Source organism: Mustela nigripes, chromosome 8, assembly GCF_022355385.1.
Source record: "Mustela nigripes isolate SB6536 chromosome 8, MUSNIG.SB6536, whole genome shotgun sequence".
NCBI classification, from domain to species: domain Eukaryota; kingdom Metazoa; phylum Chordata; class Mammalia; order Carnivora; family Mustelidae; genus Mustela; species Mustela nigripes.
The window spans coordinates 27,169,505-27,236,976 of NC_081564.1; the positions used below are offsets into that span (position 1 = coordinate 27,169,505).

Sequence of the window (67,472 nt, forward strand, 5' to 3'; positions counted from 1 at the left end):
TTAAAAAGAAATAGCTACTTGAGCATTGACATTGTGTATTCATCATCTGTAAGCAAAGTGATGGGGACCATGTCTGTATTATTCACCACAAACCCCAGAACCCCACTAAACGGAGCCAAAGGGGGGGGTTAAAAAAAGGCAGCTATTGAATAAAGAAAGAAAGTATCTATTCATTTCTCAGACTCCCAGCCCAGTAATCACACTATGCTAGAACAGCACATTCAGGAGTTTAACATCACAAATTTCCAAACTCCTTAGACCGTGGTTTCCAGGGCCTTAAGAATACATGATAAAGAACAGCACACTTTGAGTACCTCAGCACCTTGACCCAGTCAGTAATAAGCATTGGTGTTTCCTGACATGCTCTGGTCTGGGAGTAAGGAAGTTTAGATTTTAGGCTGAGCTGTGGTACTTCCTGGCTGTGTGGTTAGCTTTGCAAAAAAGATCCCTCTTTGAATCTGTTTCCTCTATTCAGTGAGATTTGGGGGCAGATTCCTACTGTTTTTGTATAGCCTAGGAGTAAAGAATGGTTTTGACATTTTTTAAAAGATTTTATTTAGGGGCACCTGGGTGGCTCAGTGGGTTAAAGCCTCTGCATTCGGCTCAGGTCAGCCCCGCATCGGGGTTCTCTGCTCAGCAGGGAGCCTGCTTTCTCCCCTCTCTCTGCCTGCTTCTCTGCCTACTTGTGATCTCTCTGTCAAATAAATAAAATATTTTTAAATATTTTAAATATTAATGCTTAATGTTAAATATTAATAAATATTATAAATAAATTAATATTAATATTTAAAAATTTTTTATTTATTTATTTGAGAGAGAGAGAGAGAGCACACACAAGCAGGGAGGAGAGGGAGAAGTAGGCTCCCCTCTGAGCAGGGAGCCGGACTTTGGGCTTGATCCCAGGACCCTGGCATCATGACCTGAGCCCAAGGCAGACGCTTAACCAACTGAGCCACCAGTAGGCTCTATCTACCTGGGGTCCTCCTCCTCCTCCTGGGAGGCAGTACACTCAAGATTTTCAGTCTAGGGGTACTCGGCTGACTCAGTAGACACAGCATGCAACTCTTCATCTCTGGGTTTTAAGTTCAAGCCCCACATTGGGTGCAGAGATTATTTAAATATAAAATCTTTAGAAAAATGTTTTTTTCAGCCTAGACTTGGGCTGACCCATTAATTAGCTGGCTGACTCTAGACAAGACTCTTCACCCCGTCTGGGCCTCAGTTTCCACCCGTATAAATGGCGCTAATAACAACACACACCTAGCAGGGCTGCTGTGAAGGTGAAGTGAAAGGACATCAGTGAAGTAAAGGGTTAGCCCTGGGCTCGGCTCCCGGCAGACGCAGAATCAACGGTGGGTCCTGAGGCTGTCACCGAGAACCACTCCCGAGACTGGAGCCCGTCCTGGGCACCCCAGGGTGACGGCAGGACCGTTGAGGAGGCCCGCGAGGAAGCCAAGAGCCCCGGCCTCGCCGCTCCCGCACTCCAGCCTCGGTTTCCCCAAATGTGGCACTCAGGCTACCGGAGGCGCCCCCCTCCCTGGCGTCCGCACCGGCCTCGGCCCCGCGCCGCCGCCCCTTAGGCCCGAGCCCCAACTCCGGCCCCTGCTTCAACAGAGCCAAGCCCCCATCTGGGGGATGCCCCCAAACCAGCCACCCTGGAACTCACCAGGCGTCTCCACAGCAACGGCCTGCCTGCCTCGACCCCCGCGCCGGCCGGCAGCGCGCCTGACAATAAGGCGCGCTCCCATTGGCTGAGGTGCCGGGTCCGCTAACCAATCAGAGAGGACGCACGCGGAGCGGGCCCACGGGGTAAACTCTCGGGGGACCCCGAGTGCTGCGTGCAGATGGGCGCGCAAGTGTAAACCTTCCCGATCAGTGCATTTGAACACCCCAACTACTGTGGGCTCGGAGCGCCGGCTTGAGGTTCCGACCTCTGTTCCCGACCACTTGTAATATTTGGGAAACGCTGAGTTTGGTGCCTGGTCGCTAAATGACAGGCGGTGTTACTATCTGGGACAGGTGCTCTGAGACAATGGAAACTTGGGGAACACTTAGAGGTAACCAGGGGAGGAGGAGTGTTCTCCATTATTTACTCTGTGCCTCACCTCTCTCTGAAAAGGATTTGAAGCCCAAAAGGCACAGATACAATGAAATACTGAAACGAAGATAAAAACAAAAATCACACAGACAAAATCAACACAGGTTGGGCGCGTGGGTGGCTCAGTGGGTTAACCCTCTGCCTTCAGCTCAGGTCCTGATCTCAGGGCTCTGGCATCGAGCCCTGCATTGGGCTCTATGCTCATCAAGGAGCCTACTTTCCCCCTTCTCTCTACCTCTCTGCCTACTTGTGATCTCTGTCAAATAAATAAATAAAATCTTTAAAAATTAAAAAAATCTAGACGGGTAAATGAGCAGGCTGAGGAGCAACAGAATTCCAAACCTGGAAAGAGGAGTCAGCATTTCAAGTTTTTCGGAAAGGGCCTTGGACTGAGAGAGGTTAAACCCTTGGGAGGTAAGTCTTTTAGGGAAAGGTTTCACAGTGTTGTTGAAATTCATAGTTGCTTGAGTCTAGCAAAAATGATTTAAATAGGAAGGAATATTATGGCTTTCTCTTTGACCATATATAAAGACGATAAAATCATGGTGAACTCACAGCTTCAGTTCAGAACAATAAAGCTTTCGTGATACCCAGAAATTGCAAAAATAATGGAGTCATGGGGCACCTGGGTGGCTCAGTCAGTTGAGCAGCTGCCTTCAGCTCAAGTCAGGATCCCAGAGTCCTGGGATCTAGTCCCACATTGGGCTTCCTGCTCAGTAGGGAGCCTGCTTCTCCCTTTGCCTGCTATTCTCCCTTTTTGTGGCTTCTCTCAAACTCTCTCCCCTCCTCTCTCTCTGTCAAATGGATAAATAAAATCTTAAAAAAAAAAAAAAAAAAAAAGAAAAGATGGGAAGGATAGTCCACGCAACAGAGCTGTGTGGCAAGCTTTGGAGGTGAGAAGCAGTGCAGGCCATACAGGATCCTCAGGCAGCACAGTATGACCAGGGGGCAAAGTTCATGGCCACAGTGGGTATAATGTGGAGAGGGGGAGGGGACAGTCCCCCACAGCAACCAGATGACCTCACTCTCACTACACTGGTGACAAAACATTTAAGGTGGGACCAGATAGGTGGCTGCTGCCTTATGGTCCTATCTAGGGTTAGGCCTGAACCTGTCCTTGGACACCTCAACCATGCATTCAGATTCAACCCACAAATGTTCCCTGAGCCCCTCTGGGGAAGCAGGATACCCACGTTGGCAGAAGGAATAAGTGCAGGAGCAGTTGGGACAGGGAGCCAAAGGAAGGAACTCCAAGCTCTGGGTTTTAATGAGAGTCCACAGTAGTGGTCAGGAACAAACACCACAAGCACAAGAACACTCCACTGGAAACTAACTTTACCATGTTGACAGCATAGGCTAAAAATCTCAATTTGGCATTTCACAGGTGTATTAAAACAAGGATGAGACTTTCAACTCTATAGGTAAACCCAGCGCTCACCGCCATGTCTAATGGTCATGGCATGCAAACTCTACATTGAACATCTGCAAGGAAACTATAAAGGACACCCCTTGGGCTCCCCCAATCCTACCCATATACCCCTGAAATGTGAAAGCGTGATACAGTATTTAGATGGCAACTGCACTCACTCTGTTTCTGGTGGCAGACATCACATTTCCAGGTTTGCCATTCCAGGACACAGCTTTTACTAGGTGAACAGCTACAGAGGATTCTCAACAAGACTCATGGGAGAAGATGGAGTTTGGGAATGCCCAGGAAAGATCCCTGAAGCCCAGCTGTCCTGCTCCCCTGCTGGGCATAGCATTCTATGGGGCAGTAGGCTGCATGGGTCAGCCCAATCTGAGGACAGGTACCTCTGGTCAGCAAAATTTGCAGGAAGACCCAGCCTGGGCCAGGTGCCAGCCCCACCAGTTTACACAAGGGCATGAAGAGCAGGGCCTCCAGGCTGCCATCTTCCACCCTTGGATTTGAGCAGCCTACATACAGTACATGAGACAATGGCCGGGAAGACAGGAAACGTCCCACCTCTCAGGTTCCCTAAAGTTTCCACATCATAGGCCAACCCTGCTGCCCAGGGTGACCCAGAATGCCAGGCAGGGGTAAAGGGAGAGAAAGAAGTTGTGTTTGAAATACAAAGGTCTTGGGCTGGGGCAGAAAAAAAAGAAAGAAAAGAAAGACGAAGTTCTCTTTGTTTATTTGACACGAGGATGGGGAAGAGGACTGTGAGGTCACAGGCACATCTGCATGAAGAAGTGCCAGAAGCTGGTATCCACCAGGCCCTTACTCTGCCAGGAAGCCTCTCTGGCAGAGAGCTGGCAGATGCATGCTTTGGATGCCCTCTGTGCCAATCACAGGAAAGTCATGACTGTCCCTTTCTTGCCAATCTGCCAGGGCTCCACGGGAAAGAAGCGGATAATTATCCTTCAGGAGAAAAAAAGATAAAGGGGAAAAAAAAAGATATCATCAGCTTCTTAGCTAATGCCTCATATTCCAAGACACCCAGCCGGGCACTCCTACCATGGACTTCCAGACTAGCCTGCCTTACTTAGCCTAGCAGGCATTTTGCAAGCCTGCCTCATCCTGTTCATGATCTCCCACCATGGGCCAGTCAGAGGCAAGATGGTGTCTGCCTCCAGACACTCAACACAACTGCCTCTGTGGTCATTGTATGCTCTGTCTGTGGACTCAGAGGGGCATCCCTCCCACTTCCAAACTGCAGGCTCCCAGGGGGCATGGTCAGTGCCCCAGCCACCTTTGTTTTCTCAAACCCTAGCTCCAAACCAGGCACAAGGTGACCACCCCTCCCCCCACTGATGTCTATGGAATGAACAAACCTATCCCTCTCATAGAAGTGATGGGAAGTTTCTGGTAAAGAGCAAGATACTTGGGATAGCCAAAGGGTTGGGGAAGGGCTGACGTGACAGCTTTGGTTTTCCCATCTGTAAACCTCACAGGAATGGCATGTCTACACAAGGTGGTGTGAACAGAGGGACAGAGCTTGCAAGGACCAAAAGGGGTGATGCATGTAAGGTTTCTAGAGATAACCTGGCACATGGTAAGCATTTACATGTTACTTTTTTTTTTTTTTTTTTTAATTATTATCTCGCCCCAACTTGAAGACCAGGTCTGAACACTACCAGGAGTAACCATTCTTCACCAGCCTTCCTGGGCCAACAAAAGATCCATTCTAGAAGGTTCTTTCAAACTTCTCATGCTCTTAGTTCCTCACAGGCATGGGCTTGGTTCAGGAATATTTCTTACCCAGAGACAAACTTAAACTCTGACACAGGATCCCAGGTTGGAGGGCTGTTCAGGCTTCTTAGGTGACCATTTAATACATTTCCTTCTATTCACAGAAGAGAAACCTACAAACTGGAGATGGTTCATTTCCAGGTTTGTCAGGCATCCTCCCTTGCTGTGCTGGATCCAGAACCCAGGTCTCCAGACATCTAAGCCAATGTTCTCTCCACTACTCACTGAAACTCCTAGGAGCCTCACCAGGGACCTACTTGGCTACAGGCCCACAGGTGACACAGCTTCAGGACATACCAAAAATTCCTCCCAACCAGCCTGGAGAAGTTCTCCTAGAAAATTATTCTTGATTTTCCAAGATGTGGAGAAGATCGCCTCTCGGCCTTTTGGCTAAGATCAACTCTAAGACGTGGAGAAGACTAGAGGCAGATAATAAATGGCCATAGCTTTCTTAGGTTGGTAATGCTCACCGCCATCCCACGGGAGTCTGGCAGTTCCCCCAGGGGGCGATTAAAGGAGAGCCTTCCCACCTCACAGATGGAAACAGCGAGGTCTGGAAGGCCATGCCTCGCCCACGTGTAAAGAGGACCAGGGCAGAGTCAGAAATTCATTCAATCCCGCAATCATTCTGAGGGTGGACCCACTATCCAAGGGTGCCCGGCACTAGGCCCTTCTCGAGCAGGGCGAGGAATGCATTTTTCCCCCAACCTTAGATGGGGCTCTAAGATGGGATCGCCACCCCCATCCTCTCCCTACCCCCACGTACCGATCCTGGTCCAGGTTCAGCTCCTTGGTGAGGAACTCGAAGAACCGGGCGCTGTGGCCGCGGTTGTCCTCGGCTGTGCCTACCACACCGATGGAGGAGATGAGCAGTTGAGCGCAGGGCTCGGTGGAGCCGTTCACCGCCATGGCCAGACCTGGTCGCACCGTTACGTTCACGCGCTGCGGGGAACACGAAAGTTTCGCCTGAAGCCGGTGCAGGCCGAGATCGCACGGAGGACCGGGGAGGACGAGAGCCAACATGCGCGGGCCCCTGGCGTCAGGGCTAGAGGCTCGGGACGGGGTCCTTGGAGGTCAAGTCAGTGTCAGGGCCAGGGAAGGCAGCACGCAGCAGACCTGAGAGGTGGGGAGAGTGGGAGGCCAGCGCCTGGAGGGCGGGTTTCCCTGCGGCGAAGGGCCCCGGGCGCGATGGCGTGGACAGAGCTCGACCCGGGTCCACCAGCCTCCTCCCGCCCGGAGCTCCCCGGCCCACGCTCACGTCCTCAGGTTTGCTCAGGATGTCTGCCGTGGCCGCGCAGAGCCGCTTCTCCAATCCCGTGGGTACACGGCCGGCGGACAAGTTCGTGTCTAACTCGACAAATGGCATGTCTGCGGGAAAGAACCGGAGGCGCAGGGTAGCAGAGAAAGAACGCACAAAGTTCGGGTCAGTGTTCCCCAGGGTCGAGGACTAGGCAGCAGGGGGCGGGGCGCCAGGGACACCTGGCTCCCTATTGGTTGGACAGGCAGCAGCGTCCCCGGATTGGCTTCATAGTCTACACGCCGCCTCTGCCGGCGCTGATTTCCGGAAGTCCTAAGGCCAGACCGGGAGGTGGGGAGCGGGGAGGGGAGCATGAGGTGTGTGACCCTCCCCCAAGGAGATCGACCTGAGCCTGTACGCCTGGGTCCTGGCCTCTGTCGGCTCCCGACACACTGGCCAGGGGCATTCTGGCTCCCTGAGCTCCTGGGTGGTGCAGTCCTCTGCTTCCTAACCCATATTTAGATTGTTAACCTTGAAAATAAAATAGCCAGTTATTTTATCAGTAAAAATGGGTTTATTCGAGGATGGCAGAGAACCGCAATTTGGGACATGCAGCCTAAGGCAAAACCACAGGCAAGGCCAACCAACAAAGAAGAGAAACGTTTTTTAACAGAAGAAAGGAAGGAGTTGGGAGATACTGTTATACACAAAAATCCACTGGAATATGGGACTTAAGAGTGTAGTCGCTTTTCAGTGGCTGAGTTGTGACAGCTCACTGGCTGGACGGAGCATGGGGCTTGGGAGGTTTAAAGATACCTTTCCCCTGGCTGGCGGCTTATAGTCTTCTTTCCCTTGGGAATGCAAGGTAGGGCTCATCCTGGTGGGGTTACCAGGTGCTGCAAGTAGGAGGTGTGAGTTCTCTCTCTTGTGGCCTCCCATCTTTATTCTAAATGAGGTTTCCTTTATTCCGTTTCACAAAATAGGGGGTTTGAACACACCCAAAACATGCACACCTGTAGGGACCTTGCCCAGGTTCCATCCTAATTTTTTTTTTCCTTTTTACTGTGTTGCCACCATTTCCAAGTAAGGCCACTTCACGTGGTATGTGGGAATCTGAACTTTTCTTTGACCAAGAGGCAGGTGACACTTGTGAGTTCAGGTGAGGCTGGGTAGAGAACCTCTGGCTCCCTGCATCTCCACCTGGCTCTGACAGATATCTGCCTTTGTGGCCTCTTGCACCTGTGGCAACCTTGTCTCATAGGGAAGTACTGTCCATCAAGGGGTAAAGGCATGCCCCAGTCAAATTACCAGCCATCTTTACAGTACCCTCTATTTTTTTTTTAAAGATTTTATTTATTTATCTGACAGAGAGAAAGAGAGAGAGAGAGATCACAAGTAGGCAGAGAGGCAGGCAGAGAGAGAGGGGGAAGCAGGCTCCCCGCTGAGCAGAGAGCCCGATGCGGGGCTCGATCCCAGGACCCCGAGATCATGACCCGAGCCAAAGGCAGAGGCTTAACCCACTGAGCCACCCAGGCGCCCCAGTACCCTCTATTTTTATAGTCAAAACAAAATGTCTCACTTAAAACATGGAAGTCTGGGGGTGCCCGGATGGCTCAGTCAGTTTGGTATCTGCCTTCAGTGCAGGTCATGAGAACACTGGGGGTATAGCTCAGTGGTAGAGCATTTGACTGCAGTGCAGGTCATGATCCCAGGGTCTTGGGATCTAGCCTAGTGTCTGGCTTCCTTGGGGAGTCTGCTTCTCCCTCTGCCTCTGCCCCTCCCTCACCCTTCTGCTCGTGTAAACTCTCTGTCTGTCTGTCTCTCTCTCAAGAATAAATATTTTTTAAAAACATGGAAATCCTGTTGATACGGCTAAGCATGGTACTCTCGTCAGTGTTGCAAAGTTGTTTCACTTGTAAATGAACATACAAATGAAATTGTGTGGGTGTGTATGAATAATTTCAATTACACTTCTAAAAATTCCATATTGAGTGTGTGTATTAGAGGAGCCCTGGGGCACCTGGCTGGCTCAGCCGGGAGAGCATGTAACTCTTAATCTCCGTTTCGAGTCCTGTGTTGAGTATAGAGACTACTTAAAAATAAAATCTTAAAAAAGGGGGGGGGGGCCTCCATGAGAAGGCAAGCAGTCTGAGACACTCCATTCATGACTGTGTCCTGTTAGCAGTTTACTGGTTGAATAAGAGATCAGAGGGTCTAGGATACAAGACAGGTAGATTCTAATAGTCTTGAGAAGAAAGGACAGGGACAGGTGGCAAGTCTGGGACCCAGGGTGGGGCACAGGTAAGAGGGTGGCCAGGGTTCTGAGTAGGAGCGCAAGGCCTCTCAGTAGCACCCAGAAGGCCAGGAACTAACCTGGGACTTCTCTCCCTGCAAGGAGGTTCATGAACCAGCCCTGTACCCAAACCGCCTATGGGAGACAGCATCACCCCAGAGGGAGGACAGAGAGACCTAAGAGACCAAGGTCATGATGCCTGATCCAGACATCCCTTCACCAGCTCAGCTCCTATCTGTGACATGTGCTCAGTCCAGGGGGTGTTGAACCAACTTTGTTCCAGGGCTGAGAGAGGGAAGCAGTGGGGATGATGAGCCTGGTGGGTGTCATGACATGGCTTGGGGTTGGGGAAGTCAGGGAGGTCTCCCTGGAGAAGCAAAATGGTGACAAATGCCTAAAGACCACAAGGGGCACTGGGCAAAGGTGATGAGGGGCTCTATTAGCAATGGAAACAGCCTGAGCCAAGGCCAGGAAGTGGAGGCTAGAGCTGGGAGAAGGGGTCTAAAAATATTGGGCTACTGTGTGCAACCAGAAGAGGGTGTCCTGGAGGGGTGGGCAAGGACTTGAATGCAAAGTTCAGTGATTCATACTTTAGCCTCAGAGCAGTTCAGCACCATAGAAAGTTTTAAACACAGGAGGGACAAGGTCAAATATGTGTTTACTAAGCTCTTTCCAGGGGTCACACAAAGTCAGAGTGGAAGGGGTGTGAGTGAAGACTGAAGACGAAACAAAAGAAGGAAGACCTGATGCCTGGAGGGAACCGGGGAACAGAGCCTGGAGAGTGTGTCTTGCTTACAGCCCAGGAGGAGCAGTTCCACCTGTTTATTTTGAAAACAGAATCTCCATCACCACTGCAGGCCTGGTCTTCCCCTCACTGCAGCAAAACCTGCACGGAGGGCTTCAGCTTCTCTTTTGTGGCCGGGTCAGCTGGAGGCAAGTCCTTGACCTTCATGACAGTTGCATGTGCCTCCTGAAAGAGGTCCTTTCCCACCTCCACCTCCACACGTTGGCGCCATGCAGCCAGCTTGGGTCTGCTTTTGAAGACTTGGCAGCCAGCACTGACAGGCTATGGGGAGAAGGAGCCAGGTGGAAGGGGTAGGCATGGTCAAGCACAAGGCAGGATGACCTATCTGAGGAATTCTCCAGGGTGGGTTTTCCCTTCTTGGCCACATGAGTAATAGGCTGGACATTCTCTCCCCTGAGACACTGGGAAGCTTCTCAGTATTGCTGCAGTATAGGGTCTGAAGCCCCATTTTACAGATGAGAACACTGAGGCTCAGAGAGTGAAGTGGCTTGCCCAGGGTCCCACAGCCAGAAAGGGCAACATGAGCTGGTACATTGGCTCCCTCCCAGGACACCCCAGTGCCCAGTGGATCACCTGACCCCACAGCACTCACATGCATCAGCTCTGTGATGGCCACCAAGTCAGCCACTGAGATGTGAGGTCCAGCAACAAAGTCCTGGTCCTTTAGGAACTTGTCCTCAAGCAGCTGCAGGCACCTGTCCAGCTCAGCCAGAGTAGATGCCAATGTCTCAGGGGGCACCTGTTCACCCAGGAACACTGGGAACATCATCTGGTGGGTGGGCAGGCAGAGAGAGGGCTCAGTGTCTATCCAAAGTCTAGCCTAGTTCCTCATCCAATCTCATCCAATCTATCACCAGGCCTTCCAATTTCTCCTCACTTCAACCCACTCTTTCCACCCATGGCCACCACCAGCCCAGGCATTACCTTCTACTCCAACATGGGCAGCCTCCCATCTCTCCCTAGGTCCTCATGCAAGGCAGCCAGTAGGAGAACGTCTGCAATCCCAGACTGCCCATATCACCCCCTGCATCAAGCCTTCCATGGCTCCCCACTATCCTCACCATGAAAGCCTCAACACAAGCCCCCCCACCCAGGGAATCTACATGAGATTCTCTCCCTCTGGCGCCTCCCCCGCCAACTCATGGGTGGGTGTGTGTGATGTATGTGCATTATCTCTCTCCCAAATAAATGCATCTTAAAAAAAAAAAAATTCTTTAAGTAACTTTTCTGAAGACTTTATTTATTTATTTGAGAGAGAGAGCACAGAGGGAGAGGAAGAAGAAGAAGCAGACTCCCGGCTGAGCAGAGAGCTGGGTTGGGGGCCAGGACCCCAAGATCATGATCTGACCCAAAGGCAAACGCTTAACTGACTGAGCCACCCAGGGACCTCTTTCTTTCTTCCTTCCTTCCTTCCTTCCTTACTTTCTCTCTCTTTCTTTCTTTTTCTTTAAGATTTTATTTATTTATTTTAGAGAGGAACGAGCGAGAGCACAAGCAGGGAGAGGAGAAGAGGGAGAGGGACAAGCAGACTCCATGCTCGGCGCAAAGCCTGACCCAGAGCTCAACCCCAAGACCCCAAGATCATGACCTGAGCTGAAATCAAGGGTCTGACGCTTAAATGACTGAGCTACCCAGGCGTGCAAAATGTTACTTTTTCCTAACAAATCTTTGTCAGTTTTTTGTTTGTTTCAAGTTTAATCCTTTCCTCCTTACACGGATGTCATTGTATATGGAAAATCTATTAGGCTTTTCTCTAAGTCTTCTAGTGTTTTTAGGCTTCAAAATCCTTAAATACCCAGAAATCAGACCAACTTTATTGAATGGTCTCTTCATTTCTTCCTAGTCTTAGATTTTTCACTTAACACTTCTCTATCTGAAAAAGTATGGGCATAGCCAGAGCTTGATTTTTTTCTCTCTCTCCCAAAAGGCAATTATTTCTGCAGTTGGGAGCATGCAAAAGGGCATAGGATTGAGTCTCAGCACTCAGGAATCAGGGAACATCTGGAGAAGTCACTCCCTGGCTCTCCCTTTGTTTCCCCTGCGGGAAACAAGTTGGTTGGACTAGGGAGTCTCTGGCATTCTAGAATTTGGTGTTCCAAGACCTCAGGTATCAACGAATTTTTTAAAAGATTTTATTTTTTTATTTGAGAGAGAGAGAGAAAGAAGGAGCAGGGGGAGGGGCAGAGGAAGAGAGAGAAGAAGACTCCCTGCTGAGCAGGGAACCCTGCTTCTGCCAGCTGCCATGTGGCTCAATCCTGGGACTCCAGGATCATGACCTGAGCCAAATGCAGATGCTCAACTGGCTGAGCCATCCAGGTGCCCTGAACAGAACTTTTTAAACAGAAAGCACTGTCCTTTGAGCATTCTAGAAGGGTCCCCAACCTGCCACAGCTCACCTTCTGCCACATGGCTCGGGTGCAGCTACTCCGAAGGGCTGTGTGCTGCCAGGCTAGGTACTCGTCCACACGGGCACGGGCCTGCAGGTCTTGGGGATACCAGTGGTCAGGGACCTCATACTTGCGACTCAGATACAACAGGATGGCCACACTGGGGGACATGGAGGAGATGAGGAACATGTACTAGTCACTTTCTGTTCCCTCCCCCACTGCTCACATCTTCCCAGCTCCTATAGGTGGAGCACTTCACTATCTTCATACCATGATGCAGAGTAGGAATGTGAGGCTCAGAGAGGTTAGGTGACTGCCTAGGGTCACACAGCTCTACACTGCGTCATCCTATCATCTGAGCTAAGGGCACCAGGTGAAAAACAAAATGTCTTGGGATTTCAGGAAGGACGGTGAGGGGGTACTCAGAGAGAGTTTCCAGGAGGAAGGGGGGCCCAACATGGTTCTTGAAAGACAAGAGCGACTCACATGGCACTCTGCACTATATCTGATGCATGGTCATGACAGGAGCAAAGCCAGCTGTCCCCTCACATTCCCTGGGGCTGGGATAAGGCCTCCCAGGTGAATGGGTCACTGCTTCCCACCCTGTCCCATCTCCTCTCTACCTGCCCAAAGCCTCCAGCCTCCTCCCCCAGGAAGCCCTCTCTGACCTTCTCCCTCTACTATATCTGACTTGTGCCTCATGTCTGTCCAGAGCACCAGGTCTCCATGGATGTTGCACTGTCCAGTGACCAGAGGTTCTGAAGCCAAGTGGAATGTGAATCTGGCTGTACTACAGAGGTGCTGTGTGGCTTCAGTAAAGGATATCACTATCCAGCTGCCAACCTGAAAGCTGGCCTGGGCTCTCATCTCTCCCTCCTATGTCCATCGCTCGAGCACACTCTTGGGCTTGACCTTCAAAGGGAGTCAGAACTGACCACTACATTCCTCTGTACTACCACCTCGGTCTGGGGTGCCAGCACCCCTCTCCTGGATTAGCACAGTACCTTTTCACCCCAGCCAGAGGGATCCTTTAAAACCGAAGTTGGATCTCAGCTCTCCTCTGCTTAAACTCCTGCAGTGGCCCCATCTTACCTACAGTAAAAGCCAAAGTCTTCCTGGCCACACAGGCTACCCACTGACCTCAGCCTCTAGTTACTCCTCTCCCTCACTCCAGCCACACTGGACACCTTGTCTCTCCAACCTTTCCCCCAAGCACTGTCCCACTTCACTGCCTTTGGCTTTGCTGTTCCCTCCAGCCAGAACACCCTTCCCATATACTCTGCACCTCTGTTCCTGTAGGTCTCTGCTCAGATGCCTCCTCCTCAAGGGGCCCTTCACTCGACATCCTACTCAAAATTGCAGCCCCCCTCCCCACTCTTACCCTGCTTATTTTCTCCATGGCACTCATCACCACCTGATAGGTTGCACCTTACAGAGATTAGCAGCACCCCTCCCCCCTTCCAGAACGTGAGCTCTAGGAGGCCAAGGACTTAGAATTGTTCAATGCTTTGGCCCCAAGGCCTAGATGGCTCCCGGTGGGTGCTCAGCAAATAGCCACTGAAGCTCTCTGGGTGCTCTCTTGACTCCCAGGGCAATAGAACTTGCCCAAAATTTGTAGAAGTAGAAGTTCTAAAGAGTGTAGTACAGTTACTCCTCCATATTTCACTCTTCGCTCTCTTTCCGTCTGGGGGATGAGTGGGCAGAGGAGGCCTGGAAACAGGCTGGAGGCCCTGTGACCTTGTGCAAGTCCTTCCCCTCCCTGGCTTCAGTTTCCCCCTTTGTAAATTTCTCGGGAAGTGAAGGAAGGCTTGGGACAGGGGAATGCCATGACTTCCATAGCCCCTCCCAGCCCTAGGCTCCTCTGCCTGCTGGGGCTGGCACAGCTGCTCAGGGCACACCAGTCGTGATCCAAGCCATCAACAGTAGATACATGGACAGCTGGCTGGCCTCACAAGGCCCGGGTAGCCGCCTGGGGACCTGATACCTCTCAGCCAAAGTGAAGTCCCCATCCTTCAAGGCTGGCACCTTCCTCAGGGGATTCACCTGGGCAAAAGCATCACTGTGGTGCTGGCCTGTGGGAGAGACCAGTGAGGCGGATGAGGAGAACTCTGAGCCCCATTCCCCACTGAGGCCTCTCCCCCCTCCACCCCTACCCCCACCCCCACCGCACCCGCACCCCAATATCCAGGCACTAACTTTCTGAGGCCCCTATCCAGGTGGGCAATAGGAAGGAGACCACTCTGCTGGTCACCAGACCACAGACCCTGACCCCACCAGAGGTCCACCCTTCCTGGGTCTACCCTCCCTGGGAACCTGGGCCAAGCAGCATCTCAACTTGGCCATGAATGGGGAGGGTGAGTCCCTGCGGCTGTAAGTCACCCCTACCCCAGGCCCAGCCAATTCCATCCATATATCAGACACTCCAGTCTCCTCCCTGGGCTCTAAGCTTGCCCCTGCAATCCGTCTTCCTATGCCAGCTGCGTAACCTATCCACACCACACAGCTCCGGCCACACCTGCCCCAGGCCTCATTCAGACTCATTCTCTCCAGGAGCTCCTGCTCTCTTTCATCACCCAGCTTCCAGTTCTTCTTTCTGTCCCACGCCAAACACTTAAGTCTCCTTCCCCAGTGGGGGTTAGCAGGTCTGACGGTGTATGGAGTCTGAGGGCCTCAGTGGAACTAGGCTCCAGCCCATCCACAGGCCCACCAAAGGGCCTCTTTGCTCTTCACCTGGGTGAGGAGAATCACCCCTACATATTCTCCCTCCAGAAAATGCCTCTGTGCCCAGCCCCCATCCCAAGGAGTGCTAGAAAGGCAGAGCAAGGTGGCAGCATTGCAGTTGGTGGCCCAAGCTGGGGGCACCAAACACAGAAGGTAGGCAGGCCTAGGTAGAAGTAAAGAGGAGACCAGAGCCAGGTGGAACCGCCTTCTGCTGGCAGCTGCAGAAATTCAAAAGAAGGCTACTCCAATTCAGAAATGAGGAAGCGGTTTCATTGTTTTCTCCAAGCCGGGGTGTGAGGCATCTGGGCACTCATTCCACTTCCCCACGCCTCCCACGGCCCCCCACTGCTCTCACTCCCCTATGTTCCCTCTCAACCTCTATTTTTTCTTAAAGATTTTATTTATTCATTTGACAGAGATCACAAGCAGGCAGATAGGTAGGCGGGGGGGCGGGGGAGGGGAGCAGGCTCCCCGATAAGCAGAGAGCTCGATGCGGGGCTCGATCTCAGGACCCTGAGATCATGACCTCAACTGAAGGCAGAGGCTTAACCCACTGGCCACCCAGGAGCAACCCTCAACCTGTATTTTGAAAAATGTTTCCTATTCACTAGACAAAGACCGGGGATCTCGAAAAAGGCACAACCGATAACGGATGACCCAGTTCTCTTACTGCAGCAGGCGGGGGTCTGTTAGCACACGGGCGCCCGCCGGGACCGCGGGGCCTGCCTTTCTGCCGCGCCCACCTTTGAGCAGCTCCACCTGCCGCAGCTCGAAGGGGATTCCGTTCTTCTTGGCGAAGATGTAGACGGCGCGACAAGGCTGGGAGAGCAGGTCCAGGTAAAGCTCTAGGCCCATGACCGGAGCAGCGGTCCGTCCCCGGGGTCGCGCCCAGGGTATAAGTAGGGGAAGAGAAACGGCCGACAGAATCTGCCAGGCCACCGAGCCTACAGCGGAACACGATCCGGAGGAGAGGGGTGGAGTTGTGGGGTGCTGGTGCTTCTGAGCCCCGCCACACCCTCCCCGCCCATTGGATAGCTCTGGAGAACTTTGGGCCAATCAGCGGCGCCCCAATTCTCCCTCCCTCCCTTCTCTGGAACCCTGGCAGCAGTTCTCTCGGTGGCGAGGTCGCTGGAAGATTTGGCCTGTGACCTGAGGTTTCGCTGCCAGGTCATACCCCTTCCCCGGAACTCAACGTCTACCTTTGTCAAATGGTGCAGTGGAGGGTGGTAATGGGAACGGGACACCAAGAACGCTTCCAGCACGGGCCTTCAGTTAATTTAGGATCGAAAGGGCTAGGCTGCCTTCAGTTGGCCCAAGTCACCTGCCCGTACTCAAGGAGGAAACTGAGAGAGGAGGGGCTTCTGACTCCCCAGGACACAAAGGGAGGCACTAAGCGGAGGTACAGTAGCCTCCCCTGGGCCCAGTGCCCACAATGGAGGCTCGGGAGGTTTCTGGACCCCAACTCCCGGAAAGAGTGAGCCGCCCCTCCCTAATTCCTGGGGTCATATTTATTACACTCCAGCTAATCCTTCTAGCAGTTGGCAGAAGCCAGGGGTGGCCCATCCAGAGGTCTGCAGGAGGTCTGTAAATTCCCCACTTCCTTTACAGGGCCAAGTCCCTCCAAATGACACTTTCTGGTCCCCGAGGTCCGTGGACATGAACCCCCCCCCCCAATTCCCTAAGAGAGGCTCTTGGGGGAAGAAGACCCTGCCCCCAAAGCCAAGATTCAGAGAAAACGCCTTGGCAAGAAGATGTTATTGAAAATTTTAAGTTAAGATTTAAGTAAGACCTATCCGCCCCTTCCCCCTCTCACCCCCTCACTCCTCCCTGCCCCCAACTCCCTCCTTTTCCCTCCCAGGGAGAGACTGCCTTCCTGGGCTAGTGCCGGAGCCCTCTCCAGGCTGGGAGAGGCCATGTTCTCCATCCCCTTCCTTGCCCTGCTCTCCTGCACAAATCACTTTTGGCAGGATTACTATAATATCCAGTTTCCTTGCTCTCTTTGGCCACCCTCAAGTCCAACCCACCCCCCCACCTCCACCTGCCACCAGAGAGCCAGAATATTATTTTAAAGATTTTATTTATTTATTTATTTGACAGAGACACAGCAAGAGAGGGAACACAAGCAGGGGGAGTGGGAGAGGAAGAAGCAGGCTTCCCTCGCAGAGCAGGGAGCCAATGCGGGGCTGGATCCCAGGACTCTGGGATCATGACCAGAGCCGAAGGCAGACACTCAATGACTGAGCCACCCAGGCTCTCCCAGAATATTAATTCTAAACACAATCTGGTGGGGTGTCTGGCTGGCTCAGTCAGTAGAGCACAAAGCCCTTAATCTCAGGACCATGAGTTCAAGCCCTACAGTCAGTATGAAACCTACTTAAAATATAAAGAAATAAAGAAATGCAATCTGAGGGGCGCCTGGGTGGCTCAGTGGGTTAAAGCCTCTGCCTTTGGCTCAGGTCATGATCCCAGGGTCCTGGGATCAAGCCCCTAATCGGTCTCTCTGCTCAGCAAGGAGCCTGCTTCCTCCTCTCTCTCTCTCTGCCTGCCTCTCTGCCTACTTGTAATCTCTGTCTGTCAAATAAAATAAATAAAATCTTAAAAAAAAAATAAATGCAATCTGAGCACACTATGCCTACTTATGGTTTACAGATCATAGGCATGGCCTTCAAGGCCCTGCATGACTGATTCCTGTCCAGGAGAGCTGCTGTTTGGCTTTGCCCCTCCTGACCAATCTGGCAAACAGAAGCAGGACTCCTGAGCTACAGTACTTGATGCCAGAGGGCCATGTCCTGGGAGGTTGGCCCAGCCAACTGATTGATGACCATGCCTAGTCACATGTGGGATGCCTGCTGATCCCTATGCTGTCCGACAAATCACTTTCTCTGAGAATTAGAAGAGTAAAGGGCATTTGTTAATTTCACTCTTGGCAACCATCATGGGGAAGCTGACCCACAGGGCCTCAGAAAAGGGCTTGTCTTTCTGATAGAGACCAAGACCAGGGCCAAGTCAGGTAAAAGAAATCACACATCTGAGCTAGAAGAGTAGGCTCAGGCTTAGCCCAGGTTTATTTCCCAAACTGAAAATGAAATGCAGTGATTAAAGGAGATGAGATCTGGCTATTCCATTCTCACTGTGGCTTTTAGGCAGCTGTGCAAGATAGTGTGGGTGTAGGGGTCTAACCATGGGAGCATAGGTGCAGTGGCACTCGGGCAAATCACTATAGCCCTCTGAGCCTGCTTCCCATGGGACATTGGAAATGAAGGTGCTTTGTGAACTGCCAAGGGCAAACTGCAGGGACGGGGCTTCCTGACTCAACCAATCATGGCCAGTACCGCAGGCATCAGCTTCTGCTTTACAGTGGGGTCTGCAGGTGGGGACTCCTTGGCCTTCATGATGACCTCATGGGCCTCCTGGAAGAGATCCTCTCCCACTGCTGCCTCTACACGCTGGCGCCATGCAGCCAGCTTGGGTCGACCTTCGAAGACTTGGCAGCCAGCACCCACAGGCTGCAGGGAGAAAGGAAACAGGATGCGGGTGGAAGGTAAGGTCTTCTGCCTGGTTTGGGGGTCCCAGAGCCCCAGAAGAGGTTTCCACACATAAGCATGGACCATAACCAGGTGGGGGCAGTGTGAGCAAGACTTCAGCGACTACCCAGGGCCCTCCCCGCCTAGCAAGCCACCCTATCCATAGCACTCACATGCATCAGCTCTGTGATGGCTACCAGATCAGCCAATGAGATGTGGGGCCCGATGAGAAAGGCCTTGTTCTGGAGGAACTTGTCCTCAAGCAACTGCACGGTCACATCCAACTCGGCTAGCGTGGCTGCCAGCATCTCAGGAGACACTGGCTCACCCAGGAAAACAGGGAACATCACCTGGGAGGCAGGGAGGCATGGTAGACAGTTAGGGGCCAGCCCAGCCTCAGGGGCAGGAAGGCAAGTGTGCCTCCCCCACCCCAGTTTGAGCTGCTTTCTGGTTCTGTCTTTGAAGGCTGGGTGGGGCCTGCAGGGAAATTCCCAAAGGACCACTGTTTCCAGAAATATCCCAGAAATATTCCTGCTTCTGTGATCTCTGATGGCTGAGCCTCAGGGGGCATCTGACAGGACTCAAACCCCTTTGAGAATGACTCAGGGGGTACTTGAACAATGAGTTTCATACTTTGGAAGTAGGCGGCTAGCCTAGGGACAGTCTATGTTATAACCTCTTTCCCCTGAATGTAAAGTCAGTACCGCTTACTGGATAAATAATTAGGATGGGCTTACAAGGTTTCCACTCTGCCACTTAAAAAGCAAGTGGCCTAAAATAAAATACCTAAACCCTCTGAGCCTCAATTATCTCATCTATATTATAGGAATAATAGTACATGACTCTCTTCTAAATGGAAAAGTGGGACAGTCAGTGAGAGGGACAGTCAGTTGCCTGAGATGGCACAGCCAAGAAAGACTAAGCCAAGAGTATAATGGACATTTTCTGACAGCGACCTACCAGGAACTAAGGAAGAAGGCTAGGAAAGGGTAGTGTCCAGGATCTGGGAGGAAGGTGTTTTAGGGGGAAGCATCAACAGCATCATGGCTGGCAGAGCTATAGGGAGATACAGTGGATGAGGAGCAAGGGAAGAATGCTTCATGCTTCGTTTCGTTAAGTTGCTTGGGGGAGCCTGGAACTCAGGTCAACATGACTAGGATTGTACATGAGCCCTGGCTTCAGGCTTCAGTTTCCTTCCCCATACAAGGTAGACAGAATCAGCAGTCTCTCACTGGTACGCTGGAGGCCAGCCCTGAGCTAATGGCATTCCTTTGACTACAGAGTTTTTTAAGAATATGGATCAGGGGTGCCTGGTGTCTCAGTCAGTTAAATGTCCAACTCTTCTTTTTTTTTTTTCTTTTTTCTTTTTTTTTTTGTTTTTTGTTTTTTGTTTTTTGTTTTTAATTTGACAGAGATCACAAGAGTCAGAGAGGCAGGCACAGAGAGAGGGGGAAACAGGCTCCCTGCTGAGCAGAGAGCCTGATGTGGGGCTTGATCCCAGGACCTTGAGATCATGACCTGAACTGAAAGCAGAGGTTTGAGCCCACTGAGTCACCCAGGTGCCCCTAAATGTCCAACTCTTGATCTCATCATAGGATGAGCTTGGGTCATCATCATAGGATCATGGGACTGAGCCCCACATCAGGCTGCACATTAGGCATGGAGACTGCTTAGGATTCTTTCTCTCTCTGTGTCCCTCCCCTCCCCCACTCTCTCTCTAAAAGAAATAAAAACAAAAATTAAAATTAAAATATGGATCAGTTGCTGAGATTTAAAAATGGGGGCATTTCATATATAAGAGTCCAGATTTCCAGCTTTTTTTTTTTTTTTTAAGATTTTACTTATTTAAGACAGACAAAGAGCAAGCACAAGTGGGTAGAGGGGCATCGGGGAAGCAGACTCCCTGCTGAGCAGGGAGCCCAACACAGGGCTTTATCCTAATCCCAGTATCCTGGGATCATGACCTGAGCCAAAGGCAGAGGTTTAACCAACAGCGTATCAGGTGCCCCTCTAGCTTCTTTTCCATATAAAGGGTGCTGGCCACAGGGTATGCCTGCTCAGTATCTAAGGCTGATGCTCGGGAGAAGCCACTGCATCAGGAGGGCACAATGAACTCTCAATTTGCACAACCCCAGCTAGCCCTCCTCCCTCATTTTTTATTGATTCACCCCTGCCAGAGATTATCTACCATTTCCCTTCTGTTTCAATTTGGTTGATCCAAAATTCGCAGGGTTTGGAAGAGCGGTTTTGTTCCTCTTTAAATGTAACAGATCATACTAGGATAATAAGTACATTGCAATTTATTTATATAATGAATTACTGTAGAGTAGTTAAAATGGATAAATTAGATCCACCCACAGCAATATAGAAAAATGCACAATGCAGAGCGATATGAGAGCATTTATATAAAATTTTAAACATGCAAAGCAAAACTTTATTTTGCTTATGATGACAACTAAGTGTAATAATGTATAAAATCATAAACTGGAAGGACTCCCACTGGACCCCAGAGCAGAACGGCCTTTCAGGAAGGAGTGAGGGCAAGGGAGAGGTCTTTTGAACGTTTGTCCTCTATTTCTGTTTTATATAAGAAATGACAGGAAACAGAGAAATAAAGCTCATAACCCACAATTAGCAATACACTTTATTGGTTTTTTAAAAAGATTTTATTTATTTATTTGATTGAGAGAGAGAGCGTGAGGCAGGGGAAGGAGAGGGAGAAGCAGACTGCCCACTGAGCAGGGAGCATGATGTAGGGCTCAATCCCAGGTCCCTGGGATCATGACCTGAGCCAAAGACAGGTGCTTAACTGACTGAGCCACCCAGGCGCCCCTATCCATATACTTTAAAAAATGAGGAATCTTGCTTCTGATTAGGACATCAATGTCAAAAACCATAGCTCCCATCATTAACAAGGGTGGAAAGAAAATAATCTTATCTTTCCTTAAAGCCATCAAAGGTTATAGAACTTTTAAAAATAGAAAATAAAAGACAAAAAAATGAAAAAGAAAAAAAGCCTAAACCTATGCTATCTGATATGGTAGCTGCTAGTGAGCTCTTAAAATATGGCTAGTCCTAGCTGAGTTGTGAGGTATACGCATAACACACATGGGATTCTGAAGACTTAGTACAAGAAAAGAATGCAAAATAGTGCATTAATGATTTTTCTACCGATTACATGTTAACTATAATTTATTTATTTTTAATTGTGGTAAGAAATGCTTAATAAAATTTCCCAACTTAACCATTTTTAAGTGTACAGTTTCATGGCACTAAGCACATTCACACTCTTGTACAACCATCATTGCTGAGATAGTCTAGGGAAAGCAAGAGGGACTTACTTAATTCCTGTGAAAGTCCCTGGTCTAAGACAAGGGTTAAAAGTTTCCAGGGTGCCTGGGTGGCTCAGTGGGTTAAGCCTTTGCCTTCGGCTCAGGTCATGATCTCAGGGTCCTGGGATCAAGCCCCGATCTCAGGGTCCTCATCAGGGAGCCTGCTTCCCCTTCTCTCTGCCTGCCTCTCTTCCTATTGTGAACTAACTCTCTCTGTCAAATAAATAAATAAAATCTTTTAGAAAATGGCCATAAGTTTAGAGACAAACACCTTCTTCTGGGAAAGAGAATGAATGAGAGGTAAGAGCCATGAGGCAGTAATTGTTGTCTGGGCAAAATTAGAAGTAACAATTTAAAGCCTGCTTGCACAAGTATTTCTATTTTCCAGGAGCCCTAAAAGAATGTTGACCATAGGGGCGCCTGGGTGGCTCAGTAGGTTAGAGCCTCTGCCTTCGGCTCGGGTCGTGATCTCAGAGTCCTGGGATCGAGCCCCACGTCGGGCTCTCTGCTCTGCGGGGAGCCTGCTTCCTCCTCTCTCTCTGCCTACCTCTCTGCCTACCTGTGATCTCTGTCTGTCAAATAAATAAATAAAATCTTTAAAAAAAAAAAAGAATGTTGACCATAAAGAAAAGTATCTTGTGATTGTCTTGTGTCCACTAAAAAGTGATGCCCACTAGATAGTGACCATGGGACTGAAGGATGCTTCCCCACTTCCAGCCCCTCACCCTTTGGAAAAGGGCCTTTCTAAGCCTCCTACGGTAGGGAGGGTGTAGCGACATTCCTCTTTCCCTTTTATACAAGCTATCTCTAATAAACTCCACCTGTTTTCTTTCTCTGAAGTTCCATGCTCATTTCTGTGACTCAGGAACCTAGACTCAGGGGTCGGGTAAAGGCACCATCCATCTCCAGATGGTTCATCTGGTTCATCATTCATCATCCCAAACTGAAACTCTGTCCCCATTAAACAACTTCCCATTCCCTCCTCCCCTGACCCCTCACAGCCATCCTTCTACTTTTTTGTCTTTATGAACAGAATCGGAATTTCATGTAACTGGAACCATACAGGGGCACTTGTCTGGCTCAGACGGAAGAGCATGTGACTTTTTTTTTCTTTAAGATTTTATTTATTTGACACATAGAGGGGGAGAGAGAGAGAGCAAGAGAGCACAAGCAGGGGGAGTGGCAGTCAGAGAGAAGGGGAGAAGCAGGCTCCCTGCTGAGCAAGGGGCTTAATCCCAGGACCCCAGGGATCATGACTGAGCCACCCATATGCCTCTCTACCTTTTGTTGAACATAATGCCTAGCATACTATAAGACATGCAAAAAAAAGAAGACACTGTGACCCATAATCAGGAGGATAAAAATGGCCAAGAGAAATAGACCCACAGGGGACAAAGTTATGAAAATTAGCTGCAAAGACTTTAAAGTAACTATTATAAATATTTCCAAGAATTTAGAAGAAAAGATGGACTAAATGGGTAAACAGATGGTGCATTTCAGCACAGAAAAGGAGATTTAAAAAAGAAGCAAATGGAATTTCTAGAACTGAAAAATACATGTTGTTACAGAACCTGGATTGGGTCCTGACGGAAGAACCATCCGGCGATCTTTTGGAAACTTTGGAGGATCAGAGTTTATTTAACACCTACTGGCTCAGAGGAGAGTGATCTCCAAAGGTCTGAGCCCTGAGCACAGACAAAAGGGGTAATTTATAACCTTCTATTTCTGCATACTTGGTACTTTTGGGGCATGCACGGAAGCAGGGCAGAGAGAAGACCCAAGAAGAGCCCTGGGCCAGTGGCTGGGACTCCTTTGCTGACTCAGCTGATCACCTTAGAACACAGATTTTCCCTTACCAAAGTCTCAAATGAAGACTGTCTTAGATGGGTTTAATAGCAACGTGGGCACAACAGAAGAAGGAATTATCGAGTCAAAGTTAGGTCAACAGACACTATCCAAACAGAAAAGAATGAGATGGTGCTTTCGCCCCTTTGGGGCGATGCTCTCAGGGCCTCACCTTGTGCCACAGGGCCCGGAGGCAGCTTCTCCGCAGGGTCGTGTGCTGCCATGCCAGATACTCATCCACAAGGGCGCGGGCCTGTACATCTTGGGGGTACCAGTGTTCAGGGACTTTATACTTCCGGGTCAGGTAGAGCAGGATGGCCACACTGAAGGGGAGGGAGGACATGATGGGTGGAGGAGGGGCTTAATCAAATTCCCTTCTTTAATATTCCTGACAATGTGCCAAGGTCTTTGCCTCATTCTCCAGAGAAGGAAGTCAGGCTTAGAACACTGACGGGACTTGCCCTGGCACAGAGCCCTTGGTGGCAAGTCTAAGAGTCTTTTTTTTTTTTTTTAAGTTTTTTTTTTTTTTAAAGAGATTATATTTATTTATTTATTTGTCAGAGAGAGTGAGAGAGAGAGAGAGCACAGGCAGGCAGAGTGGCAGCAGAGGCAGAGGGAGAAGCAGGCGCCCCGCTGAGCAAGGAGCCCGATATGGGACTCGATCCCAGGATGCTGGGATCATGACCTGAGCCGAAGGTAGCTGCTTAACCAACTGAGCCACCCGGGTGTCCCAGGACTAAGAGTCTTTCTGAGACTAACACCCAAGCTCATCCTAGCACTGGGCAAAAGCCCATAGCAGAGTATCCTGCCAAGAGAATCCTGTTCAGAGTCAGTCTCTGATCAGAGGGCCAGAAGGCTTCCTGGAGGAGATGCCATCAAAGCTAATGCTTAAAGCTCAGTTCTTTCCAGTCTGCATCCATTCTCATCCTCTGGCACCCAGACCAGCCTCAGATGGCCTGACTGCTCAAAAAGGCTTTCCTGTCATTCCTTTGTCCTCCCTAAAGCACCCTGTAGGAAACACTGGGGCTGCTGCAGCATCATGGAACAGGAGAACAGACCAGACGCCTGGAGCTCTCCTCCTGCCCTAGGCCATGAGGGCTACCATGGTGTTGGGACAGGCATGGATCTGGAAGGGCCCTGAGATGCATGAATTTGGAGCCATAAGAAAGCTTTCAGGAGGGGCGCCTGGGTGGCTCAGTGGGTTAAAGCCTCTGCTTTCAGCTCAGGTCATGATCCCAGGGTCCTGGGATCGAGTCCCACATCGGACTCTCTGCTCAGCGGGGAACCTGCTTCCCCCTCTCTCTCTCTCTGCCTGCCTCTCTGCCTCCTTGTGATCTCTCTGTCTGTGTGAAATAAATATATACAGTCTTAAAAAAAAAAAAAAGAAATAAAGCTTTCAGGAACTTGGGTTACTCCAAGGGTTGTGCCAGTAAGGGCAGAAAACCTCCCTTTCCTATTAGGAATCCTGTATCCACATCTTGGCTTAACAACTCACTTGTCTGTACAAGATATCCTGGAGCTCTTTTTCCTCCCAGCTAATTGTTCAAACCACCTCTGGGGACAGCTGCAGGTCCCTGGGAGTCACAGACCTCTTGACGGTGAGAAAAGACACAGAGAAATGCAGAAACCGCACGATGCCCCTGGCAGGCACCATGGGTGCTCAACACTGGGTGACACAAGGACCCAGGACAACAGAGAGCAGCAGAAAGAAGAAAATGACACTGACATAATGTCAGGAATTCTCGGGGGGGAATGCATCCATTTCACCATTCCAGAGATGAGTTCAAAAGCTTCAAGTTCTCCTTGGGTTTTTTGTTTTTTTTTTTTTAAGATTTTATTTATTTATTTGACAGAGAGAGATCACAAGTAAGCAGAGAGGCAGGCAGAGAGAGGAGGAAGCAGGCTCCTGGCTGAGCAGAAAGCCCGATGCGGGGCTCGATCCCAGGACCCTGGGATCATACCTGAGCCGAAGGCAGAGGCATTAACCCACTGAGCCACCCAGGCGCCCCTCAAGTTCTCCTTGTTATGGGAGGGGTGACATAGGTGATAAAAAGGAGCAGAGTGGGGGCTGGGGTGGGTGGGTGTGAACTTCCTTAAAGAGGTTTCCACTTCTTGGGATCTGTTGGGATGTAAAACACCCACATGACTCACAGTCCTTCCTTGGGGGAGACCCACCCAAGGAGGCTGCAGCCCAGACTTGGAGTCACTGGGTAGACCAGAGGCCCATGGGCCATCTCAAGCCAGAGCACCGTCCCTTCCCTGTCCTACGCCCCTGCCCTGGGGTACTCTCACCAACAAACACAGGATGGGTACAGAAGTAAAATATGCTTACTTGTCCAAGCATTCCTGTGAACTGGACCAGCAGGTAGGCCTGGGTCTGGGTTCCAAACCTGACTCTCTATGGGATGTTAGGCTAAGGACCCTTCACCTCTGAGGAGTTTAGATTTTTTTGTCTCTAAAATAGAGCGTTAAAGGGCACCTGGGCAGCTCAGTCAGTTAAGCAGCCGACTCTTGGTTTCGCTCAGATCATGATCTCAGTGTCCTGGGATCTAGCCCTGTGTGGGGCTCTGAGCTCTGTGGGGAGTCTGCCCGTGGACTCTCTCTTTCCCTCTCCCTCTGCCCTTCACTCTGCTCACTCAAGTTCTCTCTCTTTAACATAAATAAGTCAATAAAATAAGTAAATAAAATAAATGGACCAGATGGTTCCAGTGAGTTCTGGTGGCAGCCCCCGTGTCCCAGTTACCTCTCGGCCAAGGTGAAGTCTCCATCCTTCAAAGCAGGCACCTTCTTCAGGGGGTTCACCCGGGCAAAGGCATCGCTGAGATGCTGGCCTGCAGAGAGCCCATCACGGTGGGTGAGGAAGGAAACACTGAGCCCTGCAAGGCCTGTGCCCACTCCCTATTAAACCCAGGCTGCAATTCCATGGTTCTTTCCATGGTTCCAATTGCAGCCCCCAGGTGCTCTCCTGCATGGCAAAGGCTAGTGAGGGCCACTTGGGTAGGGGCAGGACCAAATGTTGCAAAATGGACCTCGAGAGCCCCAGTCATGCCAAGTCCCACTGGGCACAAGCGCCACCCACAGCCCAAGGGGCAAGATGTGATGCTTCAGCTGGGCCTTCACATGCACCCCACCCACCACCTCTACACCATCCCTAGCCTCATAAGTTCACATTCAGGGTGCCCCAGGCTGCCAGAGTGAGGTGGCTAGTTACCCGAATAGAGCTCTGATTCCTTATAGTGCCCCTTTCCTTGTGGACTCTAAGGTAAGGTCACCAAACACAGAGAAGTGGCTTTCTCCCAGTATCTATTTACTTGCAAACAACTTCTTCCAGCTCCTCTGTGTCCCCTTGTTCACCCTGCCCTAGGCCACTGGGCTAGAGCTGGCCCTGCCTTTAGGATCTGCTGGAGCTGGAACAGTCACACTTTTGTCCCACCCACAACCCCTAAAAGATGCAGCCTCATGTCTCCTGGGCCTCTGGTCTCTGCTTCAGTTTGTGTGAGTGGCTCCTACTCCTGCAGATGCTGTCAGAGAGAAGCTTCTAAAGAGCATGTAAGCTTATCATCCACCATCCTGCTCAATAGTCTTCAGTGGCTCCCCATTACCCCAGGATCAGGCGGAAGCTCCTCGAAGCCATACATGATTGCCTTAACACTCTAGCCTCAACATACCCACTGTCCTCCCTTCTCCCTCCCTTCACACTGTGACTTTACTAGACACACCTGCCCTGCTCTCCTAGTGAAACCCACCGCTCTGCACCCTTGATTTAACAGCCTGGCTGGGATGTTCCTTTGTCCCCATGCCCTGTCCCCTGTACACAGCAGAGATAACCCCTGGGGAGGACAAGTGGGAAATCTCCCCAGCCGACTGGAAGAAGATGAAGAATTCAGGCAGAGGGACAGGCCAGTTCAAAGGCATGAAGGCAGGCAAGGGCGTGACAAACCGTGGTGGTAAAGTGATGGGGGTGGGGGTGGGGGGGTGGAGGCTCAGCCAAGCAGAGTTACCCCATCTGCCCACCAAGCAATACCTCCATTCTGCTTCCCTCAGCTGTATCCTTGGAGCCTTGGGAGCCTACCAGAAACACAAACCCTCCAGCTCAGGAGTGCAGGGCTCAACATGTTCCAGCAGCCTCCAGGCAGTCTCCCTTCAAGCCCCCAGCATGGTGGGGGGAGCCCAAGGCACAAGAAGGCAGAGAACAAGGGAAAGCAGAAGGCAACGCCCAAGAAGTAGGGACAGAAGGGAGCCCCCAATGCAGATGGGGCCGATGCATAGCGCCCCATCCCAAACCCAAGCCTGGGCCCACCTTTGAGCAGGTCCACCGGGCGCAGCTCGAAGGGAATGCGGTTCTTCTTGGCAAAGATGTAGACGGCGCGGCAGGGCTGGGACAACAAGTCCAGGTAAAGCTCCAGCCCCATGGCGGCCAGACCAACACACCCGAGCGCAGCTAGGAACACACTCTGTCCTGGGGCCACGCCCCACCAGCCTCCACTCCCGGTTGGGTAGCTCCGGGCATCCACTCCGGGCTCCGGGCTCCGGGCACCGGGACTTTGGTCCAATCGCTGGAGCCACCAAGGGCGTGTCTGAGGGGTTGGGACCAAGAGCGCGGAGCCGAACAGGCGGGCCGGTGACGCGTAGGTCTCCCATCCAAGGGTCCCGCGGAGGTCCCCAGTCCTTCGTGACAACCTTATTTTATGCTGTCTTCAAGGTTCATCCACGTTGTCGCTGTCAAAATTTCCTATCATCTCCATTTTAGAGATGTCGAGATTGAGGCAATAAGTGATCATGGACCCAGGAAGTTTGGCTCCAGAGTCCATGTTCCCAAGAATACTCCAGAGATCGTGATACCTGAACAGACCTTGAGGGCAGTATGCTGAGTGAGCTAGGTCCAACAGGAAAAGACAAATACGGTGTAATCACATTTATTTATGAAATCTAAAAAAAAAAAAAAGCCAAACTCATAAGTAGAATGGTAGTTACCAAAGACTGGGTGGTGGGGAGACTGGAAAAATGGGTAAGAGTACAAACTTGCAACAAGAGATAAAGAAGTTGTGGATATCTATCACAATAATGATTATTGGTCAACAACGTAAGTTGTCAACAATATAGACAACAACTGTAGTACAATTTCAAAGTTGCTAAGAGGCTAATCTTAATTATTCTCCCTACAAAAAAAGAAATGGTAATTAGGTGACATAATAGACAGTTAGCTCATGTTACAACATATAAATGTATCAAATCAACAGTGTCCACAGTGTCAATTATATCTCAACAATAAATAGGTAGGTAGATAGATAAAGTAATGGGGAGGCTAGAGAGCTACAGGGCCTTTACAAGTCATCATGCCCGGATTCACCTGCTAAGCCCTAATTTCAGGCCTGTTCCTTACAGCCCGGGTATCCCCCAAAGCATGCCACCTCGCTGGTGAAATGGCATCAGTGTCATTTCCTAACATAAGTCCAACTGAAAATGCATCCACAAGAACGTAATATTTTCTACACAGTAAGAAAGCTCTTTGCAAAGAAAGCAAATGTTGGTAATAATGATTCTCAACTGAAAAAAAAAATTTAATGAAGGACAAGAGCTTCAGATGTTGAAGTTTGAAAAAGGGGCTAGACCCTCAGAGGAGGTCAGTTACTTGATCCCCACTTCCCGCTGACCCCCAGGAGGAGGGCATTCCCCCAGGAGGAGCTGGGCCAGGTCCTGTCTAGGGCTCAGCCTCAATCTTGAAGGCTCAAAACCTAATTTGGTCCATATTCCAGGATTAATATTTTTCTTAGGATCTGAGTCACATACTCAACTCACAAGAGAATGAGGGACTTATTATTTTATGGAAAAAGAGATCAAGGCCCTTTAGACAGAATGCTCCCAACCAATGCTCAGAGCAGTCTCGGAAGTGCAATCTCCCAGCAAACCTGGGGAGGCAGAGTGTGGATGAAACAGGCCACACCACCTGCAAGGCAGCTTCCACCTGAGAGCTTTAGAGAGTTAGAAAGACCATCTGTATTCATTAATTATTTCTACATAACAAATTACCATGAACTTAATGGCTTAAAACAACACATATTTATTATCTTACAATTTCTGTGGATCAGAGGTATGGGCCTGGATTCACTGGGTCCTCAGGAAGGCTGCAATCCAAGTGCCAGCCAGGACTGGGTTCTCATCTAAGGCTCAAATGGGGAAGGATCCACTTCCAAGTTCACTCGGGTTTTTGGCCAAATTCATTTCCTTGCCATGATAGGACTGAGGGTCCTGGCTTCTTGTGGGCCATTCTCAACTCCTTGCCCCAGGGACCTCCTAACATGGTTGCTCAGTTCTTCAAAGTCAGCAAGGGAGAGAGTCTGTAGAACCAGTCTGCTAGCAAGATAGAGTCTTGTATAATGAAACATAATCTCAGAAGTGACATTCCATCACCTTTGTCACTTTCTGTGACTCAGAAGCAAGTCATGGGCCCTGGACACACTTGAGGGGAAGGAATTATAAAAAGATGTGAATATCATCTATGGTCATTGGGAGAGGTCGGTTCTTTTTTTTTTTTTTTTTTTGAAAGATTTTATGTATTTATTTGATACAGCGAGAGAGCTCAAGCAGGGGGTAACAGTAGAAGGAAAGGGAGAAACAAGCTCCCCACTGAGCAGGGAGCCCAGTACAGGACTTAAACCCAGGACCCTGAGATCATGACTTGAGCCGAAGGCAGATACTTCACCAACTGAGCCACCCAGGCACCCCGGGGGATCAGTTTAGAGTCTGTCTGCCACACCTTCCAAGGCTTCATAGGTGTGCAACCTGTGCAACTGCCCAGTCCCCCAACCCACATATAAATGGGTACCACAGTTGCTTTAATGCTCTTGCCATCTTCAATTTCTTAATAATCTTAGATCAAGGTGCCTCTCACTTTCATTTGTAGCCAGTCCTGGTCAAGGGGTCCAAAGAGCTCAGAAAGCCAGATAGGGCATTGCTCCAGGCAGTGACAGGTGCGCCTGGTGACAGGAGGGCCAGTTGCTCTCCTGAGGCATCCTACCTTCTTGACATTTAAACCACTACCATCTTTGGAAAGGAACATAGGTGCATTTAAATATCTTCAGGGAAAAAAAAATGCTTTCACATTGAAGATTTTACATGATTTAGGTACTTGTTACTCACATTGTGGCCCTTAGAGCAGCAGTAGCAGCCTTGACCATGAGCTTGTTAGAAATTGTTGACCTTCAAAATAGAAGCTCTTTTACTAGCAAAAATTGGTTTATTCTTGAATAACAGAGAACTGCAACTCAGGACGTGCAAGCTAGGGCAAAAACTACAGGCAAATCCCACAAATGATAGGGAGGAACAGTATTTTACTAAGCAGGAAGATGTTGAGAGGGGTTGTTTTGAACGAGAGTCCAATAGAGAAAAACAAGAATTCAGGGTGGTCGGGGTCTCATTGGCTGTGTTACTGGGGTAATGGATTTCTTCCCTTCTTTTTATTTGAGAGAGAGAGACAGCGATACCAAGAGCACAAGCAGGGAGGAGAGGGAGAAGCCGGTTCCCCGCTGTGCAAGGATCCCAAAGCAGGGCTTGATCCCAGGACCCCAGGATCACCACCTGAGCTAAAGGCAGACGATTAACTGACTGAAACCCCAGGTGCCCCTGGGGTAATGAATTTCTTATAGGAGGAACACTGGACATCTTTTCCTCTTGAGGTCTGTAATTGACAATTCTCCCTATAATTGACATCAAGTGCTATGGCATGAGAGGCCCCCCCTCTGGCCTCCAGATTCCATTTTATTGATATCAGGAGACATAGATAGATATTCCATTACAGATATATAGATATTCCATTATAGATATAGTATTATGGAATATATATACACACACATACACATACACACACAGATTATTATTCAGCCTTAAAGAGAAAATGATCTGGGGCACCTGGCTGACTCAGTCAGTAAAACTCAATTTCCACACTGGCGTAGAGATGACTTAAAATAAAATCTTTAGGAACGCCTGGGTGGCTCAGTTGGCTAAACAGCTGCCTTTGGCTCAGGTCATGATCCCAGCGTCCTGGGATCGAGACCCACATTGGGCTCCTTGCTCCACAGGGAGCCTGCTTCTCCCTCTGACTCTGCCTGCCTCTCTGTCTGCCTGTGCTCGCTCTTGCTCTCTCTCTCTCTCTGACAAATAAATAAATAAAATCTTTAAAAAAAAAAAAAGGTAATCTTGTCATTTGAAACAACAGGGATGAACCTGGAGGTCACTATGCTAAGTAAAACAAACTAGACACAGGTAGATGAATATTGCATAATCTCATGTGTATGTGGAATAAAAGAAAAAGAAAAGAAAAGAAACCCTTAGAAGCAGAGACTAGATGACTACCAGGGGATGGGGGGATGGGGAGCTATTGTTCAAAGGGTACAAAGTTTTAGATATGCAGGACGAATAAGCTCCAGGGATCTAATGTACAGTATGGTGATTGTAGTTAACAGTACTGGATGGTACATTTGACATTTGCTAACAGGGTACACCCCCTTTGTTCTCAACCACAATGACAAAATGGCTACTATGTGAGATGGTGGATATGTTAGTTAGCTTGATTGTGGTCATCATTGCACAATATCAAAACATCACGCTGTATGCTTAAAATACATACAATTTTTTTAAAGATTTTATTTATTTATTTGACAGAGAGACACACAGCTAGGGAGGGAACACAAGCAAGGGGAGTGGGAGAGGGAGAAGCAGGCTTCCCACCAAACAGAGCCCAATGTGGGACTCGATCCCAGGACCCTGGGATCATGACCTGAGCCGAAGGCAGACACTTAACGACTGAGCCACCCAGGCGCCCAGTACATACAATTTTTATTCATCAATTGTTCAATAAAACTAGGAAAATAAAGAAACCGGGGAGGGCAGAATTGCACTGACGTCATGCTATCAGACAGTTTTAATTTCCCACGTAGCTCTGTGAGGGAGAGTACTCGGTCTGGTCTGTCCCTCTGTTGACCCTGAACATCCTTTTATGTTCCTGATAGGGGCGGGGGTCAACTTTCAGTCTTTCACCACCAAGTGTGTTGTTAGCTGTAAGTTTTTCATAGATGCCCTTTATCAAATTGAGGAAGTTCCCTTCTACTCTTTGTTTTTTGAGAAATTCTATCTTGAGAGGGTGTTAGATTTCATCAAATGCTGTTTCTGCATCTATTAAGATAATCATGGGATTTTTGTTCTTTGTTCTATTGCCATTGTGTGTTATATTGATTGATTTTCCTATGTTGAACCACTCTTGCATTCCTGGTCACGATGGGTAATCCTTTTAATATGCCGTGGATATGATTTGCTGGTATTTTGATGAGAATCTTTGCACCTGTATGTAGAAGGGGTGTTGCCATGTAATTTTATTTTCTTGTGCTCTTTTTCTTGGCTTTGATCTCAGGGTCATACTGGCTTCTTAGTGTAATAGCACTCCAATCAGTCTTCAAGCTTATGCACTCCTTGGTTGCTGACCTAAATACCTTGATCTGTAGCAGAACTTTCCTTGAAATTTGCAGACCACTGGCCATGAGGAGTGAAGGAGCAAACTCTCCTGAAAGATAAAGCCTGACTACACTCAAAAACAGCTGCCAGTGATGCCAGCAAGTTTGTTCAGGGTCATGTCCACATAAGACTTGCCATCTGGGTGCCTGCGTCACCTCCATGTAACCCCCCTCCCTCTTCCCCTGCCTTCCCTTTTAAAACCCTGTGGCTTCACCTGGATGGGGAAGATGATCTTTGAGATGTTGTCCACCATCTTCTCAGGTTCCCGGCTTCCTGAATAAAGCAACATCTCCTTTCCCACCATCATTTGTGTCTCAAGTATTGATTTTCAAGCTGCCAGAAGGAAAACCTGAGTTCAGAACAATTCTCCACCTGGTAACAACAGAATCGGATGGGAAATGTTTCTTTTTTTTTCTCTCTCTTTTTTCTTTCTTTTTTTTTTTTTTTTGGAAGAGTTTGTGAAGGCTTAGTGTTTGTTTGTTTGTTTGTTTGTTTGTTTTTTTAAGATTTTTATTTATTTGAGAGCATGAGGGAGCTAGAGAGCAGGAGAGAGGGGGAGGGACAGAGAGAGAGAGCATGAGGAGGGAACGGGATGAGGGGCAGAGGGAGAAGGAGAAGCAGACTCCCACTGAGCAGGGAGCTCCCTGTGGATTCGATCCCAGGACCCTGGGATCATAACCTGAGCCAAAGGCAGACGCTTACCTGACTGAACCACCTAAGTGCCCCTGTGTTTTTGTTTCTGTGTGTTAGAGGTATTTTCTAACTTTTCTATGGTTGTTTAAGAATATACTGTTTAATTTCCAGGTATTTGTGAACTTTCTAGTTTTTCTTCCGTTACTTTCTAATTTCACTCCATTATGTTCCAAGAACATACATGATATGACTTCATTGAGATTTATTTTGTGACCTTACAGATGATCTATCCTGGAGAATGATCCAAAAAAAAGATTGTGTATTCTGTGGTCATTGTGCCAAGTGTTCTGTGTATATATCTAGTAGGTCCATTGGTTTACAGCATCATTCAAGTTCTCTACTTCCTTCATAGTCTTCTATCTTGTTTCATTCATTATTGAGAATGGAGTATTGAATTCATCAACTATTATTATTGATACTTTTATCATATTTATTTGCTAAGTTGTATTAAATCCAGTTGATTTTTTTTTTTTTTAAGATTTTATTTATTTATCGGGGGTGGGGGGAGAGCACAGGCAGACAGAATGGCAGGCAGAGGCAGAGGGAGAAGCAGACTCCCTGCTGAGCAAGGAGCCCGATGTGGGACTCGATCCCAGGACGCTGGGGTCATGACCTGAGCCGAAGGCAGCTGCTTAACCCACTGAGCCACCCAGGCGTCCCTCCAGTTGATTTTTTTAAACATTTATATATTTATATATTTATTTGAGAGAGAGAGAATGTGTGAATGCAAATGCACATGAGTGGAGGGGGTGAGGAGGAGAAAATCTCAAGCAGACTTTGTACTGAGGGCGGAGCCTGATGCAGGGCTCAACTCACAACCCTGAGATCATGACCTGAGCCGAAACCAAGAGTGGGATGCTTAACTGACTGAGCGGCCCAAGAGCCCCCAGTCGATTTTTTTTTAAGTCAGCTCTATGTCCAACGTGGGGCTCAAACTCACGATCCTGAGATCAAGATTTGCTTGCTCTACCAACTGAGCCAGCAGGGTGCCCTTAATTGTATTTAACTTTCAATTTTTAAACTCTTTTTGGAATCTGGGGGGACCCGAGACCACCACCCTCCCCCACACCGTACATATCCTGTGCTTACTCCAACTGTCCAGGCTCAGAAGCCATGGTGGTTGTTATAGTACTTTATTCAGCAAAGAAATGAGGTTGTTTTTAACACCTCCTCTAAGGAAGGCAGCTCAAAAGGGCTGAGCCAGCCGGGCCCTGCAGGATGGGCTGCTTCTACTTGAACTTCTGCAGCAACTCGCAGATCTTCTCCTTGACCATTGGATCCAGTGTTGAACAGTCCCACTCTGCCAACTTCATCAGCCGGTCATGGGCCTCCCAGAAGAGGCCAGAGCCAATAGCCAGCTCCACCCTCATGCGCCACTCAGCTATCTTGGAGCTACAGAGGAAGACGTTATACTGGCTTCCCATGGGCTGTAGACAAACGAAGGGGAAGGAGTGGTCAACTGGGAAGAAGAGGGCGAGGGGGGTGACCAGCCCCACCTGGGTCCCCTCACAGCCTCGGGGTGTCTCCCCATCAGCCTCCCACAAAGAGTGAGTCTGTGACCCACCCAACCCCCAGGCCTTGGCAAGAGATCAGATGCTATGTGATAGACGTGGGGTGAGCATTGGAAGATTGGAATCTCCAGGGTTCTTGGCCACTGGTCTTGCTCCAAGGCTCCTGACTCCCTCTCTGAGGTGACATCTGGCCCAGATGTTTCCCACCTCTCCAGCATGAAACTTTCGATGGGTCCTGCCTTCTTCCAGGAAATCCCTTGTTCTCAGATGAAGGTGGGAAGAATTCAGGGTTTTTTCCTCTACATTGAGCCTGTCTCTGCAATCAGGCACAGGGCCTGGAATGGGAGACGTGGTAGGCAGTCTAAGAAGCATGCACCCAAGAAACTTGGGGGCCCCAAAATGGAGTGGGTGCTCATGAAATGTAAGGGGTAGGATGTGAAATGTAGGGGACCGTGCCACCTGGGACAGAAAAACTGAAGTGGTTTTTCCAGGTGATGGTCTGCTCTGCACCCTGACCAGGGTCTAAAGGAGATATGAGGCATACTGGCCAGAGATTATGTGGGTCTCTCAAGACATTAGCCAGGGTCTAAATTGGCCATCCTGCACACCAGCTAGGTCAGAACTGGCCATCCTCCCCTGCAGGTAGAGACCACATAAATGCCCCACACCCAGGTATGTTATGCCCTCCAAATGCACAGTGGGTGCCCCTCAGACCAGAGCCGTGGGAGTTGCTTTGTATAGCTGTAAGTCTGGGGCTCTAGGAAAGAAGCACTCGGCCGGAAGGATGCTTTGGAGGCCTCTGTACACATTCTGGAGAGTCCACAGAAAGAGAAGCCATCCAGGATTCTGGCTGACTCACAGAGATGCTGTATTCTTCTCTCTGTCCTGGGCCCACCCTCCAGCCCCTCCCCATGCTGAAAAATCATTGTGAAGCATGGATAATCGTGGTCCTCCTTGGTTCAAAATCTGTGCTTTCTGTCACCCCTGGGTGGAGTCCAGGCACCCCAGCCCTGGCTCCCACAGTCCTCCATGTCTCCTCCTTTACCAGCCTATCCTCAAGCTATGGCCCCAGTGGTTACGGAGGAGTCTCACCTGTGCCCAGGCTCTGTGCCCCCACCAACCCCACTTCGCACCTGCATCATCTCCACCAGGGCCACCAGGTCAGCCAGTGAGATGTGGTCCCCGGTGATGAACATCTTGTCCTGCAGAAACTTCTCCTCAAAGAGCTGCATGCTGTTCTTCACCTCGGCCAGCATCTGCTCTGTCTTCTCGGCTGGAACCTCCTCGCCTGTGATCATTGGAATCAGCATCTGGCCAGGGTGGGGGAGGGGAGGGAAGAGGAGGCTGCCCTCTAGTTCCCATCTGACCCTCTGGGGTCTGCTTGAGAAATGTTGGAGAAATGTTGGGCAGAACCAAGGGCATAAAGTAGGTTCACCTCTTTTAGTAGCTCTGGTTGGTAGAGGGCCATTGTTCAGGGGGATTTCGAGATCCCAGCAGGAAGTAATCCTGTGATTGGTTAGTGATGTCCATCACAGGCATGAGATAAGAAGTAAGGGTACATATATGGGCTATTGGTCATGTTCATATTTGGTGGTCCCTATGGGCCCTTGGACTCTGGGGTTTTCTCATTCAGAATGAAATTTCTGGAATCCTATCCCAACTTGAGTAATGTCAACCCCTCCTGGGTGCCCTTCCCTTTGTTTTTACAAGACTATTTCATACCCAGTGGTTCATTCCATACTCCCATCAGCTCTGTAAGGCAAGCAGGAGAGGGAGCCAAGGAAATGAGGCTCAGGAAGGCGAAGGGAGACTTGCTTGAATTCACTGGTGGTCAGCCCTAGCATTGGTCCCACTCACCTTGATCCAGAGGATCTTGGTCATGGGCAGCTGAATGGCAGTGTGCTGCCAGGCCATGAACTCATCTACGCGGGCACGTGTGTGCAGGTCTGGTGGGTACCAGTGCGAGGGTGTGCTGTACTTGCGGCACAGGTAGAAAAGGATGGCCACACTGTAGAAAGGGAAAGCCAGGGGCACTGCTCTTGCCTTCCCCAATCCCATTATACCCACGACCCAGTGCGATGCAGCCAGAGGTGGGCTGTAGGCACGGACATTCTCCTAGGGGAAGAATAAGCCCAAATGGTGCCAAGAAATGCATTCAGTCCACCAGTCAGTGTGTGCTAGAGGAAGGCCAGCAGGGTGAATGGATGTTCACCATTCATTGGAGAAGGGAGATCTCAGTGGAGAACGACATGTACGGGAATTCAGGGGTAAGAGGTAGCAATTTGGAGAAAATGAAAAAGTGTGACCAGAAGAAGGATGGGGAGAGTGGTCAGAGACAGGAAGGCCACCCAGGGAGGCCCCCGGAGCTGTAGGAGGATATGGACTTGATCCTCAAGGTTATGTAAGCAGGAGGGTGAGAAAATACACCTTGAACTTTAGAAAGCTCCCTCTGTCCTACAACTCAATAGCAAGAAAACAAATAAACCAACCAAAAAAGGGCAAAGAGCTGAGGAGACATTTTTCCAGAAAAGATCTCCACATGGCCAACAGACACATGAAAAGATGCTCTATGCCAATCATCAGCAGGGAAATGCAAGACAAAACCACCAGGAGCTATCACCTCAGGCCCATGATAATGGCTGCCATCAAAAGGACAAAAAATAACATGTGTTGGCAAGGCTGTGGAGGAAAAGGAATCCTTCTGCATTGTTGGTGGGAATACAAACTGGTGCAGCCGTTGTGGAAAACAATATGGAAGGTCCTAAACTACGGTATAATCCAACAACTCCATTTCTGGATATTTATCTGAAGGAAACAGAAACACTGTAAGAAAAAGATATCTGCACCCCCACGTTCACTGAGGCATTAGAACCAAGACACAGAAACAACCTAAGTGTCCATCGATGAATGAATGCACGGAGAATGTGTGGTGTAAATATACAATGGGATGTTATTCACCCATAGAAAAGGAAATCCTGCCATCTGTGACAACATGGATGGAACTTAAGGGGTTATGCTAAGTGAAATAGGTAACACAGAGAAAAACACAATGTGAGCTCATTTATATGTAGAATCTAAAAAAAACAAGCAAACAAGCAAAAACAAAGCCATAAATACAGAGAACACGTTGGTGTGGGCTACAGGGGGATGAAATGGATGGAGGGAGTCAAAAGGTTCAGACTTGCAGCTATAAAATAAATCACAGGGATGTAATTGTGACCCAAGTTAATAATACTGTATTGTAGGGGCGCCTGGGTGGCTCAGTCGTTAAGCATCCGCTTAACGTCAGGCTCAGGTCTGAATCCCAGCGTCCTGGATGGAGCCCCGTATTGGGCTCCCTGCTCCGCAGGAAGCCTGCTTCTCCCTCTCCTACTCCCCCTGCTTGTGTTCCCTCTCTCGTTGTGTCTCTCTGTCAAATAAATAAAATCCTTACAAAAATAATAATAATACTGTATTGTATATTTGAAGGGTACTGAGAGAGTAGATCTTAAAATTTCTTACCACAAGGGGAAAAAATCTACAACTCTGTCTGGTGATGGACATCAACTACAACTTTACGCGGTGATCATTTCACAATAGATTCATATATCGAGTCATGATGTTGTACACCTGAAACTAATAATATGCTATATGGTAATTATATCTCGAAAGAAAGAAAGAGACGCCTGGGTGGCTCAGTCGTTAAGCGTCTGCCTCCAGCTCAGGTCATGATCCCAGGGACCTGGGATTGAGCCGCATCAGGCTCCTGGCTCTGTGGAGAGCCTGCTTCTCCCTCTCCCACTCCCTCTCTCATTGCTTGTGTTCCCTCTCTCGCTGTGTCTCTATCAAATAAGTAAAATCTTTAAAAAAAAAAGAAAGAAAGAAAGAAAGAAAGAAAAGATCACTCTGGTACTGGGCGGAGGGGTTCTGAGGTGGGCAGAGACCACAGGGGTCTGGGGAGGGTACAGACTGGAGGCACCATTTGGAGGGGGTGGTCTTGCTCTTGGCTGATGGGGGGCAGGAAGGGAGGAACACAGGGTGGACAAAGGCATTTGAGGTATTTAGGACCTCTGGGGCCCTAGCGAGTCCTGAGCCAGAGTGTCTGATGATATCAAAGTCCAAGGAGCTGCCCCACCCACCTTGTTCGCCCCTCAACACCCACCACCTGTGCAGAGTCAGCAGATGAGAAAGGAGCAGAGATGGGTGGGGGGAGAGGGAGGGAAGGAAGAGCCTGGGAGGGAGGAGGGAGGCCCCAGAGGACCAACTCTATAAGAAGGGATGGAAATCCTAAATCATCTCAGCTGATCTCACAATAACCCTGTAAGGTGGGTACCAGCAGGCTTACATTTGAGGAAACTGAGGCTCAGAAATAGAACAAACTTACCAAAGACACACAGACCATGAGTGACAGGATCGGGGTTTGACCCCAGCAGTCGGGCCCTGAGCCTCAGCCCAAGCCCCACCACTGTTCTTGACTACCTGGCATAGTGTATGACCTTGGCCAGGCAGGCCAGAGGGGTGGGGAGATGGACAGAGTCAGGTGGGGAGGAGAATGAATTGGCAGTGGAGACAAGAGGATGGTCTCCCCCGAGGGACAGGCAGAGGCTTGCCTCACTGGCCCAAAGCCCCTCCCTATTTTGTGATCTCTGGAAATACCACCCTTGGGGGCCAATCCTGGGTCACGACTGTTCTGGGCAGACCTGTCAGTGATGGCTCCCAGTCCTGACTGGTTCCTCCCAGGGTGTCTGTAGCCTGTGCCACTCTGCCCGAGCCCACAGTCCCCAGTGACACACTCTGAGTCTCTATCCTGCACCTTGAGGCTAGGGCCCCTCGTGCTCGTTCTTAACATCAGCCTTCCTGGCTTCCCCACTGGGAACACCAAGGCCAAGTGGGGCCCACCACCGGCATATTCTTGAACTCTTCTTACGGAGACCAGAGCTTGCTGTGCCTGAAGGAGCCCCATCTCTTGGGGAGCAGACCCCCAGCTGTTATCAAAGTCCCTGGGATGACCCTGGAGTGGGTGCCTGGCCTTGTCTACCTAGCACCCTCTCACCAACTCCTCTCACAGGGACCTGCTCTGTCATCTTTAATCCAGGGATTGGGGGGTACTGGCATTCAGGGGTCCCAGTGCCCCGGACCACCACAGGCAAGACTGTGGCTCCGAGCAGGCCCATGCATGTCCTTCCCTGGGAACATCAGATAACCTGAGAAGGTGGGGCTGGTCCTTTCCCAGACAGACGGACAGGGAGATGGTCAGGGGAGATTCTGTCCATCTGGGCTAGGCCCTTGTTCCCCTGGCTGGAGGGGCAGGGAGGTGAGGAACAGTGAGGAAGTCCAGCCACCAGCAGACCTGAATCGGGGCAGCACAGGTAGGGGCCGAGTCTTGGTCTCCCTAGTTCCAGAGGGTGGAGTCACCACCCTAACAGACCCAAGGAGCTGAGCAAGGAGCCAACAAGGATGATTTTCAAGCCTTAAAATGTAAAACAATTTACCCTGCTAGGTTTCAGACTTGCTTGGGATGCATGAAATTTTTATTTTCCCTTCCTATTTCTCTGTTAGGGAATGGGAATATCCACCCTGGGATGTCCCCCACATTTTTTTCTATTGTTATTTTTAAAATTTCTTTATTTGACAGAGACATAGCACAAGTAGACAGAGTGACAGGCAGAGGGAAAAGAAGAAGCACCACTGAGCAGGGAGCCTGATGCAGGGCTCGATTCCAGGACCCTGGGAATGACCTGAGCCAAAGGCAGCCGCTTAACTGACTGAGCCACCCAAGCACCCTTTTATTGTTATTTTTAAGTAATGTCTATAGTACCCAATGTAGGGATTGTACTCAACACCCTGAGATCAAGTGTCTTATGCTCCACCGACTGAGCCAGCCAGGCACTCCTCCCCATTGTATTTTAGAAGCAGGACAGCGTGTCACCTGGTTTCCCAGGTTCACAGAGAGCAGAACTAGGCCCCAGGATGAATCATCACCTGTATCTCACCCATCCCTGATTTGGATAATGTGGACGTGGCATTTTGGGCTAAGAGTTGACACCAGAGTAATTAAGACTTCTGGAGATGTTGGGATGAGGTGACTATATTTTGCACATAGGAAGGATATGAATTTGGGGGGCCCAGGGGACACACTGTTACGGGTTGAATTGTGTTCCCCAAAGATGTGTGGAAATCTTAACACCCAGGATCTCAGAATGTAGCTTGATTTGGAAACTGGGTCTTTACAGAGGAAATTAAATTAAAATGAAATCTTGGAGGGGTGCCTGTCTAGCTCAGTTGAAGACCGAGTGACTCTTGGCCTCAGGATTGTGAGTTCAAGCCCCACAGTGGTTGTAGAGATTACTTAAAAATATAAAAGTAAAAATAAAATGAGGTCTTAGAGTAGACTCTAAGCCCATATGACTCGTGTTCTTACAAAATGGGGAAATCTGGACACAGAGACACACACAGGTGGAAGGCAAGATGGCGGTCTCCCAGCCAGGAATGCCTGAGGCTACCAGAGCTAAGACACAGGCCTTCAACGAAGCTTCCCCAACTCCCCAACATGGCCCTACTAGCACCTCAATTTTCACTTCTAATGTCCGGAACTGTAAAAAAAAAAAAAAGAAAGAAAGAAAGAAAACAAATACAATTTCCATTGTGCTAAGTCATTCAGTCAGTGGTAATTTGTGACAGCAGCCCTAGGAAAATAACCAGGCCCTGGGCCCCACCTCCCCTACCCCCCGCCAGATCCTGTGTCCACTTGGAAGATGTACTTTAAACTTACGACACCATCTCAGAAGCAGTCAACCCAGAATCTTACCAAACTTCTATTTCCAATGACCAGTTTACAGGAAATGAAAGGAAGGGAAAACCATGTAAACATGACACCATGAGAATGTGATCAGCAAAACTCAGACTGTGGGAAACTCCACAGGACAAAGAACTCAGTTTCTTCAACCACGACAAAAATGTAAAGGCAAGAGGTGCCTGGCAGGCACAGTTGGTTAAGTGTCTGCCTTCAGCTCCAGTCATGATCTCAGAGCCCTGGGATCAAGACCCGCATCAGGCGGCTCAGACTTTTAAGATTTTTTTTTTAAATTTATTTATTGACAGAGAGAAATCACAAGTAGATGGAGAGGCAGGCAGAGAGAGAGAGAGAGAGGGAAGCAGGCTCCCCGCTGAGCAGAGAGCCCGACGCGGGACTCGATCCCAGGACCCCGAGATCATGACCTGAGCCGAAGGCAGCAGCCCAACCCACTGAGCCACCCAGGCGCCCGGCTCAGACTTTTAAAAAAAAAAAAATGCAAAGGCAAAAACGTGGGTCATGGAGGGGGCTGTAGATGAAAAGGGACCCAGGAGGCACATCACCAGCTACAATATGTGGCAGCTTTTTCTGAGCCAGATTCAAATGCACAAGCTACAAAGAAACTCTCTGTGAGATAATCAGAGACTTTCGAATACAAATAGGATATTAGTTAAAAGCCAGGGATTATTATTAATTTTACAAGGTGCCATCATGGTATTGATGCTTTTTTCTTTTTTTTTTTTAAGATTTATTTATTTGAGACAGAACGTGCGCACACGTGCGAGAAGGGGGACAGAGGGAAAGGGAGAGAGAGAATCCCAAGCAGGCTCCATACTCAGCACAGAGCTCAAGGTAGGGCTCAGTCTCACAATCTTGAGACCATGACCTGAGCCGAAACCAAGAGGCAGACACTTAACTGAGCCACCCAAACACCCTCTAAATCTCTCTCTTTTTTTTTTTCAAGAGCCCTTATCTCTTAAAACTGTACTCCTAAACATTTATGGATGAAATGTTGGGGTGGTTGGCAGGCAGGGGAATAGAAGGGGTTACAGGTGATGAAAAAATGGGCTCCCCGAGTGGACCACTGTTGGAATGGGGTGATGGGTATCATGCTGAGGTTGCTATACTCCTCATTACTTGGTACTCATTCTCCCTTGGTGTACATATAAAATTGTTCACAGTCAATAAAAAATAAGCACTAGCAGGTCGGCTCTGCATGGATCTCTGGGAGGAGCAGAGACAGATGGTGGGGTACGGGCCCCAAAAAGGTAAAGACTTACCTTTCAGATAAGACAAATTTTCCATCTTTGAGGCTGGGTAGCTTCTTCAAGGCGTTGATTGCTATGTATTCCTTGCTGTGGTGGTGACCTGAGAGGGGCAGGTAAGGTAAAGGTCTGAGGGCACCGGGACCCCAGGGAAGAGAGAACCAGATCTCCCAGAGGAAGAAATTCTCTCTAGAAGGGGAAGCAAACCCAGAGGAGTACCATGGCTCACTTCAGGTCAAAGGGCAAGTCAGGGGCTGAACAGGAATTAGGATCAAGTCTCCTGCCGGATCCCAGGTTCAGTGACCAGGACACAGAAGTTGGGGACCTCCAGCCCCACTCCCAACTCTGGGCCTGAAGCCCCAGCCCAGGAAACAGCAGAAGACCTAGGAGCCTGGATCCCACCCTCTACAGCCCCCTCTAAAAGGGTCAGGGCAGCCAGGAGCCCCGGGCCCCAGCATACAGCTGGAATCCAAAAGGGAGCCTCTCATAGGCAATCAATCTCCAAGGAGGTTTGTTTTGTTGTTGTGTTTTGGCATTTTTTTCAAGGTCATTACTTTGTTTTTAAACATTTTTAAAATTTAAATTCAATTGATTAACATATAATGTATTATTAGTTTCAGAGGTAAAGGTCAGTGTTTCATCAGTCTTATGTAATACACAGTGATGTTACATCATGCCCTCCTTAAGGCCCATCACCCAGTTACCCCATCCCCCTATCCCCTCCCCTCCAGCAACACTCAGTTTGTTTCCTATGATTAAGAATCTGTTATGGTTTGTCTCCCTCTCTGATTTCATCTTGTTTTATTTTTCCCTCCCTTCCCCTATGATCCTCCATTTTGTTTCTTAAAGTCCACATATGAGTGAGATCATATAATTGTCTTTCTCTGACTGACTTATTTCGCTAAGCTTAATACCCTCTAGTTCCAGCCATGCCATTGTAAACAGCAAGATATCATCTTTTTGATGGCTGAAAAGTATTCCAGTGTGTGTGTATGTGTGTGTGTGTGTGTGTGTATGTGTACCACATCTCCTTTATCCATTCACCTACCAATGGACATCTGGGCTCTTCCTATAGTCTGACTCTTGTGGACATTGCTGCTATAAACATTGGGGTGCAGGTGCCTCTTCAGATCATGACATTTATATCTTTGGGGTAAATAGCTAGTAGTGCAATTGCTGGGTCATAGGGTAGCTCTATTTTTAACTTTTTGAGGAACCTTGTTTTGTTTTTTGTTTGGCTTTGTTTTAAGTACATTCTGCTCCAGGCGCCTGAGTGACTCAGTCATTAAGTGTCTGCCTTAGGCTGAGGTCATGATCCCAAGGTCCTGGGATTGAGTCCTCCATTGGGCCCTCTGCCCGGCAGGGAGTCTGCCTCTCCCTCTTCCTCTGCCCTTCCCCACCATGCTCTTGCTCTTTCGCGTGCTTGCTCTCCCAAATAGATAAAATCTTAAAGTAAGCTCTCTGCTCAACATGAGCCTGAACTCACAACTCCAGGCTCAAAAGTCCACACACTCTACCAACTGAGCCAGCCAGGCATCCCAATCTATCTGGCGTTTTAACCCTTCCACAGCTGGGTGCCTGTGGCTGGAAACACTTGTAGGGCTCGACTCACACCTCATTTCAGAGCGCCTGGTCTCCTCTGTGTTCTAGAGACTTCTGCCTCGGCAACCTGAGATTTTAAGAATGCCTTCTGTGCTTGGAATATGTTGGAGACCAGCGCCCTATGTACCACTCAAGGTCTGTGTCACTCTGAGCAGGGAGGGTAGGTGTGAGCTGAAGCAGGAGGCTTGACTCAGATTTGAATGACCACGCACTTTGGCAGCCTTTGCCAACTGGTCAGAGGTGCTGCAGCTAACAGGAGGCTACCCTCCCACAAGGAAAAGCCAAGGGCACTGGATGGGAGACTGGGGGACACTCAGCAGCTCTGCCTTCCCCTTTTACCTTAGAAGAGCCTGTTGGTCACAGCAGGGGAGAAAGTGAGGGAGAATGGACAGCCTACAATTCCCTTGGGAAACGTTTCTTCCCCTGGGGACTCTGATGGGTGGAGTATCCTCTGTGTCTCAGCTTAGAGACACCCTAACCTTGTGCCTGCTGCCCCTCAGGGTCAGACATATACCCTGCAGCAGGGGGTGCCTACCTTTTAGCAGATCCACAAACTGGAAGTCGAAGGGGATGCTATTTTTCCTAGCAAAGATATAGACAGCACGGCAAGATGCTGACAGCAGGTCCAGATAGAGCTCTAGGCCCATGCTGAACCATACGATGGACACCCCCACCAGCCACAGCTACCAGGCTCTGAACCTGAGCCTATATGTAGCCTGAGTCCTTGGCCTTGGCCCTGTACCCTTCAGTCGTCTCCAACTCAGGCCCATGACCCCGTGTTCTGGAACTTATTGTTTCACTTGGTGTTGTCATGAGGCCAGGAATCCCGGAATTCTCACAGCAGCAAGGAATCTGGGGAAACTCAGGGGCAGACTAGGTAGAGGTCCCCCGCTCAGGGGCAGAAGGCGGGGGCCCCCTGCAGCCCTGCCCTTCACTCCCCTCTAGGTGCATGTGTGTGCGTGTGGCCCATTTCTGAGAAGGACTTACACTTGGGAATTCTCAGGATTAGAACTTCATTGCAGAACACGACCCAAGGGGTTCTGTAGAGTCCAGAATGAGAACAGGGCAATGAGAATGAACCATGGAGGGTTTCAGAAGCATGCTCAGGGGTATGCGTAGGTCAGTCTAGCCTGAACTGCAGTTAGAAAAGTGTGGGGAGGAAAAGAAGCAGGAGCCTGGCAAAAAGTCAGGGCCCCGGAGACAATGTCACAGGAGTATCAGGGGTCAACCAGCCAGGCAGAGCAGCCCAGAAACTTCAGGCCTGGCTTGGGACTGGCAGTGGCCACCTGGCAACTCAAGAAGGTAACTGGACCCAGATGGAGAGGCCTGAGTATTGTCACTTGAGGCTGCATCATCATGAGACATCTCTTGTCCCTCTAGATTCTGCTCATAAGAGGGGAGACCCCACCTTCTAAGGCCGAGTGAGACTAGAGACAAGTGGAGGGCACATAGCATGTTTATTGTGGGCAGGAGAGAGCAGGGTTCCGGGCCTGGCCACTCCCCTCTCAGCTGAGCCGCTCCAGCAGTCTCTGCACCAGCTCCTGGGCCAGCTTGGGATCCCGCTGGGCATCTCGGGGGTCCCGAGGCTGCAGCACAAGCCTGTGGGCATCCTGGACAAGCTCAGGACCCAGAGCAGCCTCCACTCGGGCTCGCCACGCCGCCAGTCGGGGCCAGTCTTGGAAGATGTCACAGCCGACAGCAGTGGGCTGGGGAGACAAGGGGACTCAGCGCTGGGCCCAGAGTCCACCCACCCCCACCCCAGAAGGCAAGCAGGCAAGCACCTGCATTAGCTCCGTGAATGCCATCAAATCTGCCAGGGAGAGCTGCTCGGTGGCCAGGAAGGGCTTGGTGGCCAGGACCTCCTGATCCAAGTGCCTCAGAGCTGGCTTCAGCTTCCCCAACAGCCGGTCTAGCCGCACAGGGTCCACGGGCTGCCCTGAGAAATGGGGCAGGAGGGACTGGGCAGGGGAGAATCGAGGCGGTTCAAACATCCGCAGCCACCTGGCTACCCCTCCTGGCCCCCATCCATCAGTTATACCCCCCACCCACTGTGGGCACTGTATCCAGAAGGATTCTGAGGTGTCATTCAGACTCCAGGGATGGAGTGCTGTGACAGATTACAGATGTCTACCTGGGACAGGGGATGAGAGGCTGTATATAGGCCAACGGGTTCTTTCCAGCATGGGGGCGTGATGGGGGGTATCTCCAGCTCCCACCCAAGCCTGCACACTAGGGCAGGGAATCTCACCTTACACAGGTAGACGTTGGTGGCCGGCAGCTGGACGGCGGTGTGCTGCCATGCCAGGTACTCGTCCACACGCGCGCGGGCCTGCAGCTCCGTGGGGTACCAGTGGGCCGCCACCTGGTACTTGCGGTTCAGGTATAAGAGGATGGCCACGCTACAAACAAGGGGCGTCAGAGATTTCCCCAGCCCTCAGCACTGGGCAGCAAACAGGATGATCCAGCTGGATCTCTCTCCCAATGCCACCTCCAGGGGAGGATGCCCCGATTCTCACATCCCCAGCAATGGTCATCGTCTCCCTACCAAACTTCTCCATTCCTCAAGTGCTTCCCCAGGGGCCCACATTTCCAACTCCTCTCTCTTCTAGGAGCCCTCTGCCTCCAGGCCCCGCTCTCTGGCGTCAGAGTCTTACTGAGCAGGAGGCAGGCAGACCTGCCGTGGACGGCCTGCCCGAGGGGTCTCCCAGGTCCCTCCCAGGCCAGTGCTCCCCAGAACCCCTTTTTTTGTTTGTTTGTTTTAAGATTTATTTATTTATTTATTTATTTATTTATTTGACAGAGAGATCACAAGTAGACAGGCAGGCAGAGAGAGAGAGAAGCAGGCTCCCTGCTTAGCAGAGAGCCCGATGTGGGACTCGATCCCAGGACCCCAAGATCATGACCTGAGCCGAAGGCAGCGGCTTAACCCACTGAGCCACCCAGGAGCCCAGAACCCCTTTCTTGATCCCCTCTGGGCTCCTAGTACTTGGGGGCCAGTTTCTATTCTCAGGCAAATCCTGGGGGAGGGTCACATTACTTGCCCATTTTACAGAGGAGACACAGGGGACACGAAGTTCTGTGACCTGTCCACGGCAGTGGGCGAGGACGTAGGGAACTAGGATTCAGAGCCCAGTGCCGATCTGGGGCTGCCTGCCTTCCGGCTCCTGGGACTGAGAGGCCGGGTTTGGGACATTCGGGGAGGGCTGACCTCAAGCTCCGATCTTCCTCAGCTGGCTCCAGGTGGTCCAGGCTTGACTGAGTGACCTATGCCCCTTTTTCCCAGGCGGAAGCTACCAGCTTTCGCCCCAAAGCAGTCCCCTAGCCCAGCCCTTGCCTGCAAGCTGGGTGAGCCAAAAGTTGGCGGGGGGAGACTACACCAGTTTGGAAAAATCTCCCAGCAAGGGGTCATCAGCTTTCTGCCTTTCTCCCTCCACCTTCCCCAGCCCAGAAGACTCCTCAGGCCTCAGGACCCCCAGGACCCCATTACCTCTCCGCCAGCAGGAAATCCCCATCTTTGAGGGCAGGTACCTTCCCCAGGGGGTTTACCTTCAGGAATTCAGGCTTCAGGTGCTCCCCTGAGGGGTGGAGAGGATGAGTAGTTCATCAAGTTCTTGCCCCTGGACAACCCCTCCATGGAGCCCAGCCTAGTCAGGACTCACCCCGTCCTAGCTCCACAGGCCGCAGCTCAAAGGGAATGCCATTCTTCCGGGCAAATATGTAGATGGCACGGCAGGGGGGCGAGTAGAGGTCCAGGAACAGCTCCAGGGGCATGGCTGTGCCTCCCACTGTCTTCACCTTCCCTCCACTCAGTTCGGCCTCTGAGGGTTTGTTTGGCCCCTCCAAAATGGGGCCTGAAGAAATATGTTCCCCTCCCTGAAACCTACTTCCTCTGAAGTACTTGCTGGGCGCCCCGCCAAGCCTCCACACCTCCTGGCCTCTGTGGAATGGTGGCAGGGTGGGCTATTGGAGACTGGTCGCTGGTTTTCCACAGCAGGGTCCCCAGCCTGGCCCTTCTCCTCCTTCCCAGGGTGTTAGAAAAGCTTGGACACCCCCACAGCCATTTCTTCCCTCTGGCTGGGCTACCCCCTTATCTCGGCTTCCTGGCAGCCAGGGCAGCTTTCACAATCCTAGCTGAGGTGGGAGGCTCCCTGGCAGCAGACACACATGATTGGTCTTTAAGGCCTTTTGTGTCTTTCTTTGCACAGGCTCCTGGGCTTCACACACACACACACAGAGTCACACACACACACACACACAGTCACGCACTCACAGACAGATTCACACACAGTCACAAATTCACACAGTCACACACAGTCCCCCCCCCACACAGACTCACATGCACACAGACTCTCACACACAGTCACACACTCACAAATATACACACAGTCACACACACATAAACAATCACACAATCACACATAGTAGCATACACAATCACTTCACACACACGCAGTCATGTATTCACAAACACAGATTCACACACAGTCACAAACTCACACAGTCACACAGAGTCCCACACACAAAGTTACACCCTGACACACACACAGACTCACACACTCACACACATACACACAGACACCCACAGTCACACAAAGTCACACACTCACAAACACAGATTTATATAGTCACACACTCACACATACATAGTCACATACTCTCACACAATCACACAGTCACACACACGTACACACATTCACACACAAGTCACATGCTCTCACACAGTCACACAGAGTCTCTCTGTCTCTGTCTCTGTCTCTCTCTCTCTCACACACACACACACACACACACACACGCACTCATATGACCCCACCTCCACCCCCAGCCCAGTCCTCTCCTCTCTCCAGTCTGAGTAACTGTCCTGACATGCTGACTTGGTAAAGACATCTCTATTTATTTATTTATTTATTTATTTATTTATTTATTTATTTATGAGAGAGCTAGCAAGCATGTGAGCACACAAGTGGGGAAAGGGCCACAGGGAAAGAGTATCCAAGCAGACTCCTGCTGAGCTCAGAGGCCCAACTCGGGCCTCTATCCCACCACCCATGAGAGCAGGACCCAAGCCAAAACCAAGAGTCGGACGTTTAACCAACGGCACCACCCAGGCACCTCAAGGCATCCCTCTCCTTACCATCCTTCTCTGGATCCCCCCACCTCAGGTGCAGCACCCCCACCCCCTGAGGCTCTGGCCAGCCCCCTGGAGTCTTCCCTCCTCCTTACCCAGACCCGATCCCTCCAACTCCACCAGCGTCCTAACCAGCCCCTCTACCTCCACCAAAGGCACCTCTGTCCTAATCCACAGGGATTTCTCGAGTCCCTGTCAGATCCCACGCTCCCCTGCGCAACTCCCTCCCACAGCCCAAGTGCCCTCAGCCAGGTTGCGTCCCGACCCCCCGCAGTGTAGCCATGTTCCCAGCCTTGAGCATTTTTCTCCCTTCCTCCTGGACTGTCCTGTACACTTCTTTTCTGTCAGAACCCAAGTTTTCGGTCAGAACCCCAGTCTTGAGATGCTGAGGGGTGAGCTCTGGGGCAGCACCTCTGTGAGCCATGGGTAGGTTGGGAGCTGGGGCCTAGCATCCACGCTGGCCCATGCTGGTGTGCTGGGTCATGGAGCAGGTGACAGCTGGGACAGCCCCCTGGGGAATGACCCAGGGCCTCCCAGGAAGGTATCCCCACCCCATTCTGGGACCTTGGAACGTTAGAGCTACTTCCTGACTTTCTTGACCCATGCAAGGCAACTGTAATGTTCCCCACCGGTTTTATAGGAACTGAAGTCCGCCAGGCAGGACTGTTAGGGACAAAGTCCACCGTCCACAAACACAAGTACTTGTAGGACATGTGACTTGGGGAGGACTGTCCCCACCCTTGGTTTCAAGGACAGTTCATGATTCAGCCCAGCCAGTGAAGACCCTGAATTCCTGGGCCACTCTGATTGGATCAGGCAGGGTCCAGGGTTGTGGCAGGACTTTCTGGGAAGGAGGGACAGGGAACAGGCACAAAGCTGACTCCTGCTGAGGCCCATGGTCCTTCCCAAGGAAAAGGTCTGGAAGCCACCAGCTGCAGAAGGAGCACAGCTGGCTCAGACTCTTCCCCAGTGGAGGGGGAGAACCAGGGCTGGGCAGCCCCAGGAGCCTGCCTGTCCACAGCCGGCCATCCTGGAGCCCAGACAGGAGGGAGCGAAGCCACGCAGGCCCAGCCAGGCTGTCGATGGGAGGCTGAGCTCAGACCCAACATGCCCAGAGCCGTCAGGGAGTCCAATATCCGAGATCTGTAACCCAACCCTACACCGAGAATCCCAGCTGGCTTTACCATATTGAACAAGAGCCCCAGCCATGTGGTACAGGGAAGAATGCGAGAAGCGTGACAAAGATAGGAACCTGGAAGCAAGATGGGGAGATGGAGAGAGGGACAAGGGCAGCTAGGAACTCTTCCCTTTGTTCATTTACTCATTCATTCACCCAGCCAACGGGGAGTGAGACTCAGACACAGACAAAAAGCAGCGGAGGGAGAATAGGCTAGGGGACTAGAGCGGGGTCTTTCTTCTGTCTCCCAGCCCTCCCGGTGGGGTCCACCGGAGGGATTAAAAGCCAGTGCCAGGACCTTGGGGATGGGGCTGTGGGCCCCAACATAGCCCCCCCCCACCCCCGGAAAGCCCCCATTCGCTCCCTCTGAGTCATTCCCACCAACCTCAGAAGCCTGCAGGCCTCTGGTAGAAGAATTCTCTGCCATTGAATGATTCCCCTTTATGCTGTCCTCCACCCAGCTCTCCACACCCCACTCCACCATCTAGCGGTCAGGCCATGCCCCTGGCCGATCACATACCTGAGCAACAGTAGTCCTGGGAACAAACAGCCAGCCCTCGGCATGGCTCAAGAGCCTGTGCTCATCTTGCCACCATGACCTTGGCCTGCCAGTATGCCCCTCACCATGCCCAGCTGCTGGAGAGTCCCAAACACACTTGACCTCCCTGCTTTCAGCATTAGCTCATGCCCTTCCCTCTGCCAAGACCAGTTCGGGATTCAAGGTCATTTCCAGGAGCCTCTTTTGTCTCTCCTCCAAAGGCAGGAGACCTGAGGATCCCGCTAGCCCCCTCCTTTGATGGTGCCCAGTGTGGCTAGTTCAGCAGTGGCCCACCCTCCAGAACATAGCTGTCACCTACACTGAACCCACAGTGAATGTTTACTGTGCATTTACGTCTTCTATTTTATTGCAGTGCCTTTTGAAAGCAACCCGTCCAATTGTGAACAAAAAAGTAGCTGGTGTGGGTCTAAAAGGCACAGGATGTCTCTATTCCCAACCCTCTGAGGGAAGATGGAAAAGGTCCAGGAAAACAAGCAAATTGGAGGAATCTCTGAAAGGGAGGCCACAGGAACAGGATCAAAGAGGGAACACACCCACCAGAGACCCTCAGGGCAGAACAGATGCGGCAGGGAGCAGCTCAGGGCTCAAGCTGGGAATGACACAGGTTGGGTAGAACCCTGGTAGGAAGGCCCTGGGAACCATGAGCTCAGAGGCCAAGGTTAAGGACCCCATTTATTGGTTGGCAGTGCCATCTACTGTCACATCCAAGAACAGCAGCCACATAAGCCGCATGGCCTCCTGCAGGATGTCCTGAGAAACTGGGAACCCTGGACCTCTCCTGAGAAAACAGACCACTAGACAAAAAAACAAACATTGGCAGAAGGAACTCTGAGAAACTTGAAAGTGTCATGTGCTTTGACCTGTGCTGTTTCTGTTACGTAAGTTCAGTTTCCTAAGTTTTCTGTTCAGGCACGTGGTCGGTGATGAGAAACCCTTGATTGTAAAACAGGGTATAGGGGTGCCTGGGTGGCTCAGTTGGTTGAGCATCTGCTTTTGGCCCAGGCCATGGTCTCAGGGTCCTTAAATTGAGCCTCAAGTGGGGCTCTTTGCTCAGCAGGGAGCCTGCTTTTCCCTCTCACTCTACTTGCCACTCCCCTTGTTTGTGCTGTCTCTCTCTCTCTGTCACATAAATAAAAATCTAAAAAAAAAAAAAAAAAGCAACAACAACCAAACAAAACAAAACAAAACAAAACAGGGTGTAGTCTTTGTGATGATTAAAGATGCTATGTTCTATTTTTTTTTTAAGATTTTTATTTTTATTTATTTATTTTAAGTTGACAGAGAGAGAGACACAGCAGAAGAGGGAAAACAAGCAGGGGAAGTGGAAGAGTGGGAAGCAGGCTTCCTGCCGAGCTGGGACCCAATATGGGGGCTCTATCCCAGGACCTTGGGCCCTTGATCTGGGCCCATGACCTGAGTTGAAGACAGACATTTAACAACTGAGCCACCCAGATGCCCCAAAGATGCTACGTTCTTCCCTCCCTAGACCCCACTAGGATGCTAGTGAAACATGTCACCAAAGAGTTGACAGGGCAGGAAGTGCAGCTCAACTCTTTACCCCAAATCTGCTTATCCTCTGATCCTTGTTTCTGTAAAATAACATTCACGCTTGACAAGTGATAACCAAATATTAATTTTAAAAATTTTTTTTAGTTTTTTTTTGTTGTTGTTGCTTATTTATTTGAAAGATAGAGATCACAAGTAGGCAGAGAGAGACAGGCAGAGAGAGAAAGGGGGAAGCAGGCTTCCTGCTGAGTAGAGAGCCCCATGCGAACCTTGATCCCAGGATCCTGAGATCATAACCTGAGCCCACGGCAGAGGCTTAACCCACTGAGTCACCCAGGCACCCTACCAAACGTTAATTTAGTTGTTTTGCAGGAGCTCAAGCTTTCATAAAGAAGCCAGCAGAGGGCGCCTGGGTGGCTCAGTGGGTTAAGCCGCTGCCTTCGGCTCAGGTCATGATCTCAGGGTCCTGGGATCAAGTCCCGCATCGGGCTCTCTGCTCAGCGGGGAGCCTGCTTCCTTCTCGCTCTCTCTGCCTACTTGTGATCTCTGTCTGTCAAACAAATAAATAAAATCTTAAAAAAAAAAAAAAAAAAAAAAAAAAAAAAAGAAGCCAGCAGAATCCAGGACCACTGACTTCCTCTTTGAGCACAACAAAATGAAATTGACCCTCCCACACTCAGCAAACTTCCTGGGGCTGATCTTGAGTCACATGACTCTTCCCCCCTTTACCCTCTTTTGCTGGCCTTTATTTATTTTTTTTTTTAAGAACTTTTTTTTTTTTTTTTTTTTTAGATTTTATTTATAAGAGGAAGAGAGCATGCTCACAAGCAGGGAGAGCAGCATGCGAAGGGAGAAGCAGGCTCCCCATTGAGGGGACTTGATCCCAGGACCTTGGGACGATGACCTGAGCCAAAGGCAGACCCTTAACTGCCTGAGCCACCCAGGTGCCCCTTGCTAGCCTTTCAAAATCCCTGACTCTACCCCTTCAGGTAGGCAAGGGTGTGTGAGTGTATGTGTGTGTGTGTACTTTTATCTTACTTTAGATTTATTTATTTGATAGAAAAAGTGGATGCATGAGCTGGGAGGAGAGCAGAGAGAGAATCTCAAGCAGACTCCCCACTGAGTGTGGAGCCCGACTGGGGGCTTGATCTCACCACCCTGAGATCATGACCTGAGCTGAAATCAAGTGTTGGACACTTAACCAACTGAGCCACCCAGGTGCCCCTATTTTATTTTTTTTTTTAATCACCTTCAGATAGAGTAATTTTAATTCCAAGATAGCTAGCAAACAGTATTATATTAGTTTCAGGGGTAAAAATATAGTGATTCAGCAATCCCATACATTCGTCAGTGCTCATCCTGGTAAGTGTACTCTCTATCCCCATCCCCTATTTCACCCATCCCCCCACCCGCCTCCCCTGTGTGACCACCAGTTTATAGTTAAGAGTCTGCGGTTTTTTTTCCTTTGTTCATTTTTTTGTTTCTTAAATTCCATCTATGAGTGAAATCATACAGTATTTGTCTTTCTCTCACTGACTTATTTCATTTAGCATAATACTGTATGGCTCCATCCATGTCATTGCAAATGGCCAGATTTCAATCTTTTTCATGGCTGCATAATATTCTGTTATACATACATACGCATATCTTTATTCATTCATCTATCGATGGACACTTTATTCATTCATCTATTGATGCTTCCATCAATTTGTTGTTGTAAATAATGCTGCAATAAACATAGGATTAGATTTTACTTCTTTATTTGACAGACAGAGATCACAAGCAGGCAGAGAGGCAGGCAGAGAGAGACAGGGAAGCAGGCTCCCTGGTAAGCAGAGAGCCTGATGCAGGACTCCATCCCAGGACCCTGAGGTCATGACCTGAGACAAAGGCAGAGACTTAACCCACTGAGCCACTCAGGCCCCCAGGATTACATACATCTTTTTGAATTAATGTTTTGATACTCTTTGTGTAAATACCCAGTAATGGAATGACTAGACCATACACTGTTTCCATGTTTAACTTTTTGAGAAACCTCCATGCTCTTTTGCAGAATGGTTGCACCAGTTTGCATTCCCCACTGACAGTGCATGAGGGTTCCCTTTTCTCCACATCCTCATTGACACTAGGGAATGTTTGAGGCTTATCCTCTGCATCCTCGCGTGGCAGCCTATACACACGATGTCTCAGTAATGTTTCCACTGTGCGTTGGACAGATGAACTTGGGTTCGGTCACACTAGTGTGAATAGAAGGGCCTACAAGCAGGAAGGAAGGAAAAGAGGAGCGGGCTTTGGTGGGCATGTGTTCAACAACTCAAGACATGGGGCTACGAAAGAAGAGTGCAAAAGGTTGAGGTGGCGAGATTGCAGCCTGGCATGGCCCCCAGAACTCACATCTCACAAAAGCCAGCTGGGTGACATCAGGGGCCTTCTAGACTATACCAGTGAAAGCCTCAATTAGGGCAAAGGGCTCAAAGAGGCTTATCCATCTGTATCCCAGATACCATTCTTAGGTATGAGGGCCCTTCACAAATGACACAAAAAGCTCACAGGAGAAGAAATGCCAATGGATCTGAACACTTGAAAAGTGCCCAGTTTTATTTAAAATATGTAAACCCCCAGAAAAACTAGCTTGAGAATCCACTCCGTCCCCAACCACCTGCCACAGTTAAGTTTTTTAGCACAGAGTACACGCGTGCATGTCACATTATAAGCTCAAATGTGTCCTCCCCCCCACACTCCTGTGTCGAAGTCCTAACCCCCAGTGGGCCCTAATCCAATCTGACTGGTGTCCTTATAAGAGAGATTAGGACCGGCAGAGAGACACAGAAGTGTCTCACATGCACAGGGAAAAGATCACATGAGGACACAGGGAGAAGATGGCCAACTACAAGCCCAGCAGAGAGGCCTCAGGAGAAACTGACCTTGCCAACATCTTGATCTTGGACTTCCAGACTCCAGAACTGCAAGAAAGTAAGTTTGTTTTTCTAAGCTCCTTGGCACCCCCACGCTCTGTGGTATCTTGGTTCCGTGTCCAGAGTTTACTAACAAAAACAATCCATGAGGGCTAGGACAACCTCCACAGACAGCAGTGTGGTGATATCTAGCAAAAAGAGCATGTGACCACAGAATCAGACCTTCAAAGTCAGAAGACAAACTGATGGCTGCCAGAGGGAAAGGGAGGTGGGGGGTGGGCAAAATGGGTAAAGGGGAGTAAGGTGCAGGCTTCCAGTCGTGGAATGAAAACGGCACGGGGATGAAAGGCATGGCATAGGGAATACGGTCCATAATATTTTGATCACATCGTGTGATGACAGGTGGTGGCTACATTCGTGAGCCTAGCATGATGTGTACAGCTATAGAATCACTACACTGTCCGCCTGAAACTGGTATAACATCATGCGCCCACTAAAAAACAAAACAAAACAGGGGCACCTGGTGGCTCAGTGGGTTAAAGCCTCTGACTTCAGCTCAGGTCATGATCCCAGGGTCCTGGGATTGAGGCCGCATTGGGCTCTCTGCTCAGTAGGGAGCCTGCTTCCCTTCTTCTCTCTGTGCCTGCCTCTGTCTACTTGTGATCTCTGTCAAATAAATAAAATCTTTTTTTAAAAAAAGCAGTGGGGCGCAGGGGTGGCTCAGTTGCTAGGCGTCTGCCTTTGGCTCAAGTCATAATCCCAAGGTCCTGGGATCGAGCCCCACATCAGGCTCCCTGCTCCATGGGAAAGCCTGCTTCTCCCTCTCCCACTCCCTCTGCTTGTGTTCCCTTTCTTGCTGTGTTGCTCTCTGTCAAATAAATAAATAAAATCTCTTACCAAAGTTTAAAAAAAAAACCCTAATAAATAAAATTTTTTAAAAATAAAAATCATTCCATTTTGAGGCACCTGGGTGGTTCAGTGAGTTAAGCCTCTGCCTTCGGCTCAGGTCATGGTCTCAGGGTCCTGGGATCAAGCCCCGAATCAGGCTCTCTGCAGAGCCTGATGCTTCCATCACCACCACCCCCCACCCCACCCCCCCCGCCTGGCTCTCTGCCTACTTGGGATCTGTCTGTCAAATAAATAAATAAAATCTTTAAAAAAAATTTTTCCATTTCCCTCCAACCGCCCCCCCCAAAAAAGACACATGACTCCTTTAGCCAGCAATGCCACTTATGAGAGTGTCCCACAGCCGTACTCAGCAGTGACCCACATGGACACTGGCAGTAATAGTCACAGATTACTGGTCCATTAGCCGGAATGTGTGGCCATGTCATGGTCCACAGGTGCGGTGGCAGCTGTGCAATGTACCAGTGTAAAGCCTTTTGTGAGCCACTGTGCCTGGCTCAGGGAGATTCCTGGAGCTCATATACACAAGGTGCTCAGAGCAGCTGACACATCAGCAATTATGCTCCATGACTCAGCTGTCCCAACTCTTCCAGAAAAAAAAGTTCTCTGGACACTTGGGTGGCTCAGTCCGTTAAGGGTCTGACTCCTTTTTTTTTTTTTCTTTTTTAAGATTTTAGTTGTTTATTTGTCAGAGAAGACACAGTGAGAGAGAGAATACAAGCAGGGGGAGTGGGAGAAGGAGAAGCAGGCTTCCCGCTGAACAGGGTTCCTGAAACGGGGCTCGATCCCAGGACCCTGGGATCATGACCTGAGCCGAAGGCAGATGCTGAAAGACTGAGCCACCCAGGTGCCTCAAGGACCTGGCTCTTGATTTCAGCTCAAGTCATGATCTCACAGGCCATGGATCAAGTCCCACATCAGGCTCAATGCTTAGCTCAACTCAGAGTTTGCTTGTTCGTTACCCTCCACTCTTCCCCTTGCTTGCTCATTTATGTCCCCCACCCCTACCCCATCTTTAAAATAAATAAATGTTCTCTAATGAAATGGCCATGTGTCAAGATATTTCTCAGTAACTAGTATCTCCCAGACACCAGTGTCTCCCAGCCCCCATGACCCACTCTCTGCTATTTTCTTTTCAAACGTGGGACTCCACAAGAGAATGCCAGTGGTGCCTCTGATGGCCCTGTCAGGCATGCAGACTTGCTTTAGAAACCTGTTTGACAGCGACTTCGCTGTTTGAAGCCCTTAAAACAGGCTTCATTGAATTGAAAATCCAAAGCAACTGTCCCAGTTCTGTCCTGGTCAGTTTGAAACCCATTTGGTGTTGGTTGCATTGAAGAGAGTCTCCGGGCACAACTTGTAGCTCATCAGGAAAACAATTCTCCTTGCTAACAACCACATGGGTGCCTCAGTCTGGGGGTGTAATGCTGATGCGAGACTGTTGTGTGATTTAACGCAGATGGACTGTCCGGATTCCAGATGTGCATGTGTCTTGTCTTGTATCCCTAACTGAAAGCAAGACTCAGCAAAACAATGTGGTCAGAGATGACCAGATGGTGCTGGGCAGCTTATTGCTGGTTACGACGTTAGGGACCTTCACTATTTCCAAACCTGTGCAGCTGCTAACTATTTTCCCTGCGAAGTCATGTCCATTGGAGCCCATTCTCAATCAGCTCATCCTTTCTTGGAGAGACAGTTGTTGGTTTATGGAGTGCAGGCAAGTGAACAGGCTAAGCATGGTGCGGTGCCTCACCTCTTCTTCAGCGCCTGCAGAAGAGAACCTAAGTACAAAGAATGTTTCCCTTGTCATTGCTGGCAAAGATGTAAGTTTTAAGGTTTAGCATGATGAGGGGTGCCTGGGTGGCTCAGTCAGTTGGGCATCCCACTTTTGGTTTCTGTGCAAGTCACGATCTCAGGGTCATGGGACCGAGGCCCACATCCGGCTCTCTGCTCAGTCGGGAGCCTGCTTCCCCATCTCTCTCTCTGCCTGCCTCTCTGCCTACTTGTGATCTCTGTCTGTCAAATAAATAAATAAAGTCTTAAAAAAAAAAAAAAAAGATTTCTATTGGGCACCTGGGTGGCTCAGTCGTTAAAAGTCTGCATTCAGCTCAGGTCATGATCCGAGGGTCCTGGGATTGAGTCCCTTTTCAGGATCCCTACCTGCTTCTCCCCCTCTCCCTCTGCCTCCCACTCCCCCTGCTTGTGCACTCTCTCTCTCTGTCAAATAAATTAACTTAAAAAAATTTAAATAAAATATTGGGTGTCTGGGTGGCTCAGTTGGTTGGGCGACTGCCTTCGGCTCAGGTCATGATTCCAGAGTCCCAGGATCAAGTCCTACATGGGGCTCCCAGCTCCATAAGGAGTCTGATTCTCCCCATCATCCCCCCACCTCCACACAAGGCAGGTGCTCTCAGCTACCCAAATCATCACACTGGCAAGGCTTGGGAGCCTCTGCTTTGGGCTAAAGTTTTGTCTTCCCTTGTCCTCCGAAGCCCTATGGTGAAACCCTAACCGCTAAAACGATGGGGAATCGGAAGTACCCTTACAAAGAGACTCCAGGGAACTCCCAAGCCCCTCCCACCACCAGTCATTATGAACCAGGAAGCAAGCTCTCATCAGACACTGAATCTACCGGCACCTTGATCTTGTGCTTCACGACCTCCAGAAGTGGGAGAAATAGATGTTGGTAAGGGTAAGATGTTTAAGGGTAAGCCACCCAGCCTCTGGTATTTTTGTGTTTGGAATCTTTTTTAATTAACATAGAATGTATTATTTATTTCAGGGGTACAGATCTGTGATTCCTCGATCTTACACAGTTCACAGCGCTCACCATAGCACATACCCTCCCCAGTGTCCATCCCCCGGCCACCCCATCCCTCCCACTCCTCTCTCCTCCAGTAACCCTCAGTTGATCTCCTGAGAATAAGGGTCTTTTATGGCTTCTCTCCCTCTCTGGCTTTGTCTTGCTTCATTTTTCCCTCCCTTCCCTTATGATCCTCTATCTTGTTTCTCAATGGGATTTTTTTTTTTTTAAAGATTTTATTTATTATTTGAGACAGAGAGAGTGAGTGAGAGAGAGGAAGAAAGAGCACAAGCAGGGGGAGCAGCAGAGGGAGAAGGAGAAGCAGGCTCCCCTCTGAGCAGGGAGCCAGATATGGGATTTGATTTCAGGACCCTGAGATCATGACCAGAGCCGAAGACAGACGCTTGACCGACTGAGCCACCCAGGTGCCCCTCTGGTATTTTTGTTCTAGTAACCCATGTAGCCTGAGATACTGCCTAAGGTTCACAGGCTGGAGGTTTGGAGTGGTGGCTATGTTCTGATGCAAATGCTTTCCGTCTGGGCAAGGAAGGCTGCCAGGTACAGATGGAAGGGAACCCAAACATTCTGGCATCCGAGAGGGAGGGGTGGTTAGGAGGGGGTATGTGGCGTGGGAGGAACAGGTCCCTGGACCAGTACTACAGAGTCTGGCTTGGAGGAGAAGCCTAGTGAAGATATGATGGGGCAGCCAGCCTGGGACAGCCAGCAGGTCCAGGTAGAGCACCATGTCCTTTGTGGGGCAGGACACTGTGACCAGCATGGGGGTCTGAGAGCAGGGATGGTAACCCTAAGTGTGACCACTGCTAATGAGAGGCCACCTCGTTCCCACAGCTTGGGAGTCAGCTAGAGGCTGACTCTTCCACTGCCTGGAAGGACACACCAGAATGAAGATGCAGGAACCTGACACATCAAAGCCGAAACCCTGCAACAAACCCCAAGATGAGGAACCAGTTCCAGGGAATTCCAAACGTCAAACCGTCTGCTAGAGCTAGTAGTCCACAGCATGGACTTGAAGACAGATGCCTCCCACCTAGACCAGGGCTTTGTTTCATGTCGCAGCTGGCACGACAAACCGACCAGGGTCGAGAGGGTAAGAGGATGGTGAAAAGAAATTAAGAGACAAAGAGATGGGGGCAGGAGGAGCACCAAGGAGGATGTCCAATAGTGCCGAGTTTATTCAAGGCTGTGAGGCATTATATAGCTAACAGAAACAATCGTAAGAAAAGTATCTATTTTTAGCCCTTCTAAACGATCACGCTGAGCTAGTACCCGCGCCTTGAATCGGGTCGCAACCTCAGCCACGCCTGCCGCCTGCCACTGCCTCTGGACCATGGACCCCCGCAAAGTGAACGAGCTTTGGGCTTTCGTGAAAATGTATAAGCAGGATCCGAGCGTTCTGCACACGGAGGAAATGCGTTTCCTGCGGGAGTGGGTGGAGAGCATGGGGGGTAAAATACCACCTGCCACTCATAAAACTAAATCAGAAGACAGTATCAAGGAAGAAAAACCAGATAGTAAGAAGGCGGAGGAAAACATAAAGACAGAGTGAGGAGAGTGATCTAGAAATTGACAATGAAGGTGTGATTGAACCAGATAACGATGCCCCTCAAGGAATGGGAGATGAAAATGCAGAGATAACCAAGGAAATGATGGATCAGGCAAATGATGAAAAAGTGGCTGCCATTGATGCCCTAAATGATGGTGAACCACAGAAAGCCATTGACTTGTTCACAGATGCCATCAAACTAAATTCTCGCTTGGCCATTCTGTATGCCAAGAGAGCCAGTGTCTTCATCAAATTACAGAAGCCAAATGCTGCCATTTGAGACTGTGACAGAGCTATTGAAATAAATCCTGATTCAGCTCAGCCTCATAAGTGGTGCGGGAAAGCACATAGACTTCTGGGCCATTGGGAAGAAGCAGCACATGATCTTGCCCTTGCTTGTAAACTGGATTATGATGGAGATGCTAGTGCAATGCTGAAGGAAGTTCAACCGAGGGCCCAGAAAACTGCTGAACATCGGAGAAAATATGAGCGAAAACGTGAAGAGCGAGAGATCAAAGAAAGAATAGGAAGGGTTAAGAAGGCTCGGGAAGAACATGAGAGAGCCCAGAGGGAGGAAGAAGCCAGACAACAATCAGGAGCTCAGGATGGCTCTTTCCCAGGTGGCTTTTCTGGGGGGATGCCTGGAATGGCAGGGGGGGATGCCTGGGATGGCAGGAATGCCTGGGCTCAATGAAATTCTCAGTGATCCGGAAGTTCTTGCAGCCATGCAGGATCCAGAAGTTATGGTGGCCTTCCAGGATGTGGCCCAGAACCCAGCGAATATGTCAAAATATCAGAGCAACCCAAAGGTTATGAATCTCATCAGTAAATTGTCAGCCAAATTTGGAGGTCAAGCATAATGCCCTTCTGACAAATAAAGCCCTTGCTGAAGGAAAAACAACTTCGATCACCTAATGGATGTTGCAATAATACAAACCAGTGTACTTCCGACCTTCTCATGAAGAAAGCTGGGGTGCTGTGAAGAGAATCCCTACCCCTCTGCTCCCCATGCAACTGAAACATTCTACAATGGTTTGCCATTAGGGTATTCATTCAGATAATGTTTTCCTACTAGGAACTACAAACTTTAAACACTTTTTAAACCCTAAAAATATTTAAAAACATATTAAAAGGTGTGTTAGTCCCTAAAAAAAAAAAGTATCTATTTTTAGCTGATTACTAAAGAGTTTGCAACATGCAAAGAAAATCCTTCAAGCTTTCCCATTATCTATTTCCCAAGCACCAATAGCAGACCTTCTAGCGCCAGTTGTACTGACTTCAAGGCCACTCAAGACATAGTTTGTGTAAGCACAGCACACTCTTACAGTGGTGTCGTCTATAGCCCGTGCAAGGACAGCAAGGACCAGCCAAGAATTTCTTTTTTTTTTTTTTAAAGATTTTATTTATTTATTTGACAGACAGAGATCACAAGTAGGCAGAGAGGCAGGCAGAGAGAGAGAGAGAGAGAGGGAAGCAGGCTTCTTGCGGAGCAGAGAGCCGATGCGGGGCTCGATCCCAGGACCCTGAGATCATGACCCGAGCCGAAGGCAGCGGCCCAAACCACTGAGCCACCCAGGCGCCCCCAGCCAAGAATTTCTGACCCCAGCCAAATCGTCCCTATCTGACTAGCAAACGTGTGGGAAGTCACATAGGCGAGCGCGCAACATAGAGCACAGACCCTTTCTCAGCGCTACTCTACTTAATCGACCTAAGCCTTTTGCTCGGCTATTCAGCCTTTAAAGGAGGCACAAGTCAGGGCCTGGTTTGGTCCTCGTCTCAAGCCTTACCGTGGCCTCCCACAGTTTCAAGTCCCCTTTCTAACACTCTCAAGGATGTCATCACAGTTGGTTGGGGGCGGCTACACCTGGGCTGAGCCCGGTGCTTCTTACTAGGATTCCAGACGTCAGTAGAGTCCTGGGCCAAAGTTTTCTCTTCCAGGTAGCTGAAATGCCTCACTCAGACGTACTGTGCTTACGCTAGATAGCTCAGGACAGGGGCAAGGCTGACATTTTTTACCTTCCCACAAGAGTGCTGTTTTGGTTAGGCATAAACTCTCCTGTGGGGAAACCCATTGTCCTCAGCATTATTTTTCTATTCAAGATGGAGACATTTTGATTCCCAGGCAGAAATGGCTACAAGACTACTATTGGCTGCTGGCTTCTCCAATCTAGATGGTGCCATACACTGGAGGTATTAGAGACAGCATTAAGCCTTGCCATAAAAACAAAAAACAACAAACAAACAAACAAAAAAACACCAAATACCATGAACTGGAGAGGCGGCTGGAGGAGGCCAAAGGTTCCTGACACTGTCTACATTCCCACACCAAGGGGTCTTCGCTCAGGGGGGCAGGAGTTCTGTAGTGCAGTTGAACTCGGTCTGCAATTTTCCAACACTACTAGGATGTGTGTTTTCATTCACCCTGAGATGGCAGTACCCTCCAACTCCAAGGTCTGATCTCAGCCCCATGGGTTTGGAGGCAGCAGCACCCTTCTCAGAAGTCTGATTTCCACAAGGTGTCTCCCCCAGCATCTACATTTTGAGAATTCCAATTTCCTCTCTTGGTCCCCCGCAGCCCTAGAGCTAGTGGCTGTCCCTGTGATCATCTGGGTTTTCTCTGCCTGGAGTTCTATAATGCCCAGTGACCAATTCTTAATGTTTATGTTTATTATTATTATTAAGGAGGCTCCCATCCAGCATGGAGCCCGATGCAGGGTTTGAACCCATGACCCCTGAGATTGAGACCAGAGCCAAGAATGGGACACTTAACCAACTGAGGCACCCAGACACCCCACCAATTCTTTATGTTAAATTCTCTCCATTAAAGTAACTGGTGTCGGCTCTGTCACAAAGACAGATCTGGGGGGTACACATGGTGGCTTCTGCAACAACCTATAACCCCTGTTTTCTCTTATGCTGAAACCACACTAGAAGACAGGAGTGCTTGTTAAGTCTTCTGTTTCCCAGATTTCAAAAACCATTACCATAGCCATTGAAACATCATCTTTATACTTTAGGTGCTTGCCATTCTAATGGATTTCTTACCATTTTGTTGCCCTGGTAAAATGTTATATATTGGCTTGTTATCTATGAGGTCACTTGGATTAACTATGATGAGGGTTACTGGGACATAATTTTATTACTACATATAATAGGACCATGTAAAAGAACCAATCATTCTTGGTTTCTTCTTCAATTGTCTGAGTCTTCATTATATATTTTTTAAGATTTTATTTATTTATTTATTTAAAGAAAGAGAGACTGTGCAAGTTGGGGGAGAACAGAGGGAGAGGGATAAGCAGACTCTGTGCTGAGTATGAGCTGGACACAGGACTCCCATCTCAGACCCTGAAATCATGATCTGGGCCAAAATCAACAGTCAGATGCTTAACCGACTGAGCCACCCAAGCCCAAGTCTTCACTATATATTTTTTTAAGATTTTATTTATCTATTTGTCAGGGAGAGAGGGCACACAAGCAGGGAGAGTGGAAGGCAGAGGGAGAAGCAGGCTCCCTGCCAAGCAAGGAGCCTGATGTGGGACTCGATTCTAGGACCCTGGGATCATGACCTGAGCCAAAGGCAGACACTTAATTGAGTGAGCCACTCAGGTGTCTCCCCAAGTCTTCATTATACTTAAAAGACCAATGACATTTGCTGATTTTAAGTTGATTTGTTCTTCCTCATGCTATTGGATTTCTAGAGCTCTTTCTATATGGTGGATTTTAGTCTTCTGTTGATTATATGTGCTATACCTGAGAAGCAGCACTGCCCAGGACATCAGGCATCCTACCTGTGGTAGAGTTCTTCCAGAAGTCAGAAACAAGAGACTGAGGTAAGACAGAACAGAGGGATGAAAAAGGACTAGTAAGAAACTAAGAATGACTCTTTATGCCTAATCTCCTGGCCTCCAACCATCAGTTCCCCCTTCCAGACTCCTCAGGGAATCCTGGAAATACGAAGCAGAATACTCGGATAGACTTCTGGGGAAGGCTTCGGGAATTTTTTGTTGACCGCCTGCTCCAGGATGTTCAGGATTGGACCATGGGTCTCTTGGAACAGATCAGAACCCAGGAAAGCCTCCACTCGCTCACGCCATGCTGCCAGTTTCGGCCTTCCCTCAAAGAGGTCATAGCCAACAGCCACAGGCTGCAGGAACAAGGATGGGAAAGTTACAGCAATACTGAGGCTCCAATACCAGAACCACTAGCACAGGTGTTGGGCACCCTCCCCCTACCCTGCGAACTCCCATGTGAGGCCCAGGGAAGTATGGACAGCCTCAGGGCCCAGGAGCACCAGCATGAAACACCACACCCAGGAGGGAAGCAGAAGTTCAGGGCGAAAGCATCAGTTCAGACAGAACCTTGCTCTGTGATTCTGGGCAAATTCCTAGCTGTCTCTAGGCCTTCCTGAGAGCTTCTGTCTAGTGAGGGCAGCGACAGGAGGGATGCTGCCCACAGATCCCAAGCTCACACCTGCATCAGCTCCTCGAAGGCCATAAGGTCAGCCAGCGACATCTGCTGGCCCATGAGGAAGGCCTTGTCCTCCAAGAACTTGTCCTCCAGCTGCTGCAGCGCCCGGTCCATGGCCGTCTTGTTCCGTTCCACCTTCTCCTCCGGCACATGGGCCCCACTGAGTGGTGCTATCACCTGACAGGCAAAGGGTGGGCTCAGGCCATGTCCCTGCCTCCTCCTGGGTCCCTGACGGTCAACAACCCTTAGACGGCTCTCCTCACCTGGGTCCACAAGGGTACACCAAAGGTGCCGCGGATGCAGTCAGCATGCCAGCCCAGATACTCGTGGATGCGAGCGCGGGCCTGAAGGTCGGAGGGGTACCAGTGGTCTGCCGTCTGGTACTTAGAGCTCAGGTAAATCAAGATGGCGGAGCTACAGATCAGGGTCAGCAGGAACAGTGGCTGTGAGGATCCTGGTTCATGGCCCTTTTTCCTCAGCTGCTCCCATCCCTCAGTGGGGCGCTGGAGCTTCTCTGTACTTGACGTCTCCCCTCTCATCCACAGCTTCCTGGGCACTGCCCCTGACTGTACCTTCCCTAGTCTCCTTCCTTCATTGTCTCCAGCATGGACGCTGGGCCACACCATCCACTTGGCCCTTTAAGAGGCCCATATCTACCGGGCACCTGGGTGGCTCAGTGGGTTAAGAGGCCCATATCTGTGATACCACAGCAGCCACCACCCACGGCCCCATGAGGTAGAGATTTCACGTGAGAAAGCTAAGCCTCAGAATAATTAAGTGACTTCTCCAAGGTCACACAGCTCAGAAAAGGCTCTCTGTGCCTCTGGAGTCTTGCATCAAGCCCCCTGCATGTCCCAGTGTTGGGTTGAGGACCTGGAAGAAAAGCCTGTTCTCAGATCTGTCATGGGTCACCCCTGACAGGTCCTCCGGCCATTGTGCCTGTAGCTGCCTGACCTCTTACCCTCTGCCTGCCTGGTGACTGGCCTTCACCGTGAGTTGTTCCCTCAGGCCCTGGCCAACTCTGGAGAGTGGCCTGAGGAGTCAGGAGAGGCCCTTTCAGCTTCCATGTGCTGAACTTGCTCTCTGTCCAACTGGACAAATGCCCCCACGTTCTCTTCTACTGCCCTCCATCAGGGGATGGGGAGGCCCTAGGGTCCAGAAAAGGAGGCCGAGGACAAGGGAGGTACAGCGCTATCTTGCACCAGCTTCCGGGCATCCTGGTCACCCCCAACCCCAGGTGTCAGCTTCTCCCCACACTCCTCCCTCTGCCCTCATCTGCGGCATAGGGTCTAAGAGGGCACACAATGGGACAGCCAGAGGCCAGGGGATCTAGGGGCTTAGGAGGAGGAAGAGAAGGAGAGCACCTTTCAGTCAAGATGAAGTCACCATCTTTGAGGACGGGTATCTTCCGCAGGATATTAATCTGGAAGAACTCCTTGGTCTGGAGCTGCCCTATGGAGAAAGAAGTAAAAAAAAAAAGCCTTCAGAGCAAGGCCCACACCTGCTGTGCCCTTCCTCTCCCTTCCCCAGCCGGAACCCCAAGGCCAGGCTGGGCAAAGAAGTAGCTGGGGCTGTGGGGAGAGCTGTGTGGGGCCACAGCCGGGCCTTGGAACCAGGAATGGGGTTGGGCTCCCAGGGTGCTTC

At 49.9% G+C, this 67,472-nt stretch overlaps 7 protein-coding genes and 1 pseudogene across 13 annotated transcripts in view; 1 reads left to right on the plus strand and 7 right to left on the minus strand.

Annotated features, from left to right (window-relative positions):
* The window catches only part of CABIN1 (calcineurin binding protein 1), a 148,710-nt gene extending 146,972 nt beyond the window's left edge, over nucleotides 1-1,738 (minus strand). For both annotated transcript variants that reach the window (XM_059408953.1, XM_059408952.1), the window contains exon 1: nucleotides 1,667-1,738. The gene's annotated coding sequence lies outside the window, so the exon portion shown is untranslated. The remainder of the gene's footprint in view (nucleotides 1-1,666) is intronic.
* Nucleotides 1,739-4,232: 2,494 nt separating this feature from the next.
* DDT (D-dopachrome tautomerase) lies at nucleotides 4,233-6,771 on the minus strand. 2 transcript variants are annotated; one of them, XM_059409982.1, is made up of 3 exons: nucleotides 6,568-6,770; nucleotides 6,076-6,251; nucleotides 4,233-4,478 (listed from the first exon to the last, which is right to left on the minus strand). In XM_059409982.1, exons 1-3 carry the CDS (start codon nucleotides 6,673-6,675, stop codon nucleotides 4,406-4,408), a joined length of 357 nt encoding a protein of 118 aa, XP_059265965.1. In that variant the 5' UTR covers nucleotides 6,676-6,770; the 3' UTR covers nucleotides 4,233-4,405. The 2 variants fall into 2 exon arrangements, with proteins under 2 accessions (XP_059265965.1, XP_059265966.1); XM_059409983.1 differs by lacking the exon at nucleotides 4,233-4,478 and adding an exon at nucleotides 5,408-5,429 and having other exon boundaries at nucleotides 6,568-6,771.
* Nucleotides 6,772-9,480: 2,709 nt separating this feature from the next.
* Nucleotides 9,481-15,735, minus strand: LOC132023380 (glutathione S-transferase theta-3-like). 2 transcript variants are annotated; one of them, XM_059408955.1, is made up of 5 exons: nucleotides 15,496-15,697; nucleotides 14,016-14,103; nucleotides 12,041-12,191; nucleotides 10,237-10,413; nucleotides 9,481-9,905 (listed from the first exon to the last, which is right to left on the minus strand). In XM_059408955.1, the coding sequence occupies exons 1-5, from the start codon at nucleotides 15,605-15,607 to the stop codon at nucleotides 9,711-9,713; spliced, it is 723 nt and encodes a 240-aa protein (XP_059264938.1). In that variant the 5' UTR covers nucleotides 15,608-15,697; the 3' UTR covers nucleotides 9,481-9,710. The 2 variants fall into 2 exon arrangements, with proteins under 2 accessions (XP_059264938.1, XP_059264941.1); XM_059408958.1 differs by lacking the exon at nucleotides 14,016-14,103 and having other exon boundaries at nucleotides 15,496-15,735.
* A 2,051-nt stretch (nucleotides 15,736-17,786) lies between these two features.
* On the minus strand, nucleotides 17,787-27,972 carry LOC132023861 (glutathione S-transferase theta-1). The gene is made up of 5 exons (XM_059409984.1): nucleotides 27,754-27,972; nucleotides 26,197-26,284; nucleotides 23,626-23,776; nucleotides 18,450-18,626; nucleotides 17,787-18,258 (listed from the first exon to the last, which is right to left on the minus strand). The coding sequence occupies exons 1-5, from the start codon at nucleotides 27,863-27,865 to the stop codon at nucleotides 18,064-18,066; spliced, it is 723 nt and encodes a 240-aa protein (XP_059265967.1). The 5' UTR covers nucleotides 27,866-27,972; the 3' UTR covers nucleotides 17,787-18,063.
* A 6,903-nt stretch (nucleotides 27,973-34,875) lies between these two features.
* Nucleotides 34,876-45,450, minus strand: LOC132023862 (glutathione S-transferase theta-4). Its single transcript, XM_059409985.1, has 5 exons — nucleotides 45,339-45,450; nucleotides 43,217-43,304; nucleotides 37,022-37,172; nucleotides 36,298-36,474; nucleotides 34,876-35,080 (listed from the first exon to the last, which is right to left on the minus strand). The coding sequence occupies exons 1-5, from the start codon at nucleotides 45,448-45,450 to the stop codon at nucleotides 34,883-34,885; spliced, it is 726 nt and encodes a 241-aa protein (XP_059265968.1). The 3' UTR covers nucleotides 34,876-34,882.
* A 791-nt stretch (nucleotides 45,451-46,241) lies between these two features.
* LOC132023863 (glutathione S-transferase theta-1-like) lies at nucleotides 46,242-48,912 on the minus strand. The gene is made up of 5 exons (XM_059409986.1): nucleotides 48,463-48,912; nucleotides 48,291-48,378; nucleotides 47,052-47,202; nucleotides 46,585-46,761; nucleotides 46,242-46,509 (listed from the first exon to the last, which is right to left on the minus strand). Exons 1-5 carry the CDS (start codon nucleotides 48,572-48,574, stop codon nucleotides 46,309-46,311), a joined length of 729 nt encoding a protein of 242 aa, XP_059265969.1. The 5' UTR covers nucleotides 48,575-48,912; the 3' UTR covers nucleotides 46,242-46,308.
* Nucleotides 48,913-59,215: 10,303 nt separating this feature from the next.
* LOC132023381 (hsc70-interacting protein-like) lies at nucleotides 59,216-62,485 on the plus strand (annotated as a pseudogene).
* Nucleotides 62,486-64,797: 2,312 nt separating this feature from the next.
* Nucleotides 64,798-67,472, minus strand: part of GSTT2B (glutathione S-transferase theta 2B) — a 16,231-nt gene continuing 13,556 nt past the window's right edge. For all 4 annotated transcript variants that reach the window (XM_059408963.1, XM_059408962.1, XM_059408959.1 and 1 more), the window contains 4 exons: nucleotides 67,193-67,280; nucleotides 66,092-66,242; nucleotides 65,832-66,005; nucleotides 64,798-65,505 (listed from right to left, as the gene is read on the minus strand). In XM_059408963.1, coding sequence (XP_059264946.1) covers nucleotides 65,296-65,505; nucleotides 65,832-66,005; nucleotides 66,092-66,242; nucleotides 67,193-67,280 — 623 coding nt within the window. In that variant the 3' untranslated portion in view covers nucleotides 64,798-65,295. The remainder of the gene's footprint in view (nucleotides 65,506-65,831; nucleotides 66,006-66,091; nucleotides 66,243-67,192; nucleotides 67,281-67,472) is intronic.

Excerpts from the sequence above, each read along its gene's own strand:
- DDT (XM_059409982.1), bottom strand. The coding sequence starts at position 6,675 with ATGCCATTTGTCGAGTTAGACACGAACTTGTCCGCCGGCCGTGTACCC. Across the intron at positions 6,252-6,567 it reads TCCTGAGCAAACCTGAGGAC|CGCGTGAACGTAACGGTGCG; the intron begins GTGAGCGTGGGC and ends TGTTCCCCGCAG. Across the intron at positions 4,479-6,075 it reads CTGAACCTGGACCAGGATCG|GATAATTATCCGCTTCTTTC; the intron begins GTACGTGGGGGT and ends TTTCTCCTGAAG.
- LOC132023380 (XM_059408955.1), bottom strand. The coding sequence starts at position 15,607 with ATGGGCCTAGAGCTTTACCTGGACCTGCTCTCCCAGCCTTGTCGCGCC. Across the intron at positions 14,104-15,495 it reads GCAGGTGGAGCTGCTCAAAG|GCCAGCACCACAGTGATGCT; the intron begins GTGGGCGCGGCA and ends TCTCTCCCACAG. Across the intron at positions 12,192-14,015 it reads GACTTCACTTTGGCTGAGAG|TGTGGCCATCCTGTTGTATC; the intron begins GTATCAGGTCCC and ends CATGTCCCCCAG.
- LOC132023861 (XM_059409984.1), bottom strand. The coding sequence starts at position 27,865 with ATGGGGCTGGAGCTTTACCTGGACTTGTTGTCCCAGCCCTGCCGCGCC. Across the intron at positions 26,285-27,753 it reads CCCGGTGGACCTGCTCAAAG|GCCAGCATCTCAGCGATGCC; the intron begins GTGGGCCCAGGC and ends GGCTCTCTGCAG. Across the intron at positions 23,777-26,196 it reads GACTTCACCTTGGCCGAGAG|TGTGGCCATCCTGCTCTACC; the intron begins GTAACTGGGACA and ends CCTCCCCTTCAG.
- LOC132023862 (XM_059409985.1), bottom strand. The coding sequence starts at position 45,450 with ATGGGCCTAGAGCTCTATCTGGACCTGCTGTCAGCATCTTGCCGTGCT. Across the intron at positions 37,173-43,216 it reads AAATTTGTCTTATCTGAAAG|TGTGGCCATCCTTTTCTACC; the intron begins GTAAGTCTTTAC and ends CCCTTTCTACAG. Across the intron at positions 36,475-37,021 it reads CCAAGATCCTCTGGATCAAG|ATGCTGATTCCAATGATCAC; the intron begins GTGAGTGGGACC and ends CACCCTGGCCAG.
- LOC132023863 (XM_059409986.1), bottom strand. The coding sequence starts at position 48,574 with ATGCCCCTGGAGCTGTTCCTGGACCTCTACTCGCCCCCCTGCCGTGCC. Across the intron at positions 47,203-48,290 it reads GATTTCCTGCTGGCGGAGAG|CGTGGCCATCCTCTTATACC; the intron begins GTAATGGGGTCC and ends CCTTGTTTGTAG. Across the intron at positions 46,510-46,584 it reads CATTCACGGAGCTAATGCAG|CCCACTGCTGTCGGCTGTGA; the intron begins GTGCTTGCCTGC and ends TTGTCTCCCCAG.